The sequence below is a fragment of the Gossypium hirsutum genome, chromosome D11, assembly GCF_007990345.1.
Source record: "Gossypium hirsutum isolate 1008001.06 chromosome D11, Gossypium_hirsutum_v2.1, whole genome shotgun sequence".
Classification (NCBI taxonomy): Eukaryota; Viridiplantae; Streptophyta; class Magnoliopsida; order Malvales; family Malvaceae; genus Gossypium; species Gossypium hirsutum.
Genome location: NC_053447.1, coordinates 62,314,261 through 62,382,352, shown reverse-complemented (window position 1 = coordinate 62,382,352; position 68,092 = coordinate 62,314,261). Strand labels below are relative to the sequence as shown.

General features: G+C 32.5%; 8 protein-coding genes across 11 annotated transcripts in view; 4 read left to right on the top strand and 4 right to left on the bottom strand.

The window, feature by feature from the left end:
* Positions 1–2,719, top strand: part of LOC107927170 (homeobox protein knotted-1-like 1) — a 4,788-nt gene extending 2,069 nt beyond the window's left edge. Inside the window, exons 4-5 of the mRNA XM_016858196.2 lie at positions 1,266–1,516; positions 2,316–2,719. Of these exons, the coding sequence (XP_016713685.2) occupies positions 1,266–1,516; positions 2,316–2,519 (455 nt within the window). The 3' untranslated portion in view covers positions 2,520–2,719. The remainder of the gene's footprint in view (positions 1–1,265; positions 1,517–2,315) is intronic.
* Positions 2,720–7,234: 4,515 nt separating this feature from the next.
* Positions 7,235–8,553, bottom strand: LOC107927171 (nicotianamine synthase). Its single transcript, XM_016858197.2, has one exon. The coding sequence runs from the start codon at positions 8,441–8,443 to the stop codon at positions 7,484–7,486; it is 960 nt and encodes a 319-aa protein (XP_016713686.2). The 5' UTR covers positions 8,444–8,553; the 3' UTR covers positions 7,235–7,483.
* Positions 8,554–22,813: 14,260 nt separating this feature from the next.
* LOC107927292 (pentatricopeptide repeat-containing protein At1g09820) lies at positions 22,814–24,963 on the bottom strand. The gene is made up of 2 exons (XM_016858357.2): positions 24,541–24,963; positions 22,814–24,442 (listed from the first exon to the last, which is right to left on the bottom strand). Exons 1-2 carry the CDS (start codon positions 24,771–24,773, stop codon positions 22,879–22,881), a joined length of 1,797 nt encoding a protein of 598 aa, XP_016713846.2. The 5' UTR covers positions 24,774–24,963; the 3' UTR covers positions 22,814–22,878.
* Positions 24,865–33,182, top strand: LOC107927293 (lon protease homolog 1, mitochondrial). Its single transcript, XM_041104726.1, has 20 exons — positions 24,865–25,391; positions 25,808–25,873; positions 26,233–26,418; positions 26,570–26,635; positions 26,763–26,804; positions 26,932–27,054; positions 27,423–27,521; positions 27,740–27,805; positions 27,910–27,996; positions 28,192–28,231; positions 28,584–28,755; positions 29,069–29,193; positions 30,062–30,192; positions 30,286–30,390; positions 30,545–30,658; positions 30,782–30,949; positions 31,445–31,546; positions 31,738–31,923; positions 32,199–32,717; positions 32,851–33,182. The coding sequence occupies exons 1-20, from the start codon at positions 25,071–25,073 to the stop codon at positions 33,037–33,039; spliced, it is 2,907 nt and encodes a 968-aa protein (XP_040960660.1). The 5' UTR covers positions 24,865–25,070; the 3' UTR covers positions 33,040–33,182.
* A 5,647-nt stretch (positions 33,183–38,829) lies between these two features.
* LOC107927239 (probable serine/threonine-protein kinase dyrk1) lies at positions 38,830–41,459 on the top strand. 2 transcript variants are annotated; one of them, XM_041104725.1, is made up of 7 exons: positions 38,830–38,934; positions 39,083–39,138; positions 39,313–39,585; positions 39,673–39,846; positions 39,949–40,055; positions 40,395–40,675; positions 40,763–41,459. In XM_041104725.1, exons 3-7 carry the CDS (start codon positions 39,442–39,444, stop codon positions 41,287–41,289), a joined length of 1,233 nt encoding a protein of 410 aa, XP_040960659.1. In that variant the 5' UTR covers positions 38,830–38,934; positions 39,083–39,138; positions 39,313–39,441; the 3' UTR covers positions 41,290–41,459. The 2 variants fall into 2 exon arrangements, with proteins under 2 accessions (XP_040960659.1, XP_016713750.2); XM_016858261.2 differs by having other exon boundaries at positions 38,859–38,934; positions 39,058–39,138.
* A 3,004-nt stretch (positions 41,460–44,463) lies between these two features.
* Positions 44,464–47,122, bottom strand: LOC107927294 (uncharacterized). 2 transcript variants are annotated; one of them, XR_001692412.2, is made up of 5 exons: positions 46,985–47,079; positions 46,686–46,849; positions 46,010–46,125; positions 45,029–45,520; positions 44,464–44,801 (listed from the first exon to the last, which is right to left on the bottom strand). XR_001692412.2 is itself a non-coding variant. In XM_016858359.2 (4 exons), the coding sequence occupies exons 2-4, from the start codon at positions 46,791–46,793 to the stop codon at positions 45,178–45,180; spliced, it is 567 nt and encodes a 188-aa protein (XP_016713848.1). In that variant the 5' UTR covers positions 46,794–46,849; positions 46,985–47,122; the 3' UTR covers positions 44,464–45,177. The 2 variants fall into 2 exon arrangements, 1 of the variants encoding a protein (XP_016713848.1); XM_016858359.2 differs by having other exon boundaries at positions 44,464–45,520; positions 46,985–47,122.
* A 9,313-nt stretch (positions 47,123–56,435) lies between these two features.
* LOC107927213 (uncharacterized) lies at positions 56,436–59,043 on the bottom strand. Of its 2 annotated transcripts, XR_005920718.1 has the most exons (5): positions 58,920–59,043; positions 58,626–58,778; positions 57,897–58,012; positions 57,025–57,429; positions 56,436–56,810 (listed from the first exon to the last, which is right to left on the bottom strand). XR_005920718.1 is itself a non-coding variant. In XM_016858241.2 (4 exons), the coding sequence occupies exons 2-4, from the start codon at positions 58,731–58,733 to the stop codon at positions 57,087–57,089; spliced, it is 567 nt and encodes a 188-aa protein (XP_016713730.2). In that variant the 5' UTR covers positions 58,734–58,778; positions 58,920–59,043; the 3' UTR covers positions 56,436–57,086. The 2 variants fall into 2 exon arrangements, 1 of the variants encoding a protein (XP_016713730.2); XM_016858241.2 differs by having other exon boundaries at positions 56,436–57,429.
* Positions 59,044–64,110: 5,067 nt separating this feature from the next.
* Positions 64,111–67,496, top strand: LOC107927296 (calreticulin). The gene is made up of 14 exons (XM_016858360.2): positions 64,111–64,265; positions 64,954–65,061; positions 65,142–65,334; positions 65,429–65,687; positions 65,795–65,851; positions 65,944–65,991; positions 66,084–66,170; positions 66,254–66,311; positions 66,409–66,476; positions 66,569–66,664; positions 66,765–66,812; positions 66,891–66,920; positions 67,009–67,098; positions 67,244–67,496. The coding sequence occupies exons 1-14, from the start codon at positions 64,166–64,168 to the stop codon at positions 67,253–67,255; spliced, it is 1,254 nt and encodes a 417-aa protein (XP_016713849.2). The 5' UTR covers positions 64,111–64,165; the 3' UTR covers positions 67,256–67,496.
* Positions 67,497–68,092: the final 596 nt, after the last annotated feature.

Sequence of the window (68,092 nt, the reverse complement as noted above, 5' to 3'; positions counted from 1 at the left end):
TATTTTGAAGTACTAAAATATACTTATTATATCCACTCTTTTTGATGCAATGCTTGGAATTATTCATAATATCTCCCAACTCTTAAATAAGAGGATAATGCGTTACAACGCATTTGAATTCACATCCTCCTGCACTAATGACAGTGTTGATGCCAATCGAACTAAAACTCAATCGGCTGCATTGTGATAATGTTAAATTATGTTTAGGCTTATGTTTATTTTAGAAGTTATAATAAGGTTTGAATCATTGGTTTTTATGATATCTACTTCTCATAGGAAGACCATACATTTTTATAAATGTTATAGAGGAACCTAGGTTTTGCATGAGCAAATGAGATTCATTTTTTTTTTCTTTTTATGGTTTTGATTTAAACATTTTATCTGCTTATTCATGAATATGCAATTCATCAAATTTGATATTCTTAGATTGACAATAGCTTAATTTATAAAATTAGTGAAATTATTTGTCAAGCCCATTAGATTAAATTAATTTCTTTATTATTAAACGAATCAATTTAATCTATTTACTATTAAAAATTTAATTAAAATTAAAATTTAACATAATTAACATTTATTGTTTAAAAAATGACAAAAAAAAAATATATCCATTTCTAATTAAATTTCAAACAAAAAATTTCATTTATATAATTATAATAGTTAAAAAGATTAACTTTGTTAAAGAGTACATAGCATTTTTAAAAGGGTGAAAGTAAATGGTAGACCCCTCTATTACAGGAATTGTATCAAATTAGTCCCTTTATTATGAAATGTATCTATTTAGTCTCTATACTATTAAAAAGAATCAAATAAGGTCAAATTTCTATAAAATTAAAATTCATTGTTTAAAAATGTTATTTACTATTTGGAGTTGAATTGCAAAAATAAATGTTAATTCTATAACAAATCGGCCTTATTTGACTCTTTCAATAGTACAAGGACTAAATTGATTGCTTTTAATAATAGGATTAATTTGAACATTTAAGGTATTGTTGTTAGCATAGGAGGATGTGGTTCGAGCATATTGGAACGCATTTTCCTGCTATTCAAAGGTTGGAAAGAGTTATAGATAATTTTAAGCATGGTGAATATAAAATGCAAGATTTATAATAATTGAATTTTAACTTCATATAAAACCAATATTTCATGTTCTTCTGTATTAGTAACAATCTCAATACTAATTAGGTTAAGGCTTAATCAGCTGTTGTTGATATATAGTTAAACGTTTAGCATACAAGTACGCACGTATCATATGCTTTTCTTTGCAGATGAAGGTGCTGAGTCTTCGGACGAAGAGTTAAGTGGCTGGGAGCTGGTGGAAGCTTGTGAAAGTCAAGAATGGCACGGCGGGCGTCGAAGCCAGGACATCAAAGGAATGCTGATGCGCAAATATAGTGGCTACCTCAGCAGTTTAAGAAAAGAATTCTTGAAGAAAAGAAAGAATGGTAAGCTACCAAAAGATGCGAGGCTCACACTGCTAGATTGGTGGAACAACCATTATAGGTGGCCATATCCTACGGTAATTGCAGTTCCGGTTTAATTACTTTGAGTGTCTTTTCTTCAGCTTTCTTTCTAGACATGATTACATGACACAAAGCAATAGAGATACTTGAATGAGTGTTGAAATTGTCAGATATTGATTCAATTTTTTTAAAATTTATGTATTTACTATTAATACAATATTAAGATTATGGTGGTTTATGACAGTTTATTTAATGGGCAAAGAGCCATAGATGATAACGAGTGATCGTAATTTAAGTTCTTGTCAGGGCTGGGTTCGAGAGGAGGAAGAAAGATGGTTGAGAGTGTGAGTATAGAAAGAGATCTTGGTTCCTTGGTCTCTACGGGCCTTAAAAAGGGATGCTTTTGTTCATTTTGCAGACACCATGTGTTGTCTCGATATTAGTTTCTCACTCTTTGGAACTCGGCCAATCTATTGATGTCCTGCCCCTATTGATATGACTTGTCATATTAGAACAATGGATAAATATGATGTATAGTTGGTAAACATACTGTTCATGACAAGGGTATCATCTCCATGATGTGTGCTCATGGAGCCATGAGCTCGCGAAGTTGAGGGCTCACAAGGTCTTAGCTTTATAGGAATCCTTAGCTCGCAATGTGATTCTTAGTCTTGTGTATTGACTTTTGAGGTTAGTAGGACATGTAAAAGGAATTAGGTTCTGATTCATGATTAGTGATTGTTTATTGGGTGCTTTGAACTTCTTGTCATCTAATAGTTCATATTTGATTTTTTCTCCCATTTGTGGTTGTGGATCTGGTCCACATTAAATATTACCTTCTGTGTGGTACTGCAGGAGGAAGAGAAGCTGAAATTATCAGAGATGACAGGACTAGACCAGAAGCAAATCAACAACTGGTTCATCAACCAGAGGAAGCGCCACTGGAAACCGTCGGAAGATATGAAATTCGCTCTAATGGAGGACGTTGCCGGAAGTATCAGAGGAGGACCTCCGTACTTTGATACCGGAGCTGGAACCGGAAGTGCTGATGATATTTGATCAGAACCACTGTATGTATTCATTTTAGGCATCCTTTCCCACATGTAAAATTATTTACTCTCACAATATATTGTACTCTGCAACCCATACAAATATATGTACATGTTACTCTTATTTTCTTGTTCATTAAAATCCCACCTTTGATGTAAATTTGAAACTGCTGGTTTCCTTATGGAACATACTGATGGTTTTTTCTTTCATTTGTACTTCAATGTTGTATTCAAGTGTGTAGCTTTGTAATAGGAACATGTGACAGGCATCCTGGATTCTGTCAAGTCATGTCTGCTTTCGCTAAAACCTCATCTTTTTGGTACACTTGGCTGCTGAGCCTTATGTTTGCTTTTGCTTTATTTTTTTAATTTAAAGGATAGGGTAAACTGTAAAAAATAGTTATTTTTATTTGTTTTATGTACATTTTAATAATTTATATTTAAAATATTATGATTTAATAATTTAGTTATCTTATTACAGCATTTAGTCACTAAACGTTAATTACTATCAACGATGTAATGGTAATTGTAAGCTGGCGTGGTACGTTAAATCATCATTTCAAATAAAATTTGTAGGTTAAATTATATAATTGATTTTTATTTTTTGAACTTTCCTTCATTTTTTATTTATTTAACGTAAATTTTCTATGTTTTTTATTTGTTAAAATTAATTTTTATGCTTTTTTTAACAATTTAAATTGGGAAGATCAATCAAAGAGAGGAAGAAGCATGAGAGAATGCAAAATAGAGGAAAAGAAGTTAAAAGAACATAAAAATAAATAAATTGCTCAAAACGAACAAATATAGAGATCAATTGTATAATTTAACTTAAATTTTTTGTTTGAAATGATTATATAACGTGCCACATTAGCTTACCATTATACTGTTAACGACAATTAACGGTTTAGTGGCTAAAATGTAACATGAGGTAAACAAAAGTGATTATTTTGGTAATTTACCCTAATGAAAATGTATTGTTATCTTTGTCTAATTTTTTAATATTAATCTCATTATAAGTTTTTATCTTATCCGCTCTTTTTGATACAATGCTTAAAACTACCTATAACTCCTCCTCAATCCTTAAATAAGAAGATAATGCGCTTCAGTACAACACTTGAACCTATATACTCTTGTAGTCGATGCCAATCGAATTAAGGCTCAATTGGCACAAATCAAAATTTTAAAACTTTGGCTTTTAAACTTTTTATAATATATATTTCTAAAATTTTTAAAAAATAATAGGTCAAAGTTAAAAAAGAATTTACTTCTAAAAGTCATAATGTGACAAATTTAGTAAAATGGAATACATCGTTTTATTTTAAAAAAAATTTAAATTTATGAATTTGGATTAGTATTGGTATTTTATTTTAAATGATAAATCAGTGAAAATAGGTTGAGTTGGAATTTTGGGTTTTGGATATAAAAACAATTTGTATAGGTCGATTAATGAGAAATTATTTTATGGATCCTTCTTATTATATCATTCATTATTCATTTTCAATTATTTAATGACATTTCAGTAATTTTTTTATGTCATTGATACATGATTTTAGTATTTTTTTTACCTTGAACCTTAAACCTCGAATTTTGAACCTGAAATCTTAAGCATCAAAATTAAACCTTGAACTCAAATCTTGAATCCCAAACTCAAACATTGAACCTCTAACCCTTAAACTCTAAATCCCAAAATCAAACATTAAACCCAAGTTCAAGGTTTAAGGGTTAAAGTCCAAGATTCAAGATCTAGAGTTTAGGGTTCAAGATAAAAAAATTATCAAAATTATGTATCGATGACATAAAAAATTGTTAAAATGTTATTAAATAATTAAAAATGGATCGTAAATGATATAGTGAGAATGACGCATAAAATAATTTTTCGCCAACTAACAAGATTTGTGTCACCACATAAATAATTTGGATCAAAACAAAACAATAAAACACTATAATATAAAACACAACTTTTGGTAGAGCTAGAAGGATCAAACTCTACTCTAATTAGAAGGATTCAATATATACTAGTTTACGAAAAAAGTGGACCTTGAAATATATCCCTAGAGAGAATAACAAGATTGCATATGCTCTAACAAAAACGGCTCTCTTAAACGACGAAGTTTTACACATGTTTGATGATCCCTATGGAGATTAAAGAGATCCTAAAAGATGAAAACACTACTGGCAATTTATTTATCAACATTTCTATGTAATTCTTCGTTTATTTTACCAAAAAAGAAGAAGCAGGTGTTGGGATAATTAGGCCCAGTTGGAGTTCTTGCAAGCTGCAGCAATGGGTTACAATGCCCACACCATTTGTCCTTATTTACCAGCTTCATCTGATACCATTATTCATTCGACGTAACTATTTTCCAAGTTTATCTGACATGTCCATCTCCAATAGGTGAATTTAAGTTTTAAATGTTTTTTCTTTATCATTTTGATTCGAGTTTGAATTATTTAGAGTTGATGCTAGATTTTTTATAAGTAGTTTTGATCCTTTCGAGTTCGAATCACTTTAAATTATTTATTTGAATTATTTTAAATTTAAATTATTTACATTCTGGGATGGATTCATATTATTGACTATTTGTAATCAAATATGTGAGTTTCTTTTTGTCACATTTGTTTGATTTGGTTAGTTTATTGGTCATTGTTAAATTAACTGTTTTCCGATACAATATTAGGATTAGGGGATGGGGCAACACGATTTGAACTCATGTCAAACGGATGTTTAATAAGAATTTTAACCACCATTTCATTGAAGTCAAGTTTTTTCAAACATTAATCTTATTATAGATTCTTATCGTATCTGTTCTTTTTAATACAATGCCTAAAACTATCCATAACCCCTCTCAACCCTTAAATAGGAAGGTAATACTTTTATATAAATATATATATTTATCTTTTATAAAATAACGTCTTTTAGAAGTTTCAAATTAAAAGAAAAAAAAAGAGTAGCGGAAGAAAGCAATTAACAAATTATAAGAGAAAGAAGAAGATATTATCACCAAAGAACAAGAAAAAAAATATATAGTCGGTATTTATGGATCTATCATTGCTTACTCGTCCCTCTCCATTAATCAAAACTTATAACTTGATGAGAAATACATTTTTGTAGATATTTATGTTTTTTTATGCAATACTTATTTTATTTATAAATCCCAAACTCTTAAATTAGAAGAAAAAAAACTACTTCATTAGCCTCGAGTTCACATCATCTTTATTGTTGCAATAGCAACAAATACCAATTGAGGGTGAGTTTGAATAGACGGTTAAGTGCACGTACAGTATCACTACAGTATCTAATCTCACCGTCACCGTTGTTTTTAGACTAACCGTAGATAAACGCATCACCCATCCAAACTCACCTCGAGTTAAAGTTTAATTATCCTAAATATTTATAAATTTAAAAATATATTTTCATATACACTATAAAGACATAAATAATGGAATTATATGTGATTTGAAGTTTGGAATTTTGATGGCAAATAAGGAAAAAAGACTGCAGAATCCAACAAAAATTAAGGTCTTTTCAAACTTTCACCTTTGCTTTGTGTAACTCCTCTAACTGCACTTTCCATATAGATAAGCTTTATAATTTTGTACAAAAACGTCAAATTCAGGATTCTCTAATCTACTTTTTTTTTTCTTTTCTTTTACAACTCTTACTCCAACTCAAATTTTTTTTTCGAGAAAAAGGAATACCCGATCAATAGGTCATAGTTATTTATAACTCTTTATCAACTCATTCGAGTTATTTTTGTAAAAAGTGAATACTTGACTAGTTAATCATTATTACACATAATCTTTTCTCAACACTTAAATAGGAGGATAAACATATTTCAATGCATTTGAACTAGACCTGTTTATGGGTTGGGCTACCCGTCTAAAATTTGGGAGGATTTGGGCAAAAAAATTAGGCTTGTTTAAAATATGGGTCGAGCTTGGGCTTGACCATTCAAGGCCCGAGCCTAGCTTGACCCGTTTTAAGTTTATAATACTTTATATTATATTATTTTTATATATTATACAATTTAAAACACATTAAAAAATAAACATATACTAAATATATAATACTACTCTAACGTAAACATTAAAATAATGTTAAGATGACTATATAAAAAATTTCAATAAGAAAAAATGTATAAAATTATTAAATATTAAAATAATATAATATAAATATTTTTTAAAAAAATTTAAAAAATAAAAAAAATAATATGAGCGGATCTAAAATGAGCTTGGGTTAGTTATTGTAAATATGGGTGGGTTTGAGCAAAAATTTAGGTTTAGATTTTGGGCTAGGCCAGGCTTGGACAAGCATAAAATATGTTATAAAATATCATGCTTAGGCCCGACTCAAACCCAACTCAATCCGGACCATGAACACCTTTAATTTAAATCTGCATCCTCTTACATTGGCAACAATGTTAATGTCAACCGAGTTAAGACACAACCAATAGTTAAAAATAATAATTAATGTAAGGAATTTTAGATTTTAAATTTTTTAAAAATTTAATCGGAATTATTTTTATAATATTAGATTTGGACTAAAGAATAATATTAATAATAGTATAAGGAAATTATATGAAATTAAAACTATAATTTATTTACTTTTTATTATTTCGGCTGGAAAAATCAATGGTACAGTAAGACCTTAGGCTAAAGGTGAGCAAAACAAGTGCTTACATCCAATAAAACTATGGGAAGCAAAGCAGAAAATAAGACCAATCATTGAAATATGCATCACCTTTGATATACCATTTCTGGAACTTAACTATAATTATCTTAATTACATACTGTGCAAGAACATAAAACCGACACATAAAAGTTGTTCAATGATTGAAATCGAGATTAATATTAACTAAATCACTCCACCCGTCAACGAAAAGATACATGTTTGTAATAAATAACGTGTTAGACAAGCAGCAAAAACATAGCAAAGGGTCCAATATGGTGATTTTTAAAGGTACATTAAAGGCTTCACGAGAGTTGGTCCTCAATATCAAGTTCTTCCATCAGGTTCACATGGTTTAAGAGGGGATTAAGCATGTCAATGTCGAAACACTTGTTGGGAAGTTTCATGGGCCCAACAGGATGCTCAGCAGAGCGGTGTTTAGGCATTGGGAATTTACGTGCAATGATCACGGAGTTAATGACTTCATCAGTAGGATGGAATATAGAGAGGACTTGGAATCCTCGTAAGTCACAAGGATCAACAACGGGATAAAGGAAACCCCTAGCTCCATGAGCACTTCTCAACATCAAAACAGCCCCAGGGTTCATGTACTTAGCCAAATGTTCAACGACTCGGACTTTTTCGTCTTTGTCCATCCCAACAAGAGCTGCTAAGAAAACGACATCGTACTCTTTCAAACCATTCGTGACATCCATTATGTCTGTGGTATGAAAGAACATCCGTCGAGACAAATCGGGATCCGACGAGACTAATCGAAGAGCTTTCGACTTAGCCGAAGGGTCGATATCGTAGTTGTGGAACGAGGTGGTTTTAAGGTGGAAAGAAGCTAACACGATCGAAGTGAGGGGAAGGGGACCAGAGCCGACGAAGGCAACTTTGTTAGGCACATTTGAGCAGTGTTTGGTGAGGATATTGAATTCGAGTTGGCTGAGTTTAAGGTAGTTTGTGTAGTAAGGGAAAATATTGAGATGGTGAAGTGGGTTATCATAGGATGCTAAGATGGTGGAGAAATGGGTTTCTAATAGTCCCTCGGCTTCACTACATAGTCGAATCAATTTGGACCTCATCTGTTGAACCTTTTTGCAAAGCTTGGTGACATCGATATGGGTGGGTGGCATGCATGTGAGGACGAGTTGGGTGAAGAGCATGTTGACATCTTTGGAGGGTTTGAGACTGTCGAGGGTTGAGATTTGGTCATATAAGTCGGTGATTTTTTGTACCAAGGGATCTTTCTCGCAAACCATTGTCGACGCTACGAGGTTATGGGAAATTTAACAGAGACTTCCAAAGGGAAAATGAAGAGAAAAATGGCAAAGGAAATAAAAAACACCCAGTTGAGAGAGGTAGAGACAATCTCAAAACCACCAATGGCGTCGTTATTTATGGGCAATTTTTGGGGGACCACACCATGCCTGAGGGTGGGCTTTGTTATTTTACTTTAGGTTAAAATACGTTGTTGGTCCTCTCTACTTTAACAAATTTTGAGATTTAGTCTCTATACATTAGAAGTTAATATTTTAATCTAACTATTTTTTTAAATTTAAAAATCCTAGCTAATCATTATCTTTGTTGGTAATTTTTATCAAAGTTTATCAACTTATTATATGTTGGGGATAAGCTCGAATTAAGCAACAAACAAGAACGAATAGCGAAAATTAGACACAAATATTTACGTGGAAAACTCTTTTGAATATGATATAAAACCACGGGTAAAGAAAAACTTCACTAAAACGGAAAAAACCCAAAGAGGAGTACAAGATGGAGAAACAAAAACAAACCCAAACTCAAAACAGAGAGTTCTCTGAAATTCACACAAAACTCTCTCTTAATTATGTTGTTGAATCAATCTCTTTAGGGTTGCTAAAAGCCCTTTTTATAGGCTAAAATTCATGGATTAGTCTGATTAAAATATCTCCAGAGTTATTAGGGTTCGATTGAGAAAAGAAAACAGAGTTTAACTAAGAGAAAAAAACCTGGTTTAGTAGGGAACACGTCATCACGTCGTGACGACATTTATCGACTTGTCGGGACGTCGACTCTTCCTCATGGCGACATGGACCCTATTTCGTCCAAAATGCGAGTCATACTCCACATTATATTTTTTTATATCAATCATATAACATGTCATATAAAGACAGTCTAATCAAAATTCCAAGTTAACAAACTTTGATAAGAAATATTTACTATTTTAATTATTGGACTGAGATTTTTAAATTGAAAAGGTAGGAAGATTAAATTTTTAATTTTTAAAGTATAAAGATTAAATCTCAAATTTTGTCAAAGTACATAAACTAATAGCATATTTTAACCTTTACTTTGTTATCAAGTAAGAGAGGCTTACTTTAGCTTTTACCTTTTCTTGCATTGTTTATGCCATAACTATACGCATAGACAATCAGCCCTTTCAATAACAATTACCCGCTATAACAACAATTAACAATACCAATCAAGGTTTTAGTAGTGTCGATTTTTTTATGTTTAATAACTCATGATAAATGAATTAATTTAATTTGATAATTCATACTGATTAACTGAGCTTGCTAGATTTATGATCTTTATAACTAATCATGAGAAATAATGTAAAATAAAATATGTATAAAAGCAATAACGCATGCACCTGTTATATGCTTTTTAATTTTGTTGATCTAATTCACAATTTATTTTAACATAATTCTCACTTTCTTTATTTGATGAATTTTGACGTATATTTACAATAAGTAACTCTCTATAACAACATATTGTTATAATTGTATAACAATCATCTTTTTATAATAGGCAAATCTTAATAGACAAATGGGATTATTATAGAAAAGTTTGTCCGTATACATTATAAAATACAACTTACTTTGTTTTAAAAATTTCGGGTTAAAAAGTTTAAGTTTTTAAATTAAAAAAAATGAGATGTTAATTTGTGATTCTCTGTCGAATGTCTTAACTCGGTTTATATTGTTCTTGTTACAACAATTTAAAAGATTCACGTTCAAATGTACCTAAACACATGGTTTTTATACTATAAAAAATAAAATTCGTTTTAACTTGGATAATCTCAATTCGGATCGATTTTCATTTTCTTAATTCTTTTCTTAGCTTTAATAAATAGTTAGGAGAATAATTAAGATTTTTTAGCGTAAATTACAAAGATAGTCACTCAATTATAATTTTCTTTTTCATTTTGGGCACTCAAAATAAAAGATTTGTAATTTGAGCACCTACATTACATAGTTGGCCATTTTAGCTACTTCCGCTAAAATCACAAATGACAAGCTGATGTGGCAATTAAAAAGAACGATATACTCTTAACTTTTACGTATTATATTGACTTAGTCATAATTTAAAAAAATTAACCCCAAAAATTTATAAATATTCTCAATTTAGTCCTAATTTTAAAAAAATTTAAATAAGTATATAAAAATACATAAATATTTTAAAAAATATATAATAAATTTAAACTTTATATCAATAATTATATTAATATTAAATAAATACAGTTATATTAATAATAGTTCAATACTTAAATGAAAACTTTTGAATAATTCAGTTACCATTTTGTATCTTTTTGAAGTTAAATGACCAACACATAAACTTATTAATAATTTAGCGACCTTTGATGTTGTATACCCTTATAATTATTTTATGTTTAATCTTTACGTAATATAAAATACATAATATATAAAAAATGATATTATAAAAATAAATCTATTTTTTTCCAAATTCATTTTTTGAATCTAAAATCTTAATCAATTCTTTCAAATATAAGATAAATCTTCAGATTTAGATGAGTAATCTGTTCTTAAATATATCATTTTTAATAAATAAACGTGAATGCAATAATAAAATACTTTGTAGTTTTAAATAGAGAAATTCAATTCCGAACCTTAAAAATAAGATTGTTTAAAAAATATTAATCTTTATAAAATTCCTAAAATAAACATGAAAAATACATGTGAATGTTTAAACTGAATATCAAGATTCTTTACACTCTATGCTTTCACACTACGGATTCTCACGACTCATTACATTTGCCATTTGGAGAACCAACAAATGTTAACCAAATAATAATTTCCCTTTTCTTTTCTTATCCTTTATTTTAGAGGTTGTCAGAGTTCAACATTTTATAATCACACTTATAATTAATATATTTATATAATTACGTTTGGAATTAAATATAAATATTATAATGAGTTTTTTATTATATCGGGTTCTTTTTTTATACAATGTTTAAAATTATCCATAGCCCCTCCTCAATTCTTAAATAGGAGGATAGCGCACTCGAATCCACGAGAAATTATTTTATGGACCCTTTCCACTACATCATCCATGGTCCCTTCCCAGTTATATAATGACGTTTCAACGATTTTTTCCATGTTATTGACTCATAATTTTCGTAATTTTTTTACCCTAAACCTCAAGCTTAAACCTTGAATCCCAAATCTTGAATTCCAAACTTGTTCAGGGTTTAGGGTTTTGAGTTCAGGATTCAGGTTCAATGATTGGTGTTCAAGGTTTGAGATTTAAGATTTAAGATTTGGGATTTAGGGCTCTAGGTTTAGAGTTCGAGGTTTAAGATTTAGGGTTTAAGATTTATGGCTTATGGTTCAAGATAAAAATACTACAAAAATTATGTCAATGACATGAAAAAAAATGTTAAAATCTCATTATATAATTGGGAGGGGCCCATGGATGATATGGTGGAAAGAGTCCATAAAATAATTTCTCCGAATCCACATCGTTTTGCACGGACAACAATAGCAATCGAGCTAAAACTCAATCGACATATAAATACTATAATTATATTCAATATATTTATACAATTACAATTATATGCATAATTATAACCAACACATTCTTATAAGTACGACCATAATAAATTTTTATGGTACACAAATCAAGGGAATAATACAGGCAAATGGTAATGGGAGGCTGAGACCTTGCTCTCCACCAACATTTTCTGGAATTTTTATTAGGATCTCAATTTTTAAAAAATTTTTTTAATTAAACCCTCCAGATTTTTAAAAATTCTGATTACGCTTTTTAAATTTTTAAAAAAAATTCAATTGAACCCTTTTAAACTTTTTAGAAAATTCTTTTAAGTCCTCAAAATTCTTATTAAAACCTCGAGGAATTTTGAAAAATTAAATTAACCTCTCAAAACTCAATGCCCGAATCTATCATGAAATTGACAATCGAAATATATTTAAAATTACATTAAATAAAATCAAATAATAGACCAGAATTGAAAACTCATACGTAACTTACACAAATCAAAAATCAAAATTAAAATTTAAAAATGGTGGAATGTGAGTTTTGCAAGGCAAAACCCCCCATTGACGCAAGCTACAAGCATCACTCACTCAATTCACACGTAACGTTGGCAATCAATTATGAAGCCAATAGGCATATACTATGGACACAGAATTTTGGTGACCCAAAATTATCCTGATTGACTGTTTTGTTTTGGTTGGGGACAAATGTTGACGTCTTTGTTTGATATTCCCTTAGGTTTATTTATCAAAACCTTTCTCATTCTCAAATCTATATATACAGACGTCCAAAATAAATTATTGTTGTGGGAAAATAATTCATTCTCTTCCAAATCCAAATATATTGCTTAATTATAATCAATTCATAAAAATTTTTGGACCGAAATTAAATTATATATTTTTACGATAACTAAAATATAATTTTATCATTTTAATGGTCTATATCTTTATAAGTTTTAAAGGGTTAGATCAAATTTTTACCGTTTTAGGGGGGTTTATGGTCTCATGGATCTCCACTACGCTCCGCCATTGAGTGATATATATATGCAGTGGCGGAATCAGAATTTTTTTGGGGGGTCAGAACTAAATTGTATATTTTTATGATAGTGAAAATGTAATTTCATTATTTTAATAGCCTATATCTTTATAATTTTTAAATGATTAAATCAAATTTTTATCATTTTTAAGAGGGCAAAGTACAATTTTACCGTTATAAATTTAAAAATTTAAGGTGCCTAAATGGAAATTTTTCATTTTAAGGTAGGGGTCGAGGCTTTAGATTTTTGAGTTTGAGATATTTGAATTCTTTCTCAAATTTATTTTGTTAGTTAATTTGAGTTGAATTATTGTTAAGTTTTTTCTTGAATAATTTCATTATAGGTTCTGATAATATATGTTTTTTTTTCGGGTCTAAATAAAGCTTATATTACATTCTAAGTTTGATTTTAAAATTTTTATTCTATGGAGCCGGAGTTTAAAATGATCAAGTAACTTATTTTATTATTTAAAAGTAATAAAATATTAAAACAACAAATTTCATATTATTTTTTATAGTTAGATTTAAATAAGAATATTTTAATTTTTAACTTAAATTTTCGTATTTAAAATTTTACTTAAACTTGTCGAATTATCTGGCACGTAAATAATCTAATTTTAAAAGAGAGAAAAAAAGGGAGTTTCCGAAGACTCAAACTTCGCACAATCGCTATATTAATAATTTATAATATAGATGAAAGCATGATGTCGAAGCAAGACCATTAGGCTTTGAAACAGCACATAATATACCCATGACCCTTCTGTGTATTTTCTCCCTATCTCAATTCCCTGTGATAGTTCAACATGCCTCTACACATATTGGATGGCCAGTTTTGAAGCTCACTGTGCATAGATGTTGACATTTCGTATTATAATTTCAAACTTAATTTGCAATATTATCCATTCAGATAATAATGATTATGTCCACTATTAATGGAAGTAAAATTAATTTATTGACATATATTTAAAAAATAAAAATTATACATATTAATATCTTAATCCTACTTGTGTAGGGGAAATGATAATAATTCATAATAATAGATACAATATTCCTTGTTTCAATTTTTATATTATATTATATTATATTCAATGGTGAATATTAGAGATGATTAGTGCTCTTTATCTAATTATCATTACAATTCATCCACTTTTGGCTTAGGAGGTAGCTCCTACTAGTAATTTGTTTTGATCTCCATGAATATATCTATATATAAAATTGAGAAACGAGGGAATGAAATAATGATATTATCTCTTTTCAATAGTCTAATACCACATCAGCAATTTTATCTTAAATTTCATGATTTTTACTGGTATTTAATCTTTTTCAAGATAAAAATATTGATGTAATATTAAACTATTGAAAAAAAGATACAAATGATGTAACATCACTGTTTCGTACAATCATTTTCAATACAAAATTAAGTTTAAAATAGCGATCTCACAAATTAATAAGCTTTCGATTTGATAGGTAGTTTTGTGAACTTTATATGCAAAAACTGATCTTTTTTTTTTTCATTCTTTTCCTTTTTTATAGATAAGTAAAAAAAATTATATTATAATTTAAGTACTTTTAAATTTATAATTAATTATAAAATTACTTATTTTTTATTTTATTCTAAGAATGTTTTCTATTTTAATTTCATATACTAATAAATATAGAAAACTTAGTTTGCATAGAAATTTAAATTATTTTTAAAAATAAATACCTTATTGGAATAGATTGATTTATATTATTGTAAACTATTTCCCCTTTTTATGAATAAAATATTTCTATTAAAATAAATTATTTATGAAATATAAGTATTTATTTACATAATTTAATTAAGATATGGTCTATTTTTATTTGTGTTTATTTCTAAATATATTAAAAGAAAAAAATATAAGAAATATATGAAGAAACATAAAAAGTAAGGTTTTATTTATTTATTTATTTTATGAAACAATGAAATTTGTTTGTTCTTGTTTGCAGTTTAAAGAAGAAACTAAAAAATAAAGAGAAAAAATAAGAATGAAAATAATACAAAATATTATTACTAAAATATAAATTATAAATTATTTCAATAATTTTATAAATTGTTTTTAAAATGTTAATTTAAATTCTAATAGGAATTATTATTTATTTTCTATATTTATTTATATAAAAATGGGTGATTAAAAATTAAAATGCTTTTATGAAATTGATATTATTAAACAATATCGTAATTAATTATAAATCTAACAATTATTTTAATTTTATACATAAGTTCTTTTCATTTTTATTTATTTATGAAAAGGAAAACAAATGAGTAATGAAAAGTGAAAATAAAAGAGAGTGATGGGTTCAAAATAAGCAGTGCCAAGATGAGGTCTACTTGTTTTAGGCACAAAAAAATGTAAAATGTAAAAAAAAAAATCCAAGACAAGAGATATTTACGCAGTTTGGTTTCCCTATATTTGTATGGCCTTACCTAGAATAATAATTACTATCTTAACACCTTGGACACCAAGTGCACTCAAGCCCTAACGCTCCAGTTTAGACTTCTCACTTTTGTACTTAGGATTTAAATATTTCCCCTCTAAGTTTTTCAATAGGACTCTTAACCAAGCAACACACTTTATTGTTACAAAAGTAATGCACTCTACAAATACATTCTTCACTAAACAAAATATGTGCTTTCTACTCAGCACCTCACCTATACAAATTCGCACACCATATATTTGTATGAACTTGCTAACATACTAAGGGTGGGTTTGGATGGACGATTGGGTGCGGTACGGTGCGTTTAGCTTACTTTTTGTCTCACGCTACTGTACAAGCCCAATTTAGCCCGGGCCCGCACCAAATAAACCAAACCATACCAAAAAATAAAAACAGCCCAATTACATTACAAGCCCAAACACTACAACCCAATACCTCAGCCCAAAACCCAAAACAAGGAAAAACCCTAGCAGAAAATAAATGAACCCTAGGCGCCACACCTAGGGTCTTCTGCGCCTCCGTCACATCCAGCGTTGCACCTACCCTCTGCCCACCTGCTCCAGCAACCCTGCAAAATAGAGGAGAACACGCAAGGCAGAAACGAAATAGTGGCAAATAGTAACAACAAAAGGAAAAATATTGTAACAAAAATGGCTATAAAAGCCAAGCATAAACCGATGTAAAAGGGGGGCTTTTTTTTATGACAATGAAAAAGAAAATAAAGAAAAATACAAAAAAAAAACTTAAAGGTGATTTCTTTGTTTTTTTTTATTTCAATCTTTCTATTTTTATTTTTAATTTTTATTTTGTAAACGAAAACAAAGCAAAAAAGAAAGGGGAAGGGACTCACCGAAGTTGTTTCGCGTCTGGGTCTTCGGAGGGTTCCTTCTTTGGTGACAGAACCTGTCGTTGAGAGGGCTGATAGTCCTTTTTATTTTGTCTTTGGGTGTTTTGGGGCCAGATCTGAACTCAAGGGGTTGAGATCTAAAAAAGGGGACTTTCGTACCTTCGCCAGCCATCGTGTACGGCGGCATCTACGTCGGTGACTGACGGCTGGTACGGTGGCCATCCGTCGGAGCTAGGACTGGGGGAGAGAGGCTTTTGAGAGAAAAATCTCACATTTTTTCTGAAGAGCAAAGAAATGAACTTTTTTTTTTAAAAAAAAAATCTAACTTATATAGGGTCACCAAACGGTGTCGTTTAGGGCTGACCCTGATAGCCCTAAAACGACGCCGTTTCACTCCCAGACCCGCGTGCGCGACCCGACCCACAATACCAAGATAAGGTCTAATTGTTTTAGGCACAAAAAATGTAAAATGTAAAAAAAAAACCAAGACAAGAGATATTTACGCAGTTTGGTTTCCCTATATTTGCATGGCCTTACCTAGAATAATATTTACTATCTTAACACCTTCGACTCCAAGTGCATTCAAGCCCTAACGCTCCAGTTTAGACTTCTCACTTTTGTACTTAAGATCTAAATATTTCCCCTCTAAGTTTTTTGAAAAACTTAGGACTCTTAACCAAGCAACACACTTTATTATTACAAAAGTAATGCACTCTACAAATACATTCTTCACTAAACAAAATATGTGCTTTCTACTCAGTACCTCACCTATACAAATTCGCACACCATATATTTGTATGAACTTGCTAACATACGAAGGGTGGGTTTGGATTGGCGATTGGGTGCGGTGCGGTACGTTTAGCTTACTTTTTGTCTCCCGCTACAGTATCGCTACAGTACCTAATCTCACCGCCACCGCTGTTTTTACACTAACCACAGGTAAACGCACCGTCCATCCAAACTCACCCTAAATCTTATACAATCAATTATCCTTTGAAATAAGTAGGATAGATATTCCAAAATCCTTAAGATAAGTCTTCTAGTAGCTAAGGATATCTTCCTTACAATAGGCTTGATTCGATTTTCTCCTTAGATCAAGGGATAATAATTGCTTAGATTTGATATCAATAATAGGTTAGCAAGAGTCTTAATCTTCTAAGGAAATCTCAACCCAAATATATTTGTTGCGAAAATTTGTCAATCCAAACATAATAGTTTTTTAGAATAACTAGTGCTATAAGCAGTTGGTATTGATTGAGACAGTAAACTAGACATGTTGAGATTATACCGTAACATATGTCACCAATTGAGATTCAAAAGAATATTTAATGGAATGGTTGATGGGAGAACCTAATTATCTTTGATACAATAAATCAAACTTTTTTTTTGAACAATCTTATTATTGTTTCTTTCTTTTTTTTTATCACAATACTTAAAACTATTTATAGCCCCTGTCTAACCTGTAAATAGGAGAATAATGCACTTTAGCGCACTCGAACCCATATCTTCCTGCATTGATAATAATATTCATACTAATCAAAATAAGACTCAACCGACACCATTAATTAAACTCTTAATTTTAGTTTTTATGTATATTTTATGCGATCTTACACTGTAAATAGTGTATATGCATATTGCATAAGAAGCAGAAGAAAAATCAATTTATTAAAACTCTCGTAATGCTCTCCATCATGTGCATGAGCTTCTTTATTATATTTAACAAATAAAACTCTGGCTTTACAAACGGAAAAGTAAAAAGGTGAAAGTATACACTGAGGAGGAACTCATCATATGCATAGAATTATTATATATATAGGGTTGATATCATCCTTCAACATGTTTCAAACTCAGTTATAAAATTATTAAATATTTTATTTTTATACAGTAAAAAATATTATTTTAAGAGAAATTTTCTCTCTTTATATAAAATTTAGAAAAATATTTGCACATTGTAAGATTTGAACCCTAAATAGTACAATGTTTAATATATCAATTTATCATTTCAACAAAATCATATTTGGTTATCTCTTTAAATTTGTTATATAAAATTTCTACTCACATCGTACCTGTACGAGATTACATAATTATGTGAGTGAAAAGAGAGATTACTTTTTCTAGGGTGACCGATTTTTAAAAGAGAGGCTTTTTATCCAAAATATGATATACCTTAAAAAATTCAAATTATATGATTTAATTTATATAATACGAAGATTTTTATTTAATTTATTGATTAAGTTGGTGTCACTTGACTTGTGTCATTAAATTCGACCAGTCACTTGATAATATATTAGATCATGGCACATTTACAATGTAGATGAAAAAAATTAAGTGAAAAATACATCTATAAAAACTTTATAATAAAATAAAATAAGATTTTAATTGAAATGATGTCCTAAATTTTTTATAAATAAAAAAAATCTTTATATTTCTATTTATTAATTTGTAAAAGAAAATACGAAATTTTTTAATCATTTCTTAATTAATTGTTGATTTATAACATTAAATCAAAGAAATTATGTGATGAAAATGATAGAGATGAGAAAGAAAATCCAAAAGGATGAATGAAGTGAGGTTGGTTTTGGTGATGAACAATGCGATGGGATTGTTTATTATTTATATGATGGCCCAAATTGGGCACCTAAAACCCCAATTATAGGTCTACGAAGCGACCGCGATTACTCGACGTCGAAGTTGCCATTTACTTTTTCTTCATGCCCCATGTTAGCCGCCTAACTTTTCTAAAGGCACCTGCTTGCTAGTGCCTCACCCTCTGGCTCTGCATGTCAATTTCATTATTTCTTCTTGCTTTAATTATTATATACGTTTGAAGCAAAACCAAAGTAAAACACTTTATCTTCAAATTAAATTATATATTTTTATAATAATAAAAATATAATTTTATTGTTTTAATAATTTATATTATTATAATTTTAAAGGATTAAATTATTATTTTTATTATTTTAGAGAGGTCAAAATATAATTTTATTATTACTAATTATTAATATTTTAAAAAGAGTCGAATTACTATTTCTTTAACGGAAATATTGACTAAAATGTTTAATTTTTAAACAAAACATCTTACACGATAAACCATCTGTAATTCATCTCAATTGAATTTTTATAAATCTTTTATAAATTTTATAATTTTAGTCGACGTACTATATAAGACATGTTGTCACACTAATATCATTATGACTTGTCATGCAAGTTGTAACGCTAACATCATTGTTAAAACAATATTTTAATAATCATTTACATTAAAAAATTAATTTACCACTTTTTGAAAGGTCAATAGTCAAATTTCACTCGAAAATGAATAAATGCCAAATTGATAAAAGATATAAATGTTGAAAGCTAAATTTATTATTAAACTTTTCGAAAGCTTGAATTTTTATTCTTATTTTCTGAAAATAAGGGAAGAAAACATTTGAATCATATATAGCTAGTATGCTTTCTACCCACGCTTCGGGTTGAGTTAATTATTTATTTCTTGACTAAATTATAGTGTAAAAATTTAAAGGTTATAATTTGCTTGAAGTTTTTGTACTCTTCGTAGATTTCGAATTTATTCATACTTTTACTTTAAAGAATTTAGTTTATCTACTTTTTAAATTTAAAAATTTACGTCTATTTGTTAACATTGTTAGAATTCTTTTATATTGGTGTGACATTTTGAAAAAATAAACTTGGTATCCACGTAACAAAAAAAAACATCGTAATAGACCTGAATTTAATAAAGAATTTTAACGGTGCTAACAATTTTTAAAAATCCGCAATTATTTTAATTAGAATAAAGTATTTAGACTAACTAATAGCATATAAAAGTTGAGGTATCAAATTATGTCAATTAAATCTCAAATCTAAGCGAAATATAGAGATTAAATTGAAATTTAACCAATTTTTATAATCTAAAAAACAGATAAATTTAGACTTTTTTGAACAAGCTCATTATAAGTTCTTATCATATCTGCTCATTTTGACACAATGTCTACTCACAGGGGCAAAGCCATAAATTTTTTAGAGGGCTGAAATTAAATTTTAATAGCTTATATCTTTATAATTTTTAAAGAATTAAATTAAATTTTTATCATTTTTAGAGGGGCTAAAATATAACTTTATTTTTACTAATTTAAATTTTTAAAATTTCTTAAGGGTCTAAATAAAAAATTTTCTATTTTAAAGGAGTCGGAACCCTTGCTAGCCCCTCTGAATACGTTATTGTCTACTCATAATCTCTTCTCAATATATAATTAAAAGAATAATACACTTTAACTTACTCAAATTTACTTTCTTACATTTGTAATAAAATCTATACTAATAAAATTAAGACTCCATCCTCAAAGTAAGATTGAAATTTACCCAAGAAAAAGGGAAAGTGCCCACCTTCCTTCTGGATATATTTGTATAGATAATAGTAAAATTATTGGGGCAAGTGCTGCATTGCAAAAACTAGAATCTAAAAGGGAACAGAGAAATATAAGTGGAGCCACCCTTTGTAGGGTGTAGCTGTAGGATGGCCATCAAAGAAGTCAAATAAACTGTGACTTATGCTGTGTGTGATGTCATTTAAAATTGACATTTTCTTTTTGGTGATTAGACCTCCATTCCACTCTGCTCCAACCAAACATTACCCTTATTTCCACATAACTGCCATTTGGGTTGTTGCTGTGCCTTCAATATCTCTGTAATTTGGTCACCCTTCAACCCCACCGCACATCAGATACGTCACTTTTTCTTAAGATTTTGCTTTATTTTATTGGCTTAATGCTTAATGCACTGTTTCAAACCTAGTTTCATTTCATATTAAGGTCTAAATCTTGTTTCATCATCAAACGGAGAATAATTATCAAATTTAAACCTTAAATAGTGCAATAACCCTTATTTTTTCAGCTTCATCTCCCTTACTCTTTTAATCATTTTGTGTAGTATACTATACTAAGAAACTTTCCACTCTTAGGCCCAAAATTTCCTCATCCCAATCCAATCAACCTTAAGCATTATTCCATGCAATGTTAACTGCTATGCGGTTTATTTTTCTCATGTCCATATATCTATGACTAAACTTGATTATAAGTCGGGTCCGAACTAAAAATTTTTACTCGAAGTTTGGTCTATTTTCTAAACAGGTCTTTTTTTTATTTTATTTTATCTAAGCTCATTTTTTTAATTTATGCTTTTGTCCAAACCCTCCCACTTTTTAGACGAATGGCTCAATCTATGATCAAGTCTATTTCTCGGTCAAATAAGATGATTTTGTAATAATATATATGCGTCTGTGAAGTTGCTAACTTTTGACTCATGCTGAATGTAATGTTAGGAATTTTTTAATTTAGTGGATTCACATATTAATATAATTACACATACGTTGCTACCAATTATAAGAGAGTCTAGTTATTTGATGGCACAAAATTGAAATGTATTTATAAAAATATTATTTGATTTGGCATGAGTTTATATGCTTAAAAACCCAAAAATACTATAGTTATGATTGATGAGCCCATAACTAAGTATTACTTAATTTAATAAAAAGGTCATGATCCTTGAATGAAGTTTCTCTTCTCTTTCTAAGTGTATAAACTAAAGAGAAACATTGTAATTTGACTTAAAAAGATCTTAATCACTCCAAGAGTTTCTTTAACAGATCATTGTCTATTGATTTACAATGACTCTGGGTTGGGTTGATTTGTTTGTATGCCTCATTAAATAGTATCATGAGGAATGCTTAATTAAATCTCTAGACGGGGTTTAAGTTTATATAATTTTGAATGTTCCTTTCTTGATCAAATGAAATGCATTTGCCAATAATTCAAAGGACCAAGTTAAAGGGTCTTTATTGGCACCTCAAGGTTTAGAGTTAAAGCCTTAGCGGCATCAAGGATATAAGAGTTCGTGTTAACTCATCCTAAAACACCACCCCAACGCTCAGATCTTATGTTAAATTCGTTAAAGGATTCGCACATTTGTTACATTCTCAAAATACATGTCGAACTTCAACTCCAAGCAATTGAGAGCAAAACATGACTTATTTTGAAGGTATCCTTTAAAATATAGGCTCTTGGATCGGGTATTACGAGAAAAGTAGCAAAAAATTTCTCAATAAAGTGTACATAACAAACACGAAAGGGAAACAATCTAGCAATGCCAATTCCACACTGCAAACAATCTCAAATGGCGCTTTTTGATGATATATTATATCTGAGACAAAAAGTAGAGGCGGGCAGGGTGGCTAGACATGTTGGAATTTTGTAGAAGATTTTGAACGACAAGGGCTTCTTGCTTTAGTGTAGCACTTCATGATTGGATTTTTCTAAATAAATTCAACGATTTTTACCAGCGCTGCCACGTTCATTACTACGGATCAATGGCTGTACTTTGTCGTTATGGCTTTAAAAACCAGAAGTTTGAAAGGTCCTACATCAGAAATAAATAGCATGGTTCAAGGACTTGAGGAGCATATTGGAGTATCTCTTGCTAGAAAAACATATAAATGGATGCTGTAGGGATGGAAACAAGATAAACAGGAACTATCTTTTTATAAACATGATAAAACACTGCAACAAAACAATTACTGAAAGGCTATTAGCTGCTTGAGATGTTATACATATGGCCTTCTATATCAGGAATAAAGCCTTTGTCCACCATTTCCACTTTAACTATCTCATAAGTTGTTCGATTCGGGATTAAACCTTTCTCTAACATCTCATTAAGAAGTCCATTTGCATCTTCTAGTTTTCCCTTCTTACATAAACCTTTTATTAGCACATTGTATGTTACAACATTAGCCAGCATCCCTTCTTTCTCCATTCGCGTTCTAACGTTCAATGCTGCCCTGAGGTTTCCTTCCCTACAATAGCCATCCATCAAAGTATTATACGTTATGTGATTCGGTCGCAAACCCATCTTAACCATTTCATCTAAGAGTCTTGCAGCTTTTCTTGACTCTCCATCATTGCACAACGCATCTACCAGTATATTATAAGTTACAACATTAACTTTCAAGCCTTTATTTAGCATTTCATTAATGAGCTTTCTAACAGCTGTAATGTTTCCTTCTCTACATAAACCAGAAATCAAGCAGTTATATGTTGTAACATCAGGGAAAGTGCCTTTATCTACCATAGATTCACGCAGGGAAAACGAATCTTCCATTCTTCCATCCTTACAATAGGCATATATCAGGGTATTATATGTTACAACAGTAGGAGCGATTCCTTGTTTTACAACATCATCAAACAAGTCAGTAGCTTCCTTCATCTTACCCTTCTTACAGTACCCATTTATAAGTACATTGTAAGTAACAACATTCGGCTTCAAACCGGATCCTACCATTTCATCCAGCATGCCGGAAGCCTCATCAAGCTTCCCTTCCAAACCAAGTTTATTGATCAAAGAATTATATGTAACCACAGTAGGTTTCAAACCCTGGGTTTCCATTTCCCTAAACACCTTCATAGCAGCCATTAAATTCTCGTCCTTACAGAACCCATCAATCAATATATTGTAAGTAATCTCATCAGGTCTAACTTCATTTGCAATCATTTCCTTCAAAATAGCATCAGCTTTATACATTTTCCCAATCCTACCTTTCTTACAATAACCAGAGATAAGAGTATTATAGGTAATTACATCTGGCAAGACCCCCCATGCTTTCATGTCCTGAATAACATCACTAGCCTTATTCAATTTCCCAACTTTACAGAGTCCATTAATCACAGTATTAAAACTTATTGCATTAACTTCAATTCTCCTTCTAATCATCTCTTTATACATATACTCCACATCTTCAATCTTATCCTCCTTCACCAAAGCACTCAACAGAGGATTACAAGATACAGCTGTTAACTTAAAGCCATAGTCACCAGCTCTCTTAAAAGCTTCAAATGCTAAATGACTTTTCACATTGTTAACATAAGCCAATACCAACATATCAGCAATTATTGAACTAGCACAAAAACTATCACCAGATACTGAAATAGCATGAAAAATAGATGAAACTGAAATGGACTTCTCATTCTTCACAAAGCTATACAAGAAAGATCTCATTTTCGGATACCTTTTAGCATTTGCAAGTGAATGTATCAGCATACAACTGTGTTCTAATGAATGGGGAAGATTGAACTCTTTCTCTGACCAATTAAAGTATCTAGAAGGCATCAACAAACAATCAAATAAGCACCCAAAAGGAAAAGAAAGAAACAAAAAGGTTTTGGGGTACCGTTCAAGCTGGGTTCTTTATAGTACCTTAGTGTGAGGCACGGGTCAACCCTGGAATCAAGCAGTTGTTGCAGAAGTGTGATGGGGCTTGCTTTTTGGAGATGGGTTTTGAGGCTCTTCCAGTGTTGTTTCGATATCAGTTCGGTAACGATTGGTAATGAAGTGTTGTCTGAAGAGAATGGTCTAAGGGGATGTTTGTTTCCCGGGAAAATGTTCACAAGTATAAACTTCCCATGGAAAAGTTTGGGCTTTGGATGCATCTGATAGAGAAGAAATTAAATTGATATATACCTAAATTGAATTAAGGAAGGAATTGCAGAAAAATTGAGAATTTATACGGAAAGAAGATGGGCAGAGAGGGAGAAAATGTTGTAAGGGCAAAACGGTAACTCACTTCAAAATCCAAGGGTTTATGACGGGTTTTTACTTTTTAGTAAGTTCAACTTCGACCTCCGCTAAAACCCCAATTTCCCCCTTCAAACCTCTCAGCCAATGGTGCATTTCCTATTGCCATTTTAACCACTTGTGTCACATAGGATTCCTTTTCTACCCCTTCAATGCTGAAACTCGTCTTTTCCTCCTCTTATCGTGGACACTGCCTCAACACAGTAGCTCCTAGACTCCGAGTCAAATCCGATTCAAATTCGCTCTTCGATGCAGTGGGTCGACTTACCGGATTGACTCGGAGGAGCCCTACGAATTCTCTATCCAGGGCTTTCTTCTGTTCTGATTCCAATGATGGGTCCGGATCGGGTTCAGGGTCCCAACCTGTTGTTGAGGTCGAGGTGAAGGGAGTTGAGTCCGACTCCGATGGGTCTGACTCGAAAGCATCGTCGGCTATCGTGCCGACTTATCCCAGGCCGGAGGATTACTTGACGGTTAGTTTCGGAAATTATGAATCTTTTTGTGGTGGGGAGTTCGCTTAGTTGCTGAAAAATAAGCCGGGCCTGTTGGGAAATTTTCCTTTTTGGACATAAACAAAACATGTATAATGAGATAAAAGTAAATTATTTAATTTTCAAATTGTTATTTTTTTACTAATCTATTTTCCCTTGTGAAGAATCTTACATTTTTGGGCATAAACAAAGCATGTATAATGAGGTGGCATTGGTTGAAGTTTTATGAAATGAGAGTAAATTTGTGAATTGTCAAGTTTTTACTACTTTATTTTCCCTTAGACATTGCGTAACAAGTTGAATTTGTGGAAATTATGAACGGCATTTTAAAAAATAAGCTCTGTAATTTGTTCTCTGCTAGATTTGTTTAACAAATTCTTTATCTTATATGTTTGCAGGTTTTGGCATTACCTTTGCCACATAGACCTCTTTTCCCAGGATTCTACATGCCTATTTATGTCAAGGTATATCATGCCGTTCACTTACATGGAGTACTAAATTGGGGTAGTGACTAGTAATAGTTTATAAATTGTGGTATGGACTACATTGTTGAATTCCAGGGTGTATTTACAAAGCTGATATTAATGAAATGTAAATTTAGAGCAATTTTTATCAATATGTTTGTAAATCTCATCTTGACCAACATGTGGCCTTGCCGAGTTAATATGACTTGAGCCTTGAAGTGGCACCATTTTATAGATTAGATTTTTAGAGCAAAATCTGTGGTTTTGTAACTCTAGAAAGTCCATACTCTGCTGGCTTTCACTATTATGTAGGCATGAGGTCAATGGATTCTCTTACCTGGAGATGCTATATCGTGCAGGATCCTAAGTTGTTAGCAGCTTTGCAAGAAAGCCGGAAAAGGCAAGCTCCTTATGCTGGTGCTTTCCTTCTTAAAGATGAACCGGGGACTGAGTCCAGCCCTAGTTCTGAAACAGAGAAAAGTGTATACGATATTAAAGGAAAGGAGTTATTTAATCGTCTTCATGAAGTTGGCACCCTTGCTCAGGTATCTATTTTTGTTGCTATTCTTTTAGCAGAAGGGTCCCCTCTATATCTTGATTAGTGTTAAATGCAATAATTTTCAGTGGCAGTTAGATAGATATGCAACAATATAGCATTATTGCGTTCACTTTGTATCGTTAATATGATATTTTCAGATCTCAAGCATCCAAGGGGATCAGGTTGTCCTTATTGGTCACAGGCGGCTCCGAATAACAGAGATGGTGTGTGGAAATGATCCTGAAATCTATCCTTCAGCCTATGAGAATTTGGTGTTTGTGTAAAATTATCTGTCATACATGAATGTTAATGCAAAACCTTCTGAACTTAAACAGCATAGTTTCTATACAGGTCAGTGAAGATCCCCTTACAGTCAAAGTTGATCATCTCAAGGTATGTTGTCTATATGTTGTCATTTCCAGAATTCTATGTTTAAATTTCAAACATAGAATTGATTTTTCAAGTATGCAGTGAATAGTTTATTAATCTATTGATTCACTAAGTTCTCTTTATCATGTAGGAAAAACCTTATGACAAGGATGATGATGTCATAAAGGCAACGTCCTTTGAGGTTATATCCACCCTAAGAGATGTTCTGAAAACTAGTTCCCTTTGGAGGGATCATGTTCAAACATATAGTCAGGTGTGCTCTTTCTTCCAAAATTTTATTTCTTTTTTTGTTTATGTTGATTTATATCTTCTCTTTATGTTTTCTAGAGCTCCTAACTCCTCCATGTATTTCGACTTTGCCCTAAATATTCCCTCAAAGTAGTCTCCATTGAGTTTCACATTAGATAATCATCATAAATTTGTCAAAATGCTTCTGCAAATATTCAAATATTAAAATAATATTAGAATGGTTACTATCTTTTTTCATGTCAATTGCCTGCACTAGAGATTGTTATATGTACATCATATCACTATCAAAATCTATTTGTTGGGTTGTTCAATTAAATTTAGCGACTTAATTGTGAAATCTTTCTTCTTTTTTGCCTTCTCAATGTTTTGCAGCATATAGGGGATTTCAATTTTCCAAGGTTAGCAGATTTTGGAGCTGCAATATCTGGTGCAAACAAATTGCAATGCCAGCAAGTTCTTGAAGAGTTGGATGTAAGTGCACTGGATACGATGTACTATTGATTACTGATCTTTTTTGAGATCTATTTCTGGTTTAGTTGGTTTTATATTTGAGGATATCACAAGTCTCAAACATCTATTATGTGAATTATCCTGGAATAGGCATTGACCTGTTTGTTTGATTTTATATATTTGGAGATTGGAGTAATTATCTTTTTTCTCGTTAAACTGTTCTGTACTGTTTTCATTAGGTGCATAAGCGATTGCAACTTACACTGGAATTAGTAAAAAAGGAAATGGAAATCAGCAAGATTCAGGTACTTGATACCATTGAATCTCCTTGCACCTCTACGTTATTTAAACCTTTTTTTTGTTGTTGTTTGATTTGAGTAGGTCTAAATCATTTGAAGCATATTTTTAGGAATCAATTGCGAAAGCAATCGAGGAAAAGATAAGTGGTGAACAACGCCGATACTTGTTGAATGAGCAGCTTAAGGCAATAAAGAAGGTATTTTTATTCCAATATATTTTTATTATTTATGTTCTTCTTAGGTGGTGCTAATGCTTTTACCAATTTATCTTTAAATATAGTCAAATATGCCCCCATGTAATCATTTTATTTTCTTTGAACTCTTGTCTCTATTCTTTATTCCAACCTTTCCTCTGTAGAAATTGGAATGAATTTCATTTTTTTCTGGTGCAGGAACTTGGGTTAGAAACAGACGACAAAACTGCACTTTCAGGTTAGTTCTGTTTCTTGTCATATTTGGCAGAATCACAAGATAGTATTTACCCATTTGCGTTTCCTCTATCTCTCTCTCACACACAAAAATGGTCATTTGCGTGCATGGATGCTCCTCTTGAACATTGGTGTTGAAGTAATTTTTCGTACGGATGGAGAACTAGACTAATTGTTTATTTTCAGACTTTTTTTTCCAATAAAAAGAAACTTTCTGAATTTCAGTTATATTATAATAATATAACAGCAATTTCTAGTCTATGTAAACCCTCAAGCATAAGTTGCTACACAATTGTAGTTATCTTTTTAAATAATTATTATGACCTTTAGTATACTTTTCTGTTACTTTCTTGCAGCAAAGTTTAGGGAAAGACTTGAACCAAATCGAGAGAAATGCCCACCTCATGTGTTGCAAGTTATAGAAGAGGAGCTAACTAAACTACAGCTGTTAGAGCCCAGTTCAAGTGAATTTAATGTAACTCGTAACTATCTGGATTGGTTAACGGTACTTCCTTGGGGAAATTACAGGTTCAGTTACTCCTGCAATACATGTTAAGACTTAAATTATGTTAAGTACATGTTAATACTTAAATTATGTTAAGTCTGATTATGATTCGGCATTGATATCATATAAGTATTATTTCTTAAATGATTCCCGATTTCACGTACAAGTGATCGTGATGTTATGATCTGATATCAGGTCTTGTTCTCTGTGGCACAAGTAGTTTTCTGATGTATAACCTGTCATGCTTGATTGTAGGGCAGAATAACTAAGGAACAACTCAGAAATTTTTAATAGTTCGATCTGTATATACGTCTCTAATGTTCTTCGTTTTTGCAGTGATGAGAACTTTGATGTCATCCAGGCACAAACAATTCTTGATGAAGATCATTATGGATTAGCTGATGTTAAGGAAAGAATATTGGAATTTATAGCGGTCGGAAAACTCAGAGGAACTTCACAAGGTTGGTCAAGCTTATTTTCTTTTATAGATTTGTATTGAAAACATAGGTGGATTGATGCTTTATGTTTTTTCTGTCAAACTGGTTTTCTCTGGTGGACATCTGTGATACAATATTATCTGAACTGTTAATTTATTCACCTTTGATTAGATCACGATAGCTTAAAAGATGCTTCATGAATTGCAATCTTGTCATTTGAAGTATAAAACTCAGATAGCTTGAATCCAAAAGTCGGTAAATAAAGAAAATTACTGGGTCTTTAGGATGAGCTACATTCATGAAAAAAGTTTGTGTTAGAAGAGAATTCGAAAAAGTTCACTTTTTCCACTTGTATTCCATGTTGGTGAAGTGGCATTGATCAACTCCACTTTGTACCTAAATATTCTGAACAACAGATTGCAGTCAGAGTAAATCTCAAACCAACTGCTGCAGTAAATATTTAGCTCTGATATATAAATTATTGCATGAGATAGTTAACCTATTCTGTGTATGGTTGCTAATGTTTCGAAACTTTCTTTAAATTCTATCTACTCTTTTCCCAGTAAGAACCCACATGGTTTTAGGCTTCTGTTCAATGAATAAAAATCTCTAGAAACCAATCCGTTTTATCTTCTGTTCGTGAGTTTAATAGCCTTGGCTATGTTCTTCTGAGGAATAGAGTTGATATAGTGGGCTCCTACTAGTTTGAGTTTGGTGACTTTTTACTCAGATATGTGGTTTCCTTACATAGTTTTGTTAATTAATCTTGTTGAGTCCAACATCATTAGGCTTCAACATTAATGCATGCAGTTAAGCTGTACAAACTGACCATCTGTTTCAGTTCAAAATAACAGCAACGGTTCATTCATGATCATTTTGTGATGTGTTGCAGGTAAAATTATCTGTCTCTCAGGCCCACCTGGAGTGGGCAAAACTAGTATTGGCCGTTCCATTGCCCGTGCTTTGAACCGCAAATTCTTTCGGTTCTCTGTTGGAGGACTGTCTGATGTTGCCGAAATCAAGGTAGTTGCACACCTTTCTCTCTGATTATGGTCACTAAACATCTTTTATCATAATTGCCTTGATCCCTTGTGTTATATCCTAATTTACATCCAGGGCCATCGACGGACCTATATTGGTGCTATGCCAGGAAAGATGGTGCAGTGCCTGAAAAATGTGGGGACAGAAAATCCTCTTGTTCTAATTGATGAGATAGACAAGGTATTTTAAATTTAATGTTTAAAAACTTTGCATGGATAGTGAGCTTCAGGTTACTAAGATGATTTGCTCTTCACTTCCTTGAATATGGGCTCTCTACCATTTAGTCTTGTTGAATTTGATAATGGTTGACCAGTTGATTCTCACATAATGGCAGCTGGGGAGGGGACATGCTGGTGATCCAGCTAGTGCTTTGCTAGAGCTCCTTGATCCTGAGCAAAATGCCAACTTTTTGGACCACTATCTCGATGTACCTATTGACTTATCGAAGGTATATTGGTTTATGATTTAGAGTATCCATGTTAGCTGACTTGCCTTCAATCGTTTTCTAGCATTTGTATAATATTTAACAGGTAAACTTGATGCCTTACATATCTTAAGCATTTGGTTGCAGGTTCTATTTGTTTGCACAGCAAATGTTGTGGACAACATACCAAATCCTCTCTTGGACAGAATGGAGGTCATTGCTATTGCTGGTTACATTACTGATGAGAAAATGCACATTGCTAGAGATTATCTGGAGAAAACTGCACGAGAAGCATGTGGCGTCAAACCTGAACAGGTTTTTCTTTCACTGGTCTTATCCTTTTTTTCTCTCTTTCCCCCAACATCCATGTCTGCACGTTACAGTCCTGTAACATGCAAGCATAAGGATTCAAAATAGAGAATAACTATTTGGAAGTTGTGGTTCCAGTCCCTAAGGTGGAACAAACTTGGAATCCAACTTGAGCTGTATGTTAAAGTCTCTCTTCTCTCATCCATGTACTAAAAGTATGATTGGTAGTTTTGAATTCCCTGTATGTTCTAGTAATGCTGATATCAGCTAAAATGGCAAAGCCAATTACCTCTACACTTGTTATAAGGTGGTTTTCCCCTATTCCATATCTTTCCAGACCTTGTCAGTAACAAAGTACAGTGATTCATTAATTGCAAAATCTGTTGACTGAGTGAAGTCTTATTTTCAATTTTATTATGGTGGTACTTTTTTTTTTTTTGATGGAGAAATTTTAAAAATGTAAGGGGAGTATTTGACTTCTCATCAAGCTGTTTTTTCCAGGTTGAGGTAACTGATGCAGCTCTTCTTGGCCTAATAGAAAACTACTGTCGAGAAGCAGGAGTTCGAAACCTTCAAAAGCACATAGAAAAGATCTATCGTAAGGTTTGCACAACCGCCCATCTTAAGATAATGAAGGAAAAACTTAAAGTTTGCAACGGTTACTAGGTTTCAATCATGAAGCATTACAGTAAACAGTCACATGGATTCACATGCACAGACACTCTCTCCAGTCATATAATCTCTCAAAATTGTGTGGAATCTGGATAGATTAAGACTATGTTGGTGGATTGCAGATTGCTCTTCGACTTGTGAGAGAAGGATCATCAAATGAGTCTGTCATGGTCCAACCTGCTGATGCCAAAGCAGAGGTTGTTGATGAATCTGATCATCATGCTGCTGCAAACAAGGCTGATGTTGAAGTTGAAACCTCGGTTCAGGTTGACACAGTTCAGACAAACGACCAGCCTAAGGATCCAAAGGTATTTTAATAGTTATTCATTTCTAAAATGGTTTGGGTTTGAGAATTGGGGAAAACTTGTTTTTCAGAATGAAGCTTATGAAGTTAAACATACAAAATGCCGATCTTTGATCTTTGCAAATTTGTCTACTAAACTATTATCCAAGAACGTCAGCCTTTTAACATTTGTAGCAAGAAACAACTATTCAACAGGTTGTGTGGGTTGTTATGCCTTTTTTTTGTTTTAGTTTCGAGACGATATAATCAAGTTGCTTATTCAAAATTCTTTCCCTGCAGAATGCAGCAGACAGCAAGGAACTTCAGGAAACTGAAGCAACTAAGGCAGTTGAGAAGGTGGTGGTGGACACCTCAAACCTAGCCGATTTTGTTGGGAAACCAGTTTTCCATGCAGAGCGCATCTACGATCAGACTCCAGTTGGTGTTGTGATGGGTCTAGCATGGACTGCCATGGGTGGTTCCACCTTGTACATCGAAACAACTCAGGTTGAACAAGGAGAGGGGAAAGGAGCCCTTCATCTCACTGGTCAACTTGGAGATGTCATGAAAGAAAGTGCACAAATTGCTCACACACTTGCTAGAGCCATTTTGCTGGAGAAAGAACCAGCTAACCCATACTTTGCCAATTCCAAGCTTCATCTCCATGTCCCTGCTGGGGCCACCCCTAAGGATGGACCCAGTGCTGGTTGCACCATGATCACTTCCATGCTATCCCTTGCCATGAAGAAGCCTGTTAGGAAGGATCTAGCAATGACTGGGGAAGTGACTCTGACAGGGAAAATTCTTCCTATTGGAGGGGTAAGCTAAACTGACCCCCCCCCCCTTCTTTTTTCCCTTTTCAAGTAATATGTGATAACATCATAATTAGTTAATTACTATGCTAAATTCTTCTTTCTGTGAGCTTACTAAAGCAACATTTTTAAATCTATAGGTGAAGGAGAAAACAATAGCAGCAAAGAGGAGTGAAGTGAGGACCATAATATTCCCAGCTGCTAACAGACGTGATTACGACGAGCTTGCCCCAAATGTAACAGAAGGTCTCAATGTTCACTTTGTAGATGACTACAGTCAGATTTTCAGTTTGGCCTTAGAATATGATGTTAACACTATGGTAAATTAGGTTCTTATTACCAGCCAATGGTTTAGATTGGTTTTTGGCTGAATATTCTTTGTAACTGATCTTGGAATCCAAAACCCAGTTTTATATTGTGAATTACATCAAAATTTTCAATCAAGAAGTAACAAGGTTAGAGTATAAATTTCTGATATTGTTTGACAACAACAAACCAACAAATATGGAACAGAAGTGAAATGCCATGCATTCCAATTTCCAGCAGATGCAACTCAGTTATTGTCTTTATTATCCTGTCCAAAACTCTAAAGTTCAGCTCGTATTTCATTTTCCAGATATGCTTATGATAGCAAACGTCATTTGATTATGTTTTTAATTATTTCTTCATTTTTAGATTATGCTTATGATGGAAAATCTAAGATTGTATCTTCATAAGAAGTAGGGAAAATGACCAAGAGCACGTGTAAGAATCCAAAACAATCATGACCGGTGCTATATATACATGTATATATATACATGGCATGTCATGTGAAGCTAATAAATATCATTTTGGCATCTAATGTGTAGATATAAAGTAGAGAGTGGGTTGGTGGCATTTCAGTTAGGCTTCAGTTTTTTCTTTTCTTCTGAACTTTGACTCTTGGACGAGTCACCTTCAATTTCACTCTTGTAATCATTCCTTCACGAAATAATTAAATATTTGTGTTAAAACTCAACAGTAAGATTATGTTTTAAAGTTGTCCCACAAATAAACTAATAAACTAAACTGCTTGTGTAGATTAAACTTCAATTAAGTAAATGATCTCTAAAGATTCAATGCATGCACCTTCAAAGAAACCCAAAAATTGATATGTCCCATTGCTAGACTTAAGGTAAAATCGCACCAACAACTTCAACATTTTTATGCTCTTTTTCAAATAGAAAATTATAAGACAGGTTATTTGTTAAGTATTCATTAGTATTTTGATAAATATTAAAGATTGAGTTTCACTAAAAATCCCATTTAATGAGTGATCTGTAAATATCACTTTCGGTCTACTATGAAGCTAATGACATATCTTAGCCCTAAACTAAAGATTTTCTCCTAAAAAAACTACCATCTTTTGCAAAGGAGATTATAATCTAAAAATATATATAAAGAAATATATTAGTACTTGAATCTTAATTTTTATGATTTATTTCTTTTAAGTAAATAATGATCATCAAGTGGCGTCATCGTCATCATTGCCATCATCATCTTGAGGTGAGAAAAAAAGAGAGATTTGGGGGACCATATTTTGGTCATACTTCCACCAAAGATATGGAACTGTAGTAAGAGCTTTCAAGCCATCATTGACTCTTGGGGATGACCACTACTTCACTATCAAACTCATGCTTCTTATTCCTCTTAGACACGTGAATTTTTATAGTCACCAACTAACAAAAAGACACCCCCTTTTTTAATTTTAATTTTAATTTTATTCTTTCATTATTCTACCCATTAAAATCATAGCAATGTGTGAAGTGAGCACAGCAATGTGTAGACTCCTTTTTCAGCTTATCAGGCTACCTAACTAACATTATCCACTTCTAAGTTCAATCAGCCGACTCAAATCCCCATGCACTTGAATTTAGAGTATGTGAATTTTCACAAAAAAGTAGTGTCTTTTAGCTTTTGAAGCTTGGCATGGATTTTATTGGGGGCACGTTCCATTCTGAGAGAATACATGCATCACTATATCATTAATAATGACATAAAGTAAGACAATGATTCTACATATCTAAGCACTCAGCATACACCTAGATTCAATCCAACAAATATTGCACCTTGCACACGCTTCATGGATTTTTTTTATTAAATTTAAAGTTGATTCAAATTAAATTTTTAAATGAATTGTTTATAAAATTTAAATTCAAGATTTTATTTAAAAATCGAAAAAGAAAAATTACAATTCCATCCAAAAGATTCAAGTGCTTTGTACAAACTGTAAACTTAATAAATTTGCTCCTTGTCACTCTTTTTCTTGTTATTGTAATTACACTTGTTCATGGGCTGACCAGGTTGTCCGTCTAAAAAATGAGATTGGACAAAAATATAGATCTCGAATAATGTTTTTTGATCCAGACCTAGCTCGGCTTGAATTTGTAAAAAAAAAATCATTGTTTTGCTATTATTTTCTAACTGTTTTGCTACTGTTTTTGCTATAATTTCACTATTAGTGTTTTTGATGTGTTATATTTTTCAAACATTTTTATATAAAAATAAAATAAAAAATTAATACGGACCGAGCCCAGATTTAACATCTATAATCCAAGTCAGACTTAGACAAAAGTTTAGGCCTATTTTTCGAGCCGAACCCAGACCTAAAATTCTGTTAAGGCTCGACTCAACCCGACCCACGGACATATATAATTATAATTATGGCTAATCCTTATATTCATATAATTATCATATAAACAATTAAAAATAAATTTATATAAATTGAAATTAGAAGCTGAGAGAAGATTTGAGGTTTCAGAAATTTGCTTGAAATCATGACCTCGTCCACCTATCACTATATTCTTGATTAGACAGATGAGATTTTCCATTTCTAACATCTAACAAAGAGTCAATCTCCATCAATCGATGAAGACCTACCCAATACTCCTTAATTTCGGCATCATTGTTTTTATCCCAAAAAAAGTAGTTATGTCAGTTTGATATGACCTTCCTTCCACATTTCTCTTTTTTCTATATTACTTACAGCTGCAGATGTCACTAGGTAGAGATACATATGCTTGATGGATGCTGGCATACAACTTTACTAGTAGCATTAAAGTAATGACCTCAATTTCTCTATCATTAGGTGCTAATGACTTAGCTATCTTATCCCTAATGCAAATACTTCTTTGTTGATTATTGTTGTAACAATATTATTTATATATATATATATATATGTGGTATCACTTGGTCAAGTCTACTGGAGAAAAATTATTTTATAAATTCTTCTCATCACATTATTGATAATTTTTTCACGTTAAATTTAAAATCTTGAATTTTAAACTTTAAATATCAAACCATGAATCTCGAACCCTAAATCAAGATTCAGGGTTAGAGAATTGTTAAAATTATGTGTCAATGACATGTAAAAATATGTTGAAATGTCGTTATTAAATAATTACAAAAAGATCATGAATGATATATTGAAAAAATCCATAAAATAATTTATTATACGAGGAATCAAACCGTCAATCAAATTTGCAAAGTTCGCGTGTTTGATCCACCTTCACCCTTCCATTCCTATACTTCATAATCTCGATTAGGCTCTCTTACAAATTCCTATACTTCATTATTTCTATCTTTATGTTTCTTTAATAATATAAGGCATAGATAAACAGTGGATATTGATGATTAGAATTGACGTAATTATCTAATAATTAGTTTTAATTTTAATTAACTTAATAAAGAAATGGTGAAGAAAATCACGTGTAGAAATTTATGTGTGACGTGTGCAAGTGACTGCTGTGGATGTAATGATATAGCTTCCCTTTTAATTATTTCAAGTGTGCAGTGTTTTAAATTATTATTTTAAGGGGAGTGCACCGGTTAATAGTGGATGGTTTAATAATATATTTGACTGAGTAGTTAAGGATGGACGGTCCCTCATGTGAGGTGGGTGGGAATATGATGCACACCGGTAGTCGTCATTGAATGACAATCTAAATAAGGGTGGAGTCAACAAATTTTATTAGGTTGGAATTAAAATGTGTATTTTTTATGATAGTAAAAATGTAATTTCACGATTTTAATTGTCTATATATTTATAATTTTTAAAGAATTAAATTAATTTTTTATAATTCTTGGGTGTCACGATGTAATTTTATTATTACTAATTTAAAATTTTATAAATTATAAAAATGTCTAAATGAAATTTTTTTCATTTTAGGGGCAAGTGGGGCCCTTTTCAACCCCCTGACTGAGTCCCTACATCTAGATTCAATTGGTTCTGGTGTTGCCACATGCTCTAATCGAGATAATGGTATAACAATAATCCCCTAGTTGAGAGGTACGTTATAAAGTGGTCTACCTCTAGACAATCTAAGACTTGCTTCCAAGAGTGGTAGTTACTGTAAAAAAGGTAATGGGTACGGAAAAATGCCTTTGCTGATTGAAATGTGAAAAAAAAGGAAGAAATCCTCAAGACTTTGCTTTGTAGCTTGGCGAAAGGTACAAATATTGACTCGATGATTCGAGAATATACGATGCCCTACAAAAAGTATTGAAATTCGTTCCTACCCCTTTTTAATAATTGACTAATGATATTTTTATTTACGGTTAACCCGCATAAGGGTGAGTTTGGATGGGCGGTGCGTTTACTTGCGTTTAGTGTAAAAATAGCGGTGGCGGTGAGACTAGATACTGTAGTGATACTGTAGCGTGAGACAAAAAGTAAGCTAAACGCACCGCACCGCACCCAATCGCCCATCCAAACCCATCCTAAATTTAACAATTCCATCCGCAACCAATTACTAAAAAATTAGAACTTCAATGTTACCAACCATTAAAATAACTTAATTTAATTATATGTGAAATTTTTTAAAAAAAATAGCAATTCAATGTTAATAAAAAACAAAAAAAAACAGTGTTTAAATTTTGTAAAGTAACATAATTAAACTTAGAATCCAAATAAAAAGTAGCAAATCTCATGTTTAACTTTGTATGGCTATATAATTAATGTCTCTTTCTTTTCTTCATCTTATAACGATGGTACAGATCTACTGTCAGATTGCATCTCCTTCCTTTTTACTACTTTTTCTTTAATTTCATCAAAATAATTATTAAGAAAAATCCAAGTTGACTGTATAATTTTCATACGACACTAGGCTGAATTTCTTTTGTTATTGAAAATGAAAAATTACAATTTATTCTCTACTTTCTAGAATTTGGATTTATTGCTAATAGAATTTCACATTAATCCTTCTTTCTCTTTATCTGGTGAATAAAACTCGATTTAATTCGAAAAAATCTAAAAAAAAGATTTAAATTTCGAGTTAATGAAATCGAATTATCCCAGTAAACTCGAATAAGTAATTCGAGTCGAGTTGAATTTTATGATTCGAATAACAGATTGGTGTAAATACTCTTTTGGTTCATATCAATTTCAGAAATGAACAAATTGATCTCTCACAAAAAAAATTTTAAAAAATTCAAAATATTTATAAAAATTTGAAATATATATAGAGAAAGTTAAAATTTTAAATTTTAAATTTTTTCTAAAATAATAAATTTTAGACCTAAATAAGTTAATTTAATGTATTGAGTTCATCATACTAAAGTATCTTATTTTTTCTATTATTCTTCTTAAATTTATGTACTTTAACATGAAATTAGTTGTAGTGTAACAAAATTTTAATTCGACATGTTTAATTTTTTCAATTTCGCTCGATCCGGAAAATTTTCGAATTGAGTTAAAATGATAGAATAGGACTCGTCAACTTTGAAACTTTTTCACCCGATTCGATCCAATTTCACCCCTAATTCATCCAATAAAAAAGATAAATTTTTTTATTAATCATTTAAAAGATTCGTATTAAGATTTTGTTTAATTGATGTCCTTTTTTTTCCTTAAAAAAATAAAATATTACAGGTATTATTTTTAAAAATAAAAAAGAAATTAAGACTGTTTAAGACTTTAACTAATTAACAAACTACAAAGAAGTCGATGTACATCCAAATACCTATTGAACAGTTTGACTTTTAAGTTAAATAAATAACAAAGTTTCTATTATACCAAAATACCTTTTTAAAATAAATAAATAAAATGTAATAAACAATAAACTAATATACTAGTTTTCACGTAGGAGCAGGAATCCTCGTGTGTGTATATATACACATATAACTCACTTTAGTTTCTCAAACTAATCGTCTCTCTTCAAACACCTATTTTCCCTCTCTCTTTTCTCTGCGTCAGTTTTCAGTTTCAGGTTCTTTTAATTTTCTTTTTTATTTGCTTTTAATCTCACATTCCATGTTTTTCAAATAGGATTTTCCTTTTTTATTGATAAAGAAATCTGGGTTTTGTTTTTTTTGTTTTTTTGATTATGGAGCATTATGGTATGAACGATTCTGCAGATTTTAGGAGTAGTGCTGCTGAATATCTTGAAGCGATTTGGAGACGACGTATAGAGGTTCTTTCTTTGATATTCTTTATGGATTCTTTTCTTTTCTTTTGATTCATGCATGCTCTTCTTTATATTCAACACCATCTTTCATAGCAAGAATAGATCAAACACCACCTTTATATTCATGCATGCTGTTCTTTATAGGCTGTTCTAATTTTTTTTTTGTTTGAAAAATTGCAGTTTAACGTGAACGAAGCTTTGTGGCGATTACCACCTCTCGGTTTAAAGCTTACTCAAACACCATCATTCTTAGCAAGACTAGAGCAAGTGAGAATAAATCAATTAAATCGCCTTAACAACCTTCACAACATGACCGACAACATGACCGGTAATGCTTATACTGCCATGGCTGCTACACCAATGCCAAACGACTATATTTTACGACATGCAAATATGAGTAAGCTTAAAGCTGAAAATTTCTTGATGTCCTCGATTACAATCGGCTCATGGGAGGTGAATAATCATTTATGTATATTGTATGTATCGATTATGTATGTTATATATATATATACATATTGAATGAAAATCAATTATTTGTAGAGGCAATCGAAGAATGAAAGTGATTTGATAGCCAAATGTTATTTTGCTAAGAAGAAATTGGTGTGGGAGGTCTTAGAAAGTGGGCTGAAAAGCAAGATTGAAGTACAATGGTCTGATATTTCGGCTTTCAAGGCTACTGTGCGAGAAGGTGAACCTGGGACTCTTCAAATTGAGGTAAATAACATTTTCTATTTTCTATTACATATATATATATGTATAGTTTTGAATTGAATTATATCGAATCGGATTGATTTTTTGTGTCATGTCGTGGTGCAGTTAAATCAACCTCCTTTGTTCTATCATGAGGTTGATCCACAACCAAGGAAGCACACTCAATGGAGAATGGTTTCTGACTTCACTGGAGGGCAAGCTACTACTAATAGGTTTGGGTTTATATTTATACATTCCGCATTATTTGATATTCATCGAAATATACGTAACTTTGCTTAAATTTCTATTTTGATTTGACATAATCTTTAATTAGTAATTGGATTTCAAGTTTCTTTTTATATCAACCGGCTAATTGAATTTTTAATTACGGGTAGTTGTAGACATAATAATAATAATAAGCAGAATGGTGAGACGCTATGGCTAGATATGATGATAATAAGAAGATTAAGACTAAATCATAAGTTGAGCATATTACAGGGTTTAAAACTGGAATCTGACCTTTCTACAATTATTTGCTATCAATGTATTCAACCTCAATTTATATCTTTCAGGAGGCACATTCTTAAATTTCCACCAGGATCCCTTGACAGGCCCCTTGAGAAGCTCTTAAGAAGCGACAAACGGTTGCATCAGTTGAATCGACAGGATTTTCCAGAAAGCAATCCTCCATACTTTCCACCACCCTCTGTTGCAGATTTTGTTTTGAATTTCGGTGGACAACTTCAAATCAGTCCTCCTCGAATCGACCAACAACAACTGCAACCTCTTCTTTCATTTGCAAGAACACCTGATGAAATGTATCGCCCTCCATCACTTGATTCATCCATACCGGGTATTACCATTATTATCAAATAATGGCTTCGGTCCGTCTACATACTCAAATTGTGTTGTATTATAATATAGTTTATGAATTTTTCAGAATACGGAAGCAGTCAAATGTCATTTTTGGATCAAATAGCAAGGACCAACAATTTTGGAAATAATCATTTCATTGCAAATCAAATTGGGGGAACTAGAATGCCATTCAATGCTACTGCTTCATCTGTCCCGAGGGTGCCTTTTCGAAGCAATTACATACCATTTCCACAGAATCAATTTCGTCGATTTGCCTTTATGCAGGAGCAGGAGCAGCAGCAGCAGGAGCAGCAGCAGCAGGAGCAGCCACCAATGCTCCAAACAGTCAATGATGAATACCAGCAAAACATGCTCTCCAACAACAATTCACAAACTATGGTTCCAAGTAGCATGATGACCCCAGGAGGCAATTTTTTAGAAAATCCAAATATGGGTGACAATGGTGCGTTGAGGAATAATAATAATTTGCCTACCGATATTTTTGATCCGCAGCTGTATGTTCAACTTATGAACATGGCGACTGACAGCGGTTCGTTTAGTTCGTCGGGGAATAATTCCGACGGTAATCAGGAGGGCAATTATTGGTTATGATTTTAATAGGTTTTTCTTTTAGTTCGAAATTTGAGAACAATATATAAAATTAGTTTTCTAGGAAGAAGGGTTTTTTTTTTTTAGGATTTATGATTACCTGATGCAACTTATGGAAGTTCTTTGCTTTTGTTTTTAGATCATATGAATAGAGGAAGAGATTTTGGTATTCATTTTGCTTCTTTATATTAATTAGTTCCAAAATGCTAGTAATTTTGATGCAAAATTAAATTATATATTTTTATATTTTTGAGAGGATTATAATAAAATTTTATTATTTGATTGAGGGATGAAAATATAATTTAATTGATGTGGTTAATGTGGTTAATATGAGAAAATAATTAAAGCAAGATAAATATTTATTTATCTTTTATGTTGTTATGATAAATCAATTAAATTGAGATGTATTTGTTATTTTATTGATAAATCAATTTAAATTAAATTTTAGTGATAAAATTTTTAAAAATAAATATTTTTAAACTTATTGATAAGGATAGAAGTCTTTAGTGGTTGAAGATAAATACTAAAAGAGACAAATAAATTTTAGGATTAGGTTTAATACTTATAAATTATTGATTAGAGGATAAAGTCTTCAACTTTTTATAATTTGAAATAAATAGACAAATACTAATTTTAGAGTAAAGTGTTACATTTATAAGAAATTCTTAAACCTTTTATAATTAGATTTCAAATAGAAAGATAAATACTAAAATAATATTAATTTTGAACTCAAGTTGTGATCTACTGATCAGGTGTTTCACTTCTTCAAATTTAGAATTTTAAAGTTTTATCAATGATGGAGGTAAACTTAGAGGTAACTTTATATTTGTTTAGTAAATACTATATGTATATATATTTATATACTATTAAGATGAAATAAGATATAAAATTGTAATTGTATCTTTGAAGTAAAACAAGATGTATTACAATTAGCGCCTTAAAAAGATATTGTATAATGCTCCGCACTTCTTTAAACTATAACGAGCTTCTAAGCAGTGTTGTCTATGGATCAAGTGGCTTGCCTTAAGTAAAGAGTCTTTATCTTGGATAGGTCTAAGTACACTCCTAAGACCAAATAAGATGTAAAGTTCTAATTGTATCTTTGAAGTAAAACAAGATGTATTACAATTAGCCTTTCAAAAACATATTTCATAATGTTCTTGCACTTTGCACTTCTTTAATCCATAATGAGCTTCTTATGTTAACACTATCTATGTATTTCTAAGTAGCTATCTATAGATCAAGTGGTTTTCGAATTAGGTTTATCGTTAGATTATTGACCCTAAAAAAGAAACGGTAGGTGCAATTAGTCCGTGAACAGCCAACCATTGCAATGTAAAAATTGGACAGGTTCAATCTATGGTCATTGGGTCGTCCTAAAAAGTTCTATTAAATTCATCGAGTTATTCCCAAGAATCAAAACGGCCAATTATTAATGAAATTCCTTGTCGGCTCTCTATAAAATACTCGTTTGGACGAGGGCTTTCAAACATCATAAGCTAAACATGTACTGACGAAAAGGTATAATGATACTATGAATGACCCAATATCGAATAGCGGTAGTAATATTAACAAAAGAACTTCTCCTATGCTTCCAAACCCAATTGTAAAATGAAATGTTTTATTGTTTTATAATGTTTAAATATTAATATGGGCTTTTTGAGATAGTTAAATTGGACTTGAGCTTCTAAGTTAAAATGTTTCTAAAATTAGACATTGGTTACACTTTTACTCCTAAGAAGGCATACTATCAACCCAAACCCCTTCAACTTTGAGCTTACAAATTGCTTGCCAGCAGACCCTGCCTCCACATTCATTTATGGCGTTCAACAAAAATATCTAAAAATGAGAATTCAAGAAAGTCACATGAAAAGGGAGCAAAACATTTGAGTAGCATTCTCAATGCATCAGCTCAAACTATACGAGGTTCAATTTAGTATTGTTTTGAAGAAATATTTTTAAGAAAAAACATTATTAAATAAAATGTTTTTCGAAAGAGAAAATGTTTTTCAAACCTTCAAAAATGGCTCAAAGTGCTTTCGACATGAGCAAAAAATTTTAATGTTTCTTCAAAAATATTTTTTTGTCTCAAAAATGCTTGTTAAAAGAAATGCTAAACTGACCTAAAATATATTTTAAAAATTTTTATTACGGAAATTCGCACGTATTCAAGAAAAAGAGGAGGCAGAATATATTGATGAGACATAGCAGATTGTGAGGATGATGAATTAGAGAAAATTTATGAATTATGAGAAACATTAGGTGTTGAAAACAATGAGGGATCAACACCACGCACTCATGTTTCCCGCCCATAACCATCTCTGCGCCAGAGGAGTTCAGGTCAGTATCTTACTCTGCTTTGCCCGTCTTTTTCTTTTCTGGCCTACTTATATATATATTATCTATACAAAATATAAGATTATAAAATATACTCTATCTTAAGCGATTATTTAATTTAAAAAATTCAAAAATAAATCTATCTATGTTATTAAATTTTAAATGAAGAAAATATAATATATTTTCTTTTGTATTATATCTTCATAATCAATTTTTTAGGAAAAAAAATGAAACGGTAAATATTTTTAGATTTTCTCAAGGGTTTTTTAAAAATTAAATAAAAATTTAAAAAATTTTACTCAAGATTAATTGATTAAGGTCAATCACTATCGAATCCTTTTTTAAAATAATATCTGTTGACTTCTATAGAAATTTTGAAAATAATATTTATGTTTTTTTAATTAAAAATATTAATATTTTTAATGATTTAAATTTTTATACATGATAATAAAATTTTTTAGTAAAATCCAATAAAATTTTTCTATAAATAAGTGTGAAAAATGATAAGTAGATTAGGACTATTTATTAGTTAATGAAAAATATTTCAATTTTATTTTATTTATTTTAATATTATATTATTCTATAAAAATTTTAAGTTTAAAATTTGACTTCTGTTTAGAATACAATGGACAATATAATTTTTATTATTATTTAAAACCTGTATATATCAAACAATTCAATTATATTCCGTAATTAATTTTGAAAAATATATCACATAAATTTCATGACTTAAATTTTTAATACTTAATTTTTAAACCTTTATTTTTTTTTAGTTTATCAAACACTTTTTATTTTAAAAAAAAATAATTTTAAGTTTCGGAATTTTAACAATGAGAAATATAGAAAACCATTTCACGAGAATATTTGAAATCCAAACATGATAATCACATTCCAAATTCTTACATTACCACCAAAAATATAAGATTCGACCAATCTAACACTCCTATTTTGAATCTAAAAATCTTCACAACTGTGTTAAAAGATTCATGCCAAGTCCTTTGCTCCAGTTTCTCAACTGCCAAACCTGGTATATACTGCCCAATTTAGTTCTTCCTGCCAAGATCCCATACTTCTTTCACTATCACAAGCTGCCAACACCTTCCTCCATATCTGCCTTGAAATTTCACAGCTACGAGCTCCACTGCTTCTAAGTGCACATGGTCTCTTTTAAGGACAATCTATCAAAGTACAGCAAGGCAAGAAATAAATGAGTGCCTAGGAATAAGTAGATAACACCACACCAATCTATGCCACATTCATTTATGGTGTTCAACAAATTATTTCTATGGTGCAAGGGCCAGAAACTGGATGATAATAAAAAAAACGAGCAACTTTTTGATCTACTTTGTAAATAAGCAAAGCCAAATGAAACAGGCCTGGGGATATACAAGGAAATGAACTAAACCTAGCACTGTTGTGTTGTTCTATCACTGGAAATTTGAAGGGAAAGTTTTTTCTTGTCTTTTTCTTCCCAGTCAAAAGACCACCACATTAGGTTTTGCAACAATGGTTTCTGTTGACAAATGAACATATCTTCATGCTAGGCATGGGAGATTAATTAGCATCATGGGGTGCGGCTGGAGTATCGCTAGACTTTCCAGTGATGTCAGTGGCACTTCCCTCGGCATTCATGTCGTTGAAACTTCGTTTCTTTGATTTGGATTTCGAGTTCTCCTTTTCGTTTTCACAGTCTTTTTCCTTCCCTTTTCTTTTCTCATCTCCGACTGCTTTTCCAGGCAGAAGAACAACATCGTTTGAATGAGGAAACAGTGGAGGTTCCCTGCCACTTAATTTACAAAAGACTCTTTCAACCGTTTCACTTATTTCCCTCCCTAGCCCATTGCTGTCAAGAATCAACTCCCAAACTGATTTTGAGGCCATCTCAAGCACTGGGGTTCTGCGCAATGATAAGAACAAAAATTAGTTCCACCTTACACTTAATTCCCCGTTAGCTTTCAAATCAGGAGCAAATAGCATATTGAGAGTGATGACTGTAGAAAGTTTCATATATTATGATAAACTACAGGCCGGGACGTAAAAACATGAAAGAAGCACATGAAATATCTAAAGCATTATTGAACTTTAGCTGTTAAAAACAACAAAGATCAGCAACAGTCACTCAAGTTCCTGCTTAAGTGCATCAAACAATTTTCTTTAGGCTGGGAAGGTAAGAACATGAAAGAAGGACACGAAACCATCTAAGCATTTTTGAGCTTCAGCTATTGAAATCAATGAAGGATCAACAAGACCCACTCAAGTTCCCGCCTAAGTGCATCAAAAAATTCTCCTCAGGCTGGGAGGATAAAAAATGAAAGAAATACATGAAACAGTCTAAGAAACATCAAGCGTTAGCTGTTAACAACAATGAAGGATCCACAAGACTCACTCAAGTTCCTGCCTAAGTGCATCAAACAATTCCCTTTTGGTCTGTTTCTCCGCACCAGACGTGTTTAGGACCTTACTCTGCTCTGCCATTTTGATCGTTGTGTTCTTCAGCTCCTCCTATAGCAAAGAGAAATTGCAGATATCATATACATTGGAGGAAGTGTTATAAGTCATTAATCTTCAAATTCAATGAATGTAGGTTTTGTAGACAATATTAATTAATTATGTAATGTCAGCAAAGCACACAATCAATATCAGCAACTTCAATGGAGACCCAAGAACTTAAGTTAATCATCATCTTTAACCAAGTCAGAACAATAAATATAATAAACAAATCATTGAAGCTTGATGGAGTCAAACATTTATAGAGATTATACGATAAGCATATAACATTATAACCAGTACCCACAAAAAAGAACAAAATTTTCTCTTTTATAACATCATAAAGAAAGAAAGACCAAAAGGACTTAATTGCATTCAAACAAGGAATAAAGATTCATATTCAAGCTATTATCAAACGAGCTCAAATAAATAACATCAGTAAAATTGCAAAATTTCATGATAATACACAAAATCAAGGGGCACTGTCCCAGAAAATCGTTCAAGGAACTATTTTTACATAAAAAACACAGAGATAAAACCAGGTTGAATATAAAAGAGATTATTGAGAGACTAACATTGGCTTTTAGCTGATTTATAATCTTCAACCTGAGAGCATCAATGGTTCCATCATTCATCAATGACTCCAACACATCTTCTGGGGTTATTACTGATGATGACCCCATATTTTAATTTTCACCAAAAACTAAAATTGACAGATTGAATCCCTTCAATTCAATGCCTGAAAAAAAAAGCAAAAACAAAAAAACTCTTAGGGCTTCGTTAAGCAAAAATAAAAGTTGGGTACTTGAAAAAAGAAACAGAAGTTGAATAGCAGAAGATGGAGATTAGACAGTTAGAAAGGGTTTCATCGTACCTTGTCGTTCTCTTTGTTGTCAATCTGCAAAATAAACGATGATTTATCTGTTTCTCCCATGGGGATAAAGTACTAATATTGAACATTGGGAGACTCCAGCTACGGAAACGCATCGTTTTGCAATATACTCTTCAAGGCAGTTCTTTGTTTTGGATTTTTTTTAATGGTTAAATCACATTTGGGGTCAAAATTTGGTAACTATTATTACATTGGGGTCTAAACTTATTTTTGGAGTTAAGCCCAAAACTTGATAGTTGTTCTCAAGTTGGGGCTTGAACTTTGTTTTATCCAAGTTAAGCCCGGAATTAGGCAATTGTTCTTATATTAGAGTTTGAACTTTTTTTTCTAAGTTAGTCCCTAGTATTTTCTTGAAAGCCCTAAAATTCATGTCCCAATGTGGAAATAATTGCCAAGTCCAGGTCTTAATATGAGAAAAATTGCCAAGTTCATTGACTAACTTGGACAAAAAAGTTCAAGCCCCAATATGGTAACAATGGTCTAGTTCAAACCCTAAAGTGGAAATAATTACTAAGTTTAAGGTCTAAATTGGGTAAAAAAAATGTTCAAGTCTCAATATGAAACTAATTACCAAATTCAGGCCCTAAATAATGATTTAACCCTTTTTATCAAATAAGTTGAAAGAACAATGTTATAGTTAAATTGTAAGATAAGTCACACTATAAAAAATTTTCAAGACTAAGGATTTAGTATCGTTAGACTTTTCTTTAAATCGATGTGGCTCTGGGTTTAAGGAATTTCAAGAGTGTTTAGTTTAATTCGTAAAATGAGGAATGAGCTAAGAGACCTTGAAGTTGACACTTTGATTCCCCTCTAATTCTTAATTAATCTTATTTTATCTTAATAAAAAAATTAAAAATTTTACACTCTTTTTTAAGGATTTTGGTTCATTTTAATTAAATGGAAATAAAAAAATAGCTAATGAATCGAAATTTTGTTTGATGTATTTTTTTTTAGAGAAAAGTAACTATCATTAAGGAAAAGTAGAAAGAAAAAAAATAAAGTCAAATTATAAAAATAAAAAAGTAAGACTAAACTCGAATCAATAGGCTCACTCCATACACTCGAACTTAAAGCCTCTCATTACGGGTATGAATTACTAGGCTCACCCCATACACCCAAACTTAAAGTCCCTCATTACGGGTATTATCAGTAGCGATCAACATTAAAAAATTTAACAAACAAAAAGGAATATCATCATAAACATGAATATTTGCTTGAAATAAGGCTATCTGAATGAGTCAGCGAGTAACTTTATAGCATTCTAATGAATCCAATGAAAGGATAGATGTTGAAATTGCAATTGCAGCTATGGTCAGCCCTCAATCAAAAGTCCGAACTCAGAGGTGTAGTGGTTGCGTGAGTTCAAATCAAAGACCACCTCTAACAATCAGATTCGAAGATAATGTTATCCATACTTGCCGACTTGGTCCATGAGAGAGCTTCTTGTACTTGCCTCAGCTACATAGGGCCTAATCGCTGTTAAGAGCTGGTCGAACACCACCTATATGAAAGCTCCGTTCTCATCACGAACCACTACTCAACCCGTACGCTGATGATCCATAAGTAGTATTGCATCAACGTTACACTTTAGGAAGCTCGGGGGAGGCCGAACCCATGCAACAGCTGCAGTAGAGCCTAGCGGCAAAGTCTCGAGCAAAACCCGACGGTGAGTAGCATTAGAAGCATCCCAGTCCTGGATAAAACGAGAAGCGAACGCCACAACACAACATGCCGAGGCATCACCCGCACGCCAAAGAAATAGGTTTCAATAATACCATAAGCTTCATAAAGTCAACAGTTCTTTCCTAGAGGGTGTCGTCGACATTAAGCAATAGGGACGATAACCACGGAGAAAAAGATAGCGAATGACCAATACCAGTTAAAGCCCACACCTGAACTGCAAACGGGCACTGCAAAAAAATATGATCCATGTCCTCATACTCCCCTCACCACGGACATTGGAGCGGTACAGTGCAACCCCATTTGGTAAGCCGACAATGAAATGGAAGAAAATTATGTAGGCATCACCACAAAAACTCCACCGCCTTCGGTGGAAAGCAGAATTTCAAAGCTTCAGCCAGTGTCCCTCGACTCTGTTACTATAAGAATTGGCCAGTGAATCGAAGGTGAGCCGATACCCAAGCTTCACCGTGTAAATGTCACCCTTGTCAAAATGCCAAATGAGCTTATCAGGGGGCTGAGCCAAGCTAATCGGCAGCTACAAGATTCGACGAGCATCATGGGGAACCAACAAACTGTTAACATTAATGGAAGACAATTAATAATGGTTGCCATTAACATTAATGGGAGATAATCAATAATGACAACCACCAACTTTGGAAAAGTGGCATGGGATAATTTTTTTTTGGTCCTTGAGATAATGGGCTATTTATTGTTTGGTCCTTGAACCTCAACTATAAATAGGCCTTCTCATTTCTCATTTCAATTCATCCCAACCAATCTTTCTCTCTTAGTTTTTTCTCTTCTCCCATTTGAGAATTCTTAAGGAATTCTATTTGTTTGTAATATTTTGGAGATAGTAAAGTTATCATCTGGTTTTAGTAGCCCGAGGACATAGGTATAATTTACCGAACCTCGTTAAAACTCTTGTGTTCTTTTTGTCCTATTTTTCTTTCAATATTTGAGGGTATAATAGTAGTATTTAATTGTGCTATTAAATTACGTTAGAAGGAATATTCTGACTAAAGAAAGACTTGGTATTTAAGAGATCCTTGTGATCCACCTCTCTTCCCTGGGAATTAAACTTTGTGTGATTTTTTAGTACAATAATTTACACGCTTCCGACCCTATTGGAACAACAAGTGGTATCAAGAGCCGAAGGTTAATCGTAGTATGCTCTGTGGTTGCAGTTTGAACTGATCTTCCACATCAGAAAAGATTTCTTTAGGTATATTGAAAGATTATGGAGAAAATGGTCGGTGTAGGAGCTTCAACATCGTCCATGTGGACAAGACCAACAATTGCAAATGCAAGACCGGCCGTGGAGATCTTTGATGGCACGGGCCATTTTGGTATGTGGCAAAGTGAGGTTCTAGATGCCCTTTTTCAGCAGGGTCTAGACATTGCCATTGATGAAGAGAAACCAGATGATGTACAGGAGAAAGATTGGAAGGCGATCAATCGGTTGACATGTGGCACAATTCGATCATGCCTTTCTCGAGAGCAGAGGTATGCTTTTTCAAAGGAGACGTCTGCAAATAAGTTGTGGGTGGCACTTGAAGAAAATTTTTGAAGAAAAACAGTCAAAATAAGCTCCACTTGAAGAAAAGACTGTTTCGCTTCACATACGTCCCAAGTACCACAATGAATGATCACATCACCAAATTTAATCAGTTAGTCACTGATTTGCTGAATATGGATGAGACATTCAAAGATGAAGATTTGGCTTTGATGCTGTTGGGGTCACTTCCTGAGGAGTTTGAGTTCCTAGAAACTACTCTACTTCATGGCAGGAGTGATATATCTCTGAGCGAAGTCTGTGCGGCCTTATACAGTTATGAACAGAGAAAGAAGGACAAACAAAAAAACTCAATCAGAGATACAGAAGCTTTAGTAGTCCGAGGTCGTTCATACACTCGGAAGAAAACTCAAAAGGGGAAATCAAAGTCAAAGTCCAGACTCGGGAAAGATGAATGTGTTTTTTGTCATGAGAAAGGCCACTGGAAGAAAAATTGTCCAAAGCTGAAGAATAAGGGAAAAGCTGCTGTAGATGCTTGTGTTGCAAAGCATGATACCGGTGACTCTGAACTATCACTGGTTGCATCATCATCGTCGTTCCATTCAGATGAGTGGATATTGGATTCGGGTTGTACCTATCATATGTCCCCTAACCAGGAGTGGTTCTCTGATTTAGTAGAACTAAATGGAGGAGTTGTTTATATGGGCAATGACAATGCCTGTAAAACTATTGGGATAGGTTCAATCCAATTAAAGAATAAAGATGGATCAACCAGAGTTCTGACTGATGTTCGGTACGTGCCCAGTTTGAAGAAAAATCTCATCTCATTGGGAGCCCTGGAATCCAATGGTTCAGTTGTTACTATGAGAGATGGGGTTTTGAAAGTGACATCTGGCGCACTTGTGATATTGAAGGGCATCAGGAAAAATAACTTGTATTACTACCAAGGTAGTACAGTTATTGGAGCAGTCGCTGCAGCTTCCGGCAACAAAGAATTGGACTCAATACAGTTGTGGCATATGAAGTTGGGACATGCCAGCGAAAAATCCTTGCAAATTCTGGCAAAGCAAGGATTGTTGAAAGGTGCAAAGGCTTACAAATTAAAATTTTGTGAGCATTGTATTCTGGGAAAGCAAAAGAGAGTGAAATTCGGTACTGCTATCCATAATACAAAAGGTATTTTGGAATATGTTTACTCAGATGTGTGGGGGCCTTCCAAGACACCTTCATTGGGATGAAAACACTACTTTGTTACTTTTGTTGATGACTTTTTCAGAAGAGTTTGGGTGTATACCATGAGAACTAAGGATGAAGTGCTTAGAGTTTTTCTTAAATGGAAAACTATGATCGAAAACCAGACTGGCAAGAAAATCAAGCGGCTTAAGACGGACAATGGAGGGGAATATAAAAGTGATCCGTTCCTCGATGTGTGCCAAGAGTATGGTATTGTTCGACACTTAACAGTTAGGGATACACCACAGCAGAATGGATTGGCAGAGCGTATGAATCGAACATTGCTGGAGAAAGTTCGATGTATGTTGTCCAATGCTGGGTTGGGCAAGCAATTTTGGGCTGAGGCTGTAACATACGCTGGCCATCTTGTTAATCGTTTGCCATCATCTGCATTAGAAAGAAAAACTCCTATGGAGGTATGGTCTGGAAAATCGGCTACAGATTATGATTCCTTACATATGTTTGGAACCACTGCATATTACCATATGAAGGAGTCAAAGTTAGATCCGAGGGCAAAGAAAGCTCTCTTTATGGGAATCACTTCTGGAGTGAAGGGATTTCGTCTTTGGTGCTTAAGCACAAAGAAAATGATCTGTAGCAGAGATGTTACCTTTGATGAATCTGCCACATTGAAAAAGGTAGCAGATAAAGATATTCAGACGAGCAATACTCCACAGCAGGTGGAGTGTACTCCAAAACAGGTGGAGTTTGAGCAGATGGGGATTTGCCCAGTTAATAAGTCTAATTCTCCAGCCACAATAGAGGAATTAGAGGTTGAAGAGGTTCTGACCCAAGAACCACTAAGTACACCAGAACCAGTTGCAGTTGCAAGGCCACAGAGAGAAATTCGTAAACCTGCTCGATTTACTGATATGGTGGCCTACGCCCTTCCCGTTGTTGATGATATTCCTATCACTTATCAAGAAGCAATGCAAAGCTTAGAAAGTGATAAATGGAAAAGCGCCATGGATGAAGAAATGCAGTCTCTCCGGAAGAACAATACTTGGGAGTTGGCGCAATTACCAAAAGGTAAAAGGGCAATCGGATGCAAGTGGGTATTCGCAAAGAAAGATGGATCTCCTAGCAAGAAGGATATTCGCTACAAGGCAAGATTGGTAGCTAAAGGCTACACTCAGAAGGAGGGAATTGACTACAATGATGTATTTTCCCCTGTTGTGAAGCATTCCTCCATTAGAATTTTGTTGGCCTTGGTAGCACAGTTGAATTTGGAGCTAGCTCAACTTGATGTTAAGACGGCTTTCTTGCATGGTGAGTTAGAAGAGGAGATCTATATGACTCAGCCCGAAGGATAGACAGATGCTGGTGGTAGAAATTGGGTTTGTAAGCTGAACAAATCACTATATAGATTGAAGCAATCCCCGAGGCAGTGGTACAAGCGATTTGATAGCTTTATGAAAAGGCAGAAGTACACAAGAAGCAAATATGACAATTGTGTGTATTTGCAGAAGCTACATGACGGATCTTTCATTTATCTACTCTTGTATGTTGATGATATGTTAATCGTTTCGAAGAGCCAAAAAGAGATAGATAAGCTGAAGGCTCAGTTGAATCAAGAGTTCGAGATGAAAGATCTAGGTGAGGCCAAGAAGATTCTCGGCATGGAGATAAGTAGAGATAGACAGAGAGGCAAGCTTTGTTTGAATCAGAAGTAATATCTGAAAAAGGTATTACAATGTTTTGGTGTAAATGAAAACACAAAACATGTAAGTACCCCACTTGCTTCTCATTTGAAACTTAGTGCCCAATTATCTCCGAAAATTGAAGAAGAAAGAGAATATATGGCAAAAGTCCCATATGCTAATGCAGTTGGGAGTTTGATGTATGCGATGGTGTGTACGCGGCCTGACATTTCACAAGTTGTTGGAGTTGTGAGCAGGTATATGCATGATCCTGGAAAAGGACATTGGCAAGCTGTGAAATGGATTCTACGGTATCTTCGAAAAACCGTAGATGTTGGTTTAATTTTTGAACAGGATGAAGCACTTGGTCAGTTTGTAGTTGGATATGTTGATTCTGACTTTGCTGGTGATTTAGATAAACGTCGTTCAACTACGGGGTATTTGTTTACTCTTGCGAAAGCCCTAGTGAGTTGGAAGTCTACCTTACAGTCTACAGTAGCTGTGTCTACTACAGAGGCAGAATATATGGCAGTTACAGAAGCTGTTAAGGAGGCTATTTGGCTTAATGGATTGTTGAAAGACTTAGGAGTTGTTCAAAGTCACATAAGTTTATATTGTGACAGTCAGAGCGCTATTCATTTAGCGAAAAATCAAGTCTATCATTCAAGAACCAAGCATATCGACGTAAGATATCACTTTGTGCGGGAAGTCTTTGAAAAAGGAAAAATTCTACTTTAGAAGATTCCGACAGCAGATAATCCCGCAGATATGATGACCAAGGTGGTAACAACAATCAAGTTTAATCATTGTTTGAACTTGATTAACATCCTGAGAATTTGAGCACCTTCAGGTGTATGGCGCTCGAGAGCGCATTTGTAGGCACTACAAAAGATAGCTTTATCGAATTTGGGGAGTTGAAGGAAGTGTGTGAAGATGTGATTATCCTAATCAAATCTTCAAGGTGGAGATTGTTAACATTAATGGAAGACAATTAATAATGGTTGCCATTAACATTAATGGGAGACAATCAATAATGACAACCACCAACTTTGGAAAAGTGGCATGGGATAATTTTTTTGGTCCTTGAGATAATGGGCTATTTATTGTTTGGTCCTTGAACCTCAACTATAAATAGGCCTTCTCATTTCTCATTTCAATTCATCCCAACCAATCTTTCTCTCTTAGTTTTCTCTCTTCTCCCATTTGAGAATTCTTAAGGAATTCTATTTGTTTGTAATATTTTGGAGATAGTAAAGTTATCATCTGGTTTTAGTAGCCCGAGGATGTAGTTATAATTTACCGAACCTCGTTAAAACTCTTGTGTTCTTTTTGTCCTATTTTTCTTTCAATATTTGAGGGTATAATAGTAGTATTTAATTGTGCTATTAAATTACGTTAGAAGGAATATTCTGACTAAGGAAAGACTTGGTATTTAAGAGATCCTTGTGATCCACCTCTCTTCCCTGGGAATTGAACTTTGTGTGATTTTTTAGTACAATAATTTACACGCTTCCGACCCTATTGGAACAACACAAACCTTCTATCAAACTTCGATCCCAAGCTTTATGATCCACTTTGGAGCAAATCGCGCACAGTCAAATTTTCCATGCTGTCGAAGAGACTAGAAACAACAAAGAAGTTCGAGCCATCATCAAGCCAAGGGTCATTAAAAACCGTGATGGTACGCCCATCCCCATACCACCAAATAGAGCCTCTCAAAAGCAATGACTTGGCCAGGCAAATGCTTCTATAAATAAATGAGGGGTCACCTCCAGAAGAAGTTAAAAACTCATCCCCCAAAAAGTATCTAGCTTTGAAGAGTCAACTAAGGAGAGAGTCCGGGTTAGAGAGAATCCTCCACCCTTGCTTCCAAGCATCACTAAGTCAAAGCAATGAAGCTTCCCAAAGCCAATGCCACCAAACTTTTTCGCAACATAAAGCCGCTCCCGCGAAGCCTAGTGAAGTCACATAGAGTTACTCGATTTCGAGCTCCACCAATACGAGTTCATCATCCTCAGAAGATCGCCACACGTACTAAGAGGAAGGAGGGAGACACTTAGACAGTAAACCAGGAGTGCCTGCGTTATCGATTTAAGCATAACCTCCTTGCTTGCCTGGGAAAGAAGCCTATTCTTATAGAGCCTGTCTCAGATAAAACAGAACACTTGCTTCCTGTTATGGCCAATAAGTGATAGGAGACCCAAATATCGACCATGCTTGATTAGAGCCTCAACCCCCAACAACGAATACATCATTTGTCTATCAACCAAAGAGGTATTTAAGCTGAACAAGACACCAGAGTTTTGGAATTTAACTGCCTGACCCGAGGTGGCTTCATAGTTGGCAAGAATAAGTTTCACGACACTCAGACTCTTGAGCCTGAAAAAAAGAAGAAATTATTGCGACAGATCGGAATACCATGCAGATCACCTCGAAGCTCATCTTGTCTAAATAGACAACTGAAGCCTTTAGCCCATAGAATAAACAAGTAGTGAGATAGCGGCACTCATCCCTAATAGTGTACTTAACAGTAGTGGCACACATCATTAGCCAATTAACCCAGTGCAAACCAAACCTGAATTTCATCAGAATAAACTTCAGAAAATCCCAATCAACGTGATCATAGGCCTTGCTAATGTCAATTTTCAAGGCAACCTCCCTTAGCCTGCCGCGCCCCTTATTCATATGATGCTATATCTCAAATGCCACTATAACGTTGTCCGTAACTAAGTGCCCAAGTATAAAAGCAAACTGCGTAGACAAAATCGGATCGGACAAAAGCTTTTTGAGATGATTAGCCAAAACTTTAGCCACCAACTTATAACGCACGTTACATAAGGCTATGGGAGCAAATCCTTCATACAATTTGACCATTTCGTCTTCGGAATAAGCACTAAAATAGCATCATTAAGCAAGGTTGGGAACTCGGCTGAATACAACCAATCACAGTACTGTTTAAACACATCTTTCTCAAATCAGGGCCAGCATTTCTGATAAAAAGTAGGATTCTACTCATTCGAACTCATAGCTTTGTGAAGGTGCATATGTGAAGTCGCTACAAGAAAAGTTTAATATATTCTTGTAAGACATAATGACTTTTTTTGGCCCTTCAACTTTATAAAAAAGTCATTTTAATTTTTTATTTAATTTTTCGCTTCTTTTAACTCTTGATTTGTATGTTTGTCAAATCATTCCTATAGATAAAAAAATTAACTTTTGTTAACTTAGATGACATAGCATATACGTTAGCAATTAATTATATTTTAAATTTTAAAAATATTTTTTATATTTTTTTAATTTTTTAAAAATATATATTTTTTAAAATTTAAAAAATTTAACAACTAACGCGGGATCCACATAATAATAATTCTTTTATCCTTATTTAAGAGTTGCGAGAAATTATGGATAATTTTAGATATTGTATCAAAAAATCACGAAGCAAACATCCCCTTATTCTTACTCATAAGAATCTTCGGGTCTTTTTATCTAAAAAAAAAAGAAGAATCTTCACAACTATGTTAAACGACGTCATGCTAAGTCGTTTGCACCATGGAGTCTCCTGTTTCTCAAATGCCAAATCTGGTATATACTGCCCAATTTAGTTCATCCTGCCAAGATTCCACACTTCTTTCACTATCACAAGCTGCCAATACCTTCCTCCATATCTGTTTTGAAAATTCGCAGCTATAAACTCGACTGCTTCTAAGTGCAAATGGTCTCTTTTGAGGGCAATCTATCAAAGTACAACAAAGACAAGAAATAATTGAGCGTCAAGAGGATTTCTATTGTGCAAGAGCCTAAAAGATGCTAAAAAACAAGAGTAAATAAGCAAAGCCAAAAGAAACAGGCCTGGGGATAACAAGGAAATGAACTAAACCTAGCACTATTGTATTGTTCTATCACTGGAAATTGAAGGGTGATTTTTTTTCCAAGTCAAAAGACCACACCAGGTTCTGAGACAATGGTCTCTGTTGACACACAAACATATCTTCATGCTAGTTGTGGGAGATTAATTAGCATCATGCAGTGCAGCTGGAGTATCGCTAGAGTTTCCAGTGATGTCAGTGGCATTTCCCTCGGCATTCATGTCGTTGAAACTTCGTTTCTTTGATTTGGATTTAGAGTTCTCCCTTTCATTTTCATACTCTTTTTCTTTCCCTTTTCTTTTCTCGTTTCCGACTGCTTTTTCAGGCTGAAGAACAATATTGTTTGAATAAGGAAACAGTGGAGGTTCCCTGCCACTTAATTTACAAAAGACTCTTTCAACTGTTTCACTTATTTCCTTCCCTAGCCCATTGCTGTCCAGAATCAACTCCCAAACTGCTTTTGAGGCCCTCTTGAGCACTGGGGTTCTGCCCAATGATAAGAACAAAAATTAGTTCCACTTTACATTTAATTCCCATTAGATTTCCGGTCAGGAGCAAATAGCATATTGAGAGTGACGATTTAAAAAGTTTTATAAATTATTAGAAACATATAGGCTGGGATGGTAAAGACATGGAAGTACACGAAACCATCTAGAGCATTATTGAACTTTAGCTGTTACAAACAACAGGTTCCTGCCTAAGGGCATCAAACAATTTTCTTTCGGCTGGGAGGGCAAGAACATGAAAGAAATACACGAAACCATCTAAAGCATTATTGAACTTTAGCCGTTAAAAACAATGAAGGATCAACAAGACTCACTCAAGTTCCTGCCTAAGTGCATCAAAAAATTCTCCTCAGGCTGGGAGGATAAAAAATGAAAGAAATACATGAAATGGTCTAAGAAACATCAAGCGTTAGCTGTTAAGAACAATGAAGGATCCACAAGACTCACTCAAGTTCCTGCCTAAGTGCATCAAACAATTCTCTTTTGGTCTGTTTCTCCGCACCAGACGTGTTTAGGACCTTACTCTGTTCTGCCATTTTGATCGTTGTGTTCTTCAGATCCTCCTATAGCAAAGAGAAATTGCAGATATCATATACATTGGAGGAAGTGTTATAAGTCATTAATCTTCAAATTCAATGAATGTAGGTTTTGTAGACAATATTAATTAATTATGTAATGTCAGCAAAGCACACAATCAATATTAGCAACTTCAATGGAGATCCAAGAACTTAAGTTAATTGATCATCTTTAACCAAGTTAGAACTTAGAACAATAAATATAATACAAAAAAACATTGTCAAACATTTATAGAGATTACACTAAGTATGTAACATTATAACCAGTACCCACAAAAAAGAACAAAATCTTCTCCTTTATAACATCATAAAGAAAGAAAAACTAAAAGGAGTTAACTGGATTCACAAGGGGACTCCAAAATCTATGTACGGCCAAAGAGTTCGCTCAATAATAGATCATTGCTTTCCAACAAAGGAACGAAGATTCAAATCCAAGCTATCAAACAAGCTCAAATAGCATTAAATTTGCAAGTTTTCATGATAATGCACAAATTTAAGGGACAGTGTACCAGAAAAACGTTCAGGGAACTATTTTGACATCAAAACAAAAATACCCAGATAAAACCAGGTTGAATATAAAAGAGATAAGAAAGGGACTAACATTGGCTTTTAGTTGATTTATAATCTTCAACCTGAGAGCATCAATGGTTCCATCATTCATCAATGACTCCAACACATCTTCTGGGGTTATTACGGATGATGACCCCATATTACTAAAATTAACAGATTCAATCCCTTCAATTCAATTCAATGCCTGAAAAAAAAAAGCAAAAAGAATAAAAATTCAATTCTTGAGGCTTCGTTAAGCCAAAAAAAATTTGGGCACTTGGGGAAAAATACAGAAGATGAATAGCAGAAGATGGGGATTAGATAGTTAGAAAGGGTTTCATCGTACCTTGTCGTCCTCTTTGTTGTCAATCCGCAAAACAAAAACGATGATTTATTTGTTTCTTCCACGAGGAAAAACAAGTAGTAATATTGAACTTTGAGGCAGACTCCAGCTAGGTAAAACGGCGTCGTTTGCAAGATACTCTTCAAGGCAGATCCTTGTTTTTTCTTTTTAATTGAAATAATATAAAAATAAAATTAATTTCCAAAATGATATTTATAAATTATTTAGGAAAATTTTTTGTGCATTGAAAAATATCTTAATTTCGGTTTAATGATATTTAGCTCTTTTATAGTAAAAAAAAGTTGTCATGGGCAACATTATGTTAAAATAGGAACTAATCAATAGACCTGTTTATGGATTCGATTATCTGTCCAGACCTAAAAATCTATCTGAAATTTGAGAGGGTTTAGATAAAAATATTACGCTTGAAAAATGGGTTTAGGTAAAAAAAATAATAGGTCCATTTAAAATATGGTTCGAACTCGGGTTTGAACATTCAAGGCCCTACTCCAACCCGTTTTAAGTTTATAATACTTTATATTATGTTATTTTTTTATATATTATGTAATTTAGAACACATTAAAAAAATAAATCTATACTAAATATATAATACTACTCTAATATAAACATTAAAATAATATTAATATGACTATATACAAAATTTCAATAAATAAAAATATATAAAAATATTACATATTAAAATAATATGATATAAATATTTTTAAAAAAAATTAAAAATAATATGGGTGGATCTAAAATGAGCTTGAGTTAATCTTTTTCAAATATTAGCGGGTTTGCGCAAAATTTTAAGCGCATATTTCGAGTTGGGTCGGGCTTAGACAAATATAAATTATGTTAATATCATGCTTAGGCTTGACCCAAGCCCAACACAACCTGACCTATGAGTACCTCTAAGTGTCGCCTATAACATGTGTTATACTTAAAATTATTCTAACTTTCATATTATTTTGATAAATAATGTGTAATATATAGTATTTTGAAAATTAATTTTACTTTTTATATCATTTTAATAAAAAATCTCAATTACTTGTTTTGACATTGGATTTTATTTTATTTTTCTATAAAATATGTTTACACTAGATGTGTTCATGGGTGGGGTTGGGCCTAATAAAAATTTTAGGCTCGTTTACCGGGTCCATCCTAGAAAATGGACCTAAAATTTTTCCCAAACTCAACTCGGTTAAAAATACTAAAACTCAAACTCGGCCCTCCCATATTAATTTTTAAAAAAAATATAATACATCAAAAATATGAAAGTGTTTCCCAACAAATTGAAAATAAATTTAAAAAAAATATCTATACTTAAATAACACTAAGATAAAAGTAGCTTAATTAGCAAATGTGAAAAATAATAACAAAATTAACAATAAAACAAGAGTTATACAATATCTAAATAATAACAACAAAATAGTAGTAACATGAAATGGCAACAAAATAGTGAAAAAAAAAGAAAATAATAAAAAAAGTAGGTTTTTTTTGTTTCATATTTGCGTTAGGCCGGGCTCGGGGCCAAGAAAGCCTTACCTAAGGCCTGACTCGTTTTCTAAATGGGTCATATTTTTTTCCCAAGCTCATTTTTTGGGCCTATACTTTTACTCAAACCCTCCCACTTTTCGGACACACCTTCGAACCTGATCAGGTGGCCCAACCCATGGACAGGTCTAGTTTGCATGCAATGTTACACAAGTTACATAATAAAGTAAGTTCAAGTTTATAAAACTTTAGCATTGTTAGTCTTTTTCGAACTGATACGGATTCAGATCTACCAAAGAGTTTTAATCAATTCAATTTGTAAAATTAGAAAGATGAGTTAAGAAATATCGGAATTGATAGCTTGATTATTTTCTAATGCTTGAGTTCAGCTCTAAGTCAAAGAAATTTTCAGAAAAAAAAAAGCTTAGGAAAGGAGATGATGGAATGTGAATATGAATACGACAAGACATTTCTCTGGTTCTTATCAAGCTCATCTCTCTCATAATTTTCATGTCATATTTGACTATTCTGCAGAATGGACTAAACTACATTAGTCCTTTATCTTTTTGCACTTAGCTTTGACATGTTCCACCAGATATTTATTGTTGGTCTTCTTAGAGTATTTAAACTTTATTAATGACTAATTTAGCATCACTTTTCAGAAGTATTTTTTAAATAAAAATATTTTTAAAATAAAAGTATTACTAAATAATATACTTTTGAACTCTTAAAAAAGTTTTCGAGAAAAAAAATATTTTTTTATGATCCAAAAGTATTCCTAAGAAACAATGCTAAATTAACTTTATCTTTGTAGGTGTGATAGTTTCAAGCACTCAACACAATCATGTGTCTATTAGAGATCAAATCAATTAGCACATCTAACACGGTTCTGGTTGGAAAAAACTTGAAACACCTAAAAATGTAGAGCCAACATGACTAGTGGAAGAACCAACAAGCATGCATGGAATAACCCTTCGGACAACCCAAAGCTTAGGTATAATATAAATACATTGTATACAACTCTCCTTGGATGTTTAGAAACACAAATCTTTCATGTCCATTTCGTAGTTTTCAAAGAGCAAACGACTGTGAAGCCCAATGCACTTGTTCCTCTTCTTCTATTTGGTGCTTATGTAATCATCTTTTTTTTTTAACTTTCAACATCGATAATTTCACAAAATTTACCATTACTTAGATTGGTTTTTCGTGGAAACAAATAACATTGTGTTGCAATTTGTCTCCTAAATATCATGTTTCCAATCTTCATTCACCTCAAGAAAATATTATTTTATACGCAAATGGGAAAATTTGAATGCGATATTAAGTGTAATAGTTGTAAGACCGACGTTTAATTTAACGAAGAATATTTGATGCATTGTTGGTACATAAGTGCCATGCACTATCAATGAATAATAATATGACATCCTCATCGTTAAATGAAATAAATTAGGATACTCCAATTACACCCAATTCGGTGAGACCCAACAATTACATTGATGAGAAATGATTGTATGAAACAGGGATATTATCTCTGTCTAATAGTTTAATGTCACATCAACAATTCCATCCTGAATTTCAAGATTTTCATTTGGATCTGTTTTTTCTTTTAGGATGAAAATCTGAAATTTAGAATGAAAATGCTGATATGACATTAAACTATTGGAAAAGTGGTACAGATGACTTGTTGTCCCTATTTCATACATACAATCCTTTCCTTTACATTGATTACCCAAACATATTATCATTATATAATTATAAGGAATTACACTCAAATTAAATTAGCAAATCTTATAAGAAATGTTTTTTAAAATATGTTTTTATGTAATTCTATTATTTTGCACTTTAAAAAAAAACCAATAAGCAAAGGAAAATCAAGCTTGGGTTTGTTATTTTTAATTACTCATAGTTTTGTTGAATAATCTCATTATAGGTTCTGATTATATCTGTTCTTTTTTATATAATGTCTATAACTAAGCATAGCCCCCTTCCCAACCCATAATAAATAAGAAAATAATGCGTTTCAGCGCACTCGAATCCACATTCTCTTATATTGATAACAATACTTATACCAATTAAACTAAGACTCAATCGAATTTAATCACTCAATTCTAACCATAAATAAATTTAATACTTCAATTGGAATAATAAACTTTTATGTTTTTTTAATCAAATCTTGTGCAATCTTAGCTCACATAATAATAAATTTGATCACAAAGTCAAGTCATGTTATGCAATGAATTTTAAGTGTCTTCCAATCAAAGCATACAAACCAAATAATATAATTTAGAAAAAAAAAAAACCCCGAAAAAAGGGTGCCGGCTGCCCATTTTAGAGATTGTTGGATTTAGAGTCCATGGCCTACCAAAATTATCTTATTTGATGGATTTACCTCTCTGGTTTTATTACCTTTTTATCATATAATTGTCGCCACTCTTTCAATTTAATACACATTAAAAAAGGTTACCATAAAACAAAACTCCAATCTATAATTTTAATTTTTTTTAACATCTTAAATATAATTTTTATTCATGATCATATTTGATACATTGTTGACAGAGTTTTTAAATTCTACAAACAGAGTTCGAGATCAACATATATCCTATAAAGATGTAATAAAATAATAATAAAAAACATACCAAAATTTTAAAACGGCTTATGAAATAAAAAAAAAATTACTTGCATGCTACCCCATAATAAATCTAATTTTTTATTTAAGAAAAAAAACTATAATCAAATGGGCCTCACTAGTGGATTCAATTGAAAGATTTGATCAGTTTTGTTGATAAATTATATATATTTTAAATAATTTCATTATAAGTTTTGATTATATTTTCTTTTTTTTTTGACACAAACTCATATTCCCTCTCAATCCATAATAGGAAGAAAATGCGCTTTAGTGCACTCAAACCCTTATCCTCTTACATTGACAACAATATCTATACTAATCGAATGTATAATTTAGTTTGGTCCTAACAATCATCATTAATAAACGGTCCTTCATCTAAATCTTAATATTGATAATCTTTTTACTTTTAAAATCATAATATTTTTTTATGAACAAAAAATAAATTAATCTTTTTTATCTAAAATCTAAAGGCACAATAATTTATTTTGCCCTCCAACTTAATTTTTTTAAATTTTTTATTTAATTTTTCGTCTCTTTTAACCCTTAAACTTGTATTGTTAGATATGATGTACACGTGAATTGACGTATGGATGTCATATCAGCAACTAATTAATTTTTTAAAAATTTATAAATTTAAAAAATTATTTTAAAAAACTAAAAATGATTAAATTTTTTTAAAAAGTATAAAACATATATTTAAAAAATTTGAATGGATATTTGCAAAGGATAATGTTTAAATATAACAGGTAATCAATACCATTTTTAAGAAAAATAAATAAAAAACGTAAATCCTACTCCTAAATTATGAAATTTAAGTTTGGCCAAAGGCACAAATTAACTTGTAGAGTGGACCCCTCTCTAACTGGACCACTGAATAATTGCCACGTTAACACAGTTCCAAATGACTGAAACGTAACCTCTTAAAAATCCTCTACGTGTCATGTCAAATCCTCCCCAATAGTTCTTCGCCACGTCAATCTAATGGAAACGTGGCGTGCATCCATTGGTTGATATAATTTACTACAGTCCATGTCATTTTTTCACTGTACCGTAAACCATCACTGAACTCAACTACCACTATATAAAGGGAAACTCGTCAATCTCCCTTTGCCACTCTGCAGCTTCACTAATGGCGATTCCTAAACGAAACCCTATTTTCCTATCTGTAATCTTTGTTTCGCTCCTCGCCATCGCCTCCGCTAAAGTATTCTTCGAAGAACGTTTTGATGGTAAACCTTTACGGGCTCCTCTTTTAGATTGGCTTGCTTTCGCCGTTTGAATTTGTTTTTGTAGAGATGTATGCTTTCATTTCGATCTAACTTGAACGGATCAAGCTATTTTAACGTGTTAATTTGGCGATCCAGTTGTTTTTGATTTGTTTCTTTATCAAATGCTTAATTACGTTTGAAAATATAATTAATTCGATTAGATCTGCATTTTCTATTTGGCATTGTGATTCTGAATTTTTTTTTGTAAGCGTAATATCAGAAATGTAGTTTAATTACCACAAGAAATGGCGGCGAAAGCTACAGTATCTAGCGTTTCAGTTGATTTAACAGTGTTCTAGCGTTTGTGTGTATTATTTTATTGTTCATTGATACTTGAGAGAGTGTTCGTTATTTTTAGAGAACAGAAGTGAATGAAGAATTAGTTTTTAGTAATGTGAGAAGGAAATAATTTATACTTACTATCTTCTTTAGAAGAATAGGTATGGGAGTAATCAAGTAGAAACCGTAAACAGTAGTACTATGCCTGCTTACATTCTCATGATTCTGAATTCCTTTAAAAAAAATTAAAGAGAACTCATGTAAAGGAAGCCACTTTTGTTTTAATTGTACCTTTTTTGCCTTTCACTGTTTTCAAATTGTACAGTTTCCTCTTTTTGGGGCTAATTTTTTTATTGTTATGAAACTGAAGAGGGATGGGAAAGTCGGTGGGTAAAATCTGACTGGAAAAAGGATGAGAACATGGCTGGGGAGTGGAATTACACTTCTGGAAAATGGAATGGAGATCCTAACGACAAAGGTAACATTCTGGATACTCGTAAAAGTGTTTTTTAATTTCTTGTTTCTAGTTAGTTACTGATGGCTTTGTGTTTCGTATAGGTATTCAAACTAGTGAAGACTACAGGTTCTATGCTATTTCAGCTGAGTTCCCAGAAGTCAACAACAAAGATAAGACTCTAGTCTTCCAATTTTCTGTCAAGCATGAGCAAAAGCTTGATTGTGGTGGTGGCTACATGAAGTTGCTCAGCGGTGACATTGACCAGAAGAAATTTGGTGGTGAAACCCCATACAGGTTTTTTCTTCACCTGTGATCTAAGCTATATGTATCTCTAAAAGGTATAATTATTATGGATTTACCCATTTTTTGTTGTGTTGGTTGGTTGCAGCATCATGTTTGGGCCTGATATCTGCGGCTATAGCACTAAGAAAGTGCATGCTATTCTCACCTACAATGGGACAAACCACTTGATCAAAAAGGAAGTTCCTTGTGAGACTGACCAACTCACTCATGTTTATACGTTCATTCTCCGTCCGGATGCTACCTACAGTATCCTTGTTGACAATGTTGAGAAACAAACTGGTAGCTTGTACACTGATTGGGATCTTCTCCCACCTAAGAAAATAAAGGATCCTGAGGCCAAGAAGGTAGTTAACCGTAATTGGTCAAACCTAATCTAAATTAATGTCATTTTGGCTTATTTGGTTCTCATATGAATTTTGAATACAACTTAAGTATTTTGCATCATGGACAGCCTGAAGATTGGGATGACAAGGAATACATCCCTGATCCCGAAGACAAGAAGCCTGAGGTAGTAACCTTGCCCCTTCATTCTCTTATGCTACTTTATATATACTTCCTGAAAGTGCATGGGCAAAATAATCTCGTCTTTGATTACTATAGGGTTATGATGACATTCCAAAAGAAATTCCAGATCCTGATGCTAAGAAGGTAGTCATTTAATTCTTTCTGGAATGCTTTTTGTTGGGAAATGCCATGCCTTAACTAAAATAAAGATTAATGGTTGAAAAAATTTGCACCAGCCTGAAGATTGGGATGATGAAGAAGATGGTGAATGGATACCTTCAACTATTCCCAATCCTGAATACAAGGGCCCATGGAATCCAAAGGTTTGTGAAATCCTTAACTAGATGCAGCATTTTAATATTATTTTTGAATTAGAAATGTGTAAAGAATTTTCCTCTATCTGCAGAAAATCAAGAACCCCAACTACAAGGGCAAGTGGAAGGCACCAATGATTGACAACCCTGGTTTATTTCTTTTCCTTTCCTCTCAAGCCTTTTTCTTTTTACTCTTTAACAGCAAAGTTTTAGGTTATTTATTACTGTGTTTTCATATGACCCACAGATTTCAAGGATGATCCGGATCTCTATGTTTTCCCCAGCTTGAAGTATGTTGGTATTGAGTTGTGGCAGGTATTGTTTTACCCCTTTATTCTCTACCCCTACAATACTTTTAATCCATGACATTTTAAAACCGTAATGGCTCATTGTTTCTGTTTTGTCAGGTGAAATCGGGAACAATGTTTGATAACATCTTAGTCGCTGATGATGTAGAGTATGCCAAGAAACTAGCTGAAGAAACATGGGGCAAGCAGAAGGATGTAAGTGTATCTCTGTATTTTGAATATATAATATATGTGCATATATACATATTTCTTAGTTGTTTTATTCATACGCGAGTGATTTTATTGGCTTTTGCAGGCTGAGAAGGCAGCATTTGAGGAGGAAGAGAAGAAGAAAGAGGAAGAGGTACTGTTTTTAATTAAGGAGTGTCTTATATGTTACTTATTGTCTTTTACATTCTAACTGATGGAACATGATGTTCAGGAATCGAAGGATGAGCCAGTTGATTCCGATGTAAGCATACATGCCTTCTTATGAATATGATTTCACTCACTGTTTTCTTTTGTTATGGTTTTCATGGTATTGCTTGATGATGTCCCAGGCTGAGGACGACGATGATGATACTGATGATGGTGAAGGAAGTGAGTCGGATTCAAGCAAAGATAGTGCTGAGGAAGATGCAGTACAACATGTAAGTTATTCTTCCGCTTTTCTGATAAACTATTATTATGTGTGTATGTATGTATGTATGTATGTGTGTATGTATGTGTGTATGTATGTATGTATGTATGTATGTATGTATGTTTGTTTATTGATGGATTATTGTGTTTTTGCAGGATGAGCTATAAGGCAAGAGGAATACAGTATTTCGCTGGCAATTTGGTTGAGAGCTTTAAACACAAGTGCTTAAATTTTCCTTTAGTATCTTTTTAAGATGTAGTCTTATTAGTTTTTATTTAGATAAAAAAGGAATTGAATGCTGGCAAGAGAAAAGTTTGAGTGACGCGTTTTAGTATGATTTCATTAACTCTGCCTAAACGAAGCGGGCGTTTTATGACGAAACCAAGATTTATCCAATGGTTTTGAACATTTCAAGACTTTTTTATTTTATTTTATTTTCCTTTCTTTGAATTGAAGAGAGGGCACAGCCCTAAAAAGACAAACTACTTCTCAAATCAAGTCTCAAATTTCTACCAAGCATCACTCGATAAACATTGTACGATTGTTTAATTAACACCCAAGAGTATTTTTGAAGATGTTGTGAAAAAGTGTATTTGTTAGTTTTTAGTGTTCTTTGTTGTTAAATATTATGGTTGAAAGTTAAAATGTTATTTTTAGATATGAAAATAAATTTCGGTTAACCAATCGAATTAACTGAAATGTTTCAATTCGGTTAATTTATTTGAAATTTTTTTATTTGATTTGAGACTCTTTTTGTGAAATAGTAGCATCCCAAGCACCCCTTTTTGCTCATACCCATACTCCTGAGCCGACTTATTAAGCAACCCAACGAAAACCGGATGGTTCAGCAACTCGGCGTTCACAACGAATCGTTCCATTTCCTCCCCCACATACACCGGCACATGGTCTTGGGGAACCGACCGCCGTCCCTAGATACGTTTCCATATCATCAACCCTCTTGAACCCAAACCTTGTAACGATTGCATATTGAGCATTGCTCCCTG

Coding starts and splice junctions, on each gene's coding strand:
- LOC107927171 (XM_016858197.2), bottom strand. CDS start 8,443: ATGGTTTGCGAGAAAGATCCCTTGGTACAAAAAATCACCGACTTATAT.
- LOC107927292 (XM_016858357.2), bottom strand. CDS start 24,773: ATGCATCCAAAGCCCAAACTTTTCCATGGGAAGTTTATACTTGTGAAC. Junction 24,443..24,540: donor GACCCGTGCCTCACACTAAG/GTACTATAAAGA, acceptor GATGCCTTCTAG/ATACTTTAATTGGTCAGAGA.
- LOC107927293 (XM_041104726.1), top strand. CDS start 25,071: ATGCTGAAACTCGTCTTTTCCTCCTCTTATCGTGGACACTGCCTCAAC. Junction 30,391..30,544: donor TAATTGATGAGATAGACAAG/GTATTTTAAATT, acceptor ACATAATGGCAG/CTGGGGAGGGGACATGCTGG. Junction 31,547..31,737: donor TAGAAAAGATCTATCGTAAG/GTTTGCACAACC, acceptor GGTGGATTGCAG/ATTGCTCTTCGACTTGTGAG.
- LOC107927239 (XM_016858261.2), top strand. CDS start 39,067: ATGAACGATTCTGCAGATTTTAGGAGTAGTGCTGCTGAATATCTTGAA. Junction 39,139..39,312: donor TTTGGAGACGACGTATAGAG/GTTCTTTCTTTG, acceptor GAAAAATTGCAG/TTTAACGTGAACGAAGCTTT. Junction 40,676..40,762: donor ACTTGATTCATCCATACCGG/GTATTACCATTA, acceptor TGAATTTTTCAG/AATACGGAAGCAGTCAAATG.
- LOC107927294 (XM_016858359.2), bottom strand. CDS start 46,793: ATGGGGTCATCATCAGTAATAACCCCAGAAGATGTGTTGGAGTCATTG. Junction 46,126..46,685: donor TAAATCAGCTAAAAGCCAAT/GTTAGTCTCTCA, acceptor TCTTTGCTATAG/GAGGAGCTGAAGAACACAAC. Junction 45,521..46,009: donor GCACTTAGGCAGGAACTTGA/GTGAGTCTTGTG, acceptor ATCATTGCGCAG/AACCCCAGTGCTTGAGATGG.
- LOC107927213 (XM_016858241.2), bottom strand. CDS start 58,733: ATGGGGTCATCATCCGTAATAACCCCAGAAGATGTGTTGGAGTCATTG. Junction 58,013..58,625: donor TAAATCAACTAAAAGCCAAT/GTTAGTCCCTTT, acceptor TCTTTGCTATAG/GAGGATCTGAAGAACACAAC. Junction 57,430..57,896: donor GCACTTAGGCAGGAACTTGA/GTGAGTCTTGTG, acceptor ATCATTGGGCAG/AACCCCAGTGCTCAAGAGGG.
- LOC107927296 (XM_016858360.2), top strand. CDS start 64,166: ATGGCGATTCCTAAACGAAACCCTATTTTCCTATCTGTAATCTTTGTT. Junction 65,992..66,083: donor CAGATCCTGATGCTAAGAAG/GTAGTCATTTAA, acceptor AATTTGCACCAG/CCTGAAGATTGGGATGATGA. Junction 66,312..66,408: donor ACCAATGATTGACAACCCTG/GTTTATTTCTTT, acceptor TATGACCCACAG/ATTTCAAGGATGATCCGGAT.